Here is a 60,850-nt window from a genome sequence, read left to right as displayed (position 1 = left end):
GTTGCCAAAGTACCACAGAATGTACAGACTACATTTCCTTTAACAATATATTTCTTGGTAGGACTATAAAAAACAGCCCAGTAGATCACTGCACCCTCACCAGAGGACACTGCTCAGTCAACACACCAAGCAGAAGCATCATTATTCAAGCAGTGCGATGCTGGGGCCAGGGCCTGAATAGTGATGAGTTCTCCTCTCACAGACACACAGCACACCTAAGAAGAGCGGGTTTGATAGGATTGGATCACAGCCTAAACTAAGGTCTCTACAAGGTCACCTCCCATCTGAGTTGAACTGAAATGACTGCCAGTCACTTTAAATGTTACAATAGACAGGAGGTTGTGAACATTTGAGGACCCTTAATTCAATTAAAAAGTATGGCTGTAAGGATATGCTCTGGTGGCCCAGCCTTTAATTAAAACGTTTTCTAATTGTGTGTGTGTGTGTGTGTGTGTGTGTGTGTGTGTGTGTGTGTGTGTGTGTGTGTGTGTGTGTGTGTGTGTGTGTGTGTGTGTGTGCCTGTTTGTACTTGTTTTCCTACCTTATAAGGACACCAATGTCCTAACAATTCACCCAAATATTCTGACAAGGTAGGAAAATAATAACTTTTTAGAAATGTCAGGACTTCTTTCATGTCCTCAATTTTTTCAAATGTTATTTCAAGCTTAAAGGTTAGGTTTAACGTGTTGGGGTTAAGGTTAAGGTTAGGGTTAATGTTAAAGTTTACAGTTAGGTTTAGGATTTTGGGGGTTAAGGTTAGGGTTAGGGTTAAGGTTAGGTTAAGGGTTAGGTTTAGGGGTTAGAGAAAATAGGATTTTTAATGGTATTTTATTTTACTACCAACAAGTCAAGTACACGCCAATTCACACTTGCAATTTCAATCTGTTGTGACATTCTATGTACTGGTTTCCTAAAGCTTTTTCAAAGTAATAAATTAGGACAAAGAAACAGTGCACCAAATTCAGCAGAAAAGTTGCGCTTCTGTTCATTTTGTCTATTTGATCTCTTGTCAAGGATGGAGGAGGATGGGAAACTGACAATAAATAAATAAACAAAAAGCATGTGTTGTTCTCTTCCCTTTTATCCCACAGAGTCTTGGAGCAGGCAGGCAGATCGCTATAGACCTGCACTAGATAAAACGAGAGCGGAGCAGGATGCGAAAATGAAATAGCAAAAATCGTAACCTTTGATGGGGAACACTGTGCTTTTTAATCTTTCAACAATGTCGGGAGAAGGGGCAGGGCAATGAAGTGCAGGCTTCCTCTGAGAGGAGAGCAGAGATGCTAACACTAGATCAGTACTGAAAACAGCAGTCATTGTTGTTAATATTCTGCAGTATGTGCCTGACATAAGCCCATGGGGCAGGTGTCATCGTGATGATGGAAGGATATGATATTAATGATGCGTAGTGTAGATGTAGATACTCCGTTTTCTACTATGAGCACTAGCAGCACGTTGTCCTCAGAGAGGTAAAAACATAGTTCAGCTACGGGCAAAGATACTGAGTTATAATACATTCCTGTGAAATTAGATGATCTGCTGTCACAAGTGAACCAGCAGCTCTGTCTGTCTCCATCTCTCCTTGTGATCTGATACCATGTTTGATAAAGGAAGGCCCCATGAAAACCACTCAGACATTTTAAGAGTTGTTATGTGTCATGCCTTTCTCTTATCAAACATTTGTCCTGGAATGGTTTGTCGAGAAAACACAGTGTAAGCTTTTTTTTTATCTAGGCATGTCAGTTAAGAACAAATTCTTATTTACAATGACGGCCTACCCCGGCCAAACCCAGACAATGCTGAGACAATTGTGCACCGCCCCATGGAATTCCCAATCACGGCCGGATGTGATACAGCCTGGATTCAAACCAGGGACTGTAGTGACACGTCTTACACTGAGATGCAGTGCCTTAGACTGCTGTGCCACTCAGGAGCCCAGTGTTTGATTGCAGTTGAATAACAGAGCTTGCTCACCAGTACAAATTGATTTCACTTCCCTGCCTCACTAACAGTAATGCATCCAGTCAAACTTTGGATTTTTTTCTGCTTCCTCTGTGGAACCAAGAAGCTCAAACTGTGGTTCAATGTCATTGGCTAGACTTCATTGCCATGTGTCTTTACACAGAGAAACAGGAAAAGGAATTGTCCACTACGCTCATACATAATTTCTCTTGCACAACCTTGACTTATCCTGGCTGTTTCCCATAATTATGAGCACATGCACCAATTGAATCAACAAGTATAATGCCCCACTTTACAATGGCTATATTCTATGTTGGATATTAACTTGAGCTCTGCTAAATGCTAATGCAATTACTGGTGATTTTCTCTTGGTAGACGTCCAGAGCTGATAAAAGTGCTCTGCTTCTGACGTCTGCCCAGGCCGGATGGCCATGTCATTTCTCTGTGAGGGGCATTGTGATGGTAGCCATCATTCATGGTAACCGTGTGAGTGGAGTGTGCAGCAGGGGATGAGATTATGAAAGAGAGGACAGAGGGAAGAGAAGGAGGGCCAATTTAGAGGGAGACTTATTTTACAGTAACTCACCTTGCAACAGTCACACAGCATACTGCAACACACCCGTCCTTTGTTTGGGGACAACACAGTTGTAGGCCATCACTGTCAGGACAGATCAGCAGTCACATCCCAGCCAGACGATTAATATTTCAGGGCTAGCCGTCTCCCCCATGTTCCCAGTGCACCTCTACTGTTGCCACTGACCCGTTGGCAACCCCCTCTGGCCAAATAATCCCACTAGAATAAACAGTGGAAGGGACTACAGAGTCGCCTGTGTTTCAGATATGATGAAAAGTCGTAAATTAGGAGGATATGTTTTGCCATGGAGGGAACTGTGTCTTATTTGTTACTTTTCATTTCATATGACATTTTGGGGAGCTTGGAGGTTTTTCATGCAGCAAATATGATTGTCTACTTTGTTGTTTTAAAGAGCCAACAGAGATTCACTTGAATCATGTTGTCAATATTTTACAACCTGGAAATATGGAGCTTACTTAAAGTCTCAGGCTGTTCCAACTTCCTCAACAGAGGCCTTTGTGATTATAATGACCAAAAAGATTAAAGAAAACGACACTCAACAGAGCCAAATACTGTACATGCAGTTAACGACTATGATGACTATTCATTTTAAAAGAATAAGGATGAGTTCACGCTTCTTGAAAATGTTCAATTTGAATGCCCCCTGATGCACATAATTAGGACAGTTTTTTCCCTCCACTATTTCTAACACATGATGTTTAATGTGAACACATTGTACAAAAGTATAATAGGAAAGTAAGCCTTTAGAGAGCAAGAGAGTATTGGACACATTAACATCATAGCTGTTTAGGTTTTCACAAATGTGTCGATAAGCCTCATCATTCAACCAAACAACCTTTAAACATTGGTGAGAAGTAATCAATATGTTTATTTATTCATTGGAACAGTAGATATAAAAGGAACTACTGCTGAAAACAGATCTGGTACTCTCAGTAAAGGGGTAGATTGAGGCAGGCAGGTAGGTAGGGCTATAGTATAGTAACAGTATAGTATGAGTATGGTTGACTTGACAGCCTCTGGTGCATGGTCAACCTCTGCTCTCTATATCCCTTCCACGTGAGCTATGTTCCTGTTCATCTCTGAGACCTGCATCAGCTCAGCCAAGGTCACGCCTTATTATTAATATGTTTTTGCACCATATATTGCCAGGGCAAGAGTTCATATCAAGTTTCAACCTTGAGATCACATCTAATGGTGTCTTCCATGTTACTGATATCTGATGTTGCAGCCAGGACATTGAAAATACGATTTCTGCTGGTGAAAACAAACTGAAACAAACTTCAATTGAAATCGTCATAAAATGGCCAGATGGTAAATATTTCATACAAATTGAAGATTCAGCTCTCTTGACCTTAGAAACACCATTGAAGTGTTGCAGTCACATTAGGAAAAAACAAACACGATGCAAGTATGGGGGAAGAAGTTGAAAAGTGCTTTTTTTAATGTTCTCCATGTAATGCACCTGCATCTGTTTCTTGTGTAAACATGAAATCAGTGCAAATGTTTTTCATTATTTTATAATAGTTGTACATTTTTGCCTTGCAGAGATCACATTCATATGACCTCAGAAAGCCTTCCTTGGTGGATAGCCTACTATTGGACCAATTCATCTCCCAATGCAAAGGATACAGTTTATAAGTACTACCTGATGTTTGGGTCTCATTTGAGTCCTCTTTACTAGTTAGTTTACTGGGTTTGGGTAAAAAAAAATATCCAGATCAGATTTTTAAAACACTGGGTTTGGTTAAATTGACCCAGAACGTTTCACTAATGCAAAGAAGGTAATACACAATCTTGTTTAGAAAGCCAACAGCTGTCCTCAGGCACAGGGAAAGTTGTCATTCTCCTAAGGGTTCAGTGAACTTCTTGTTATCTCCTAATCTTCAATTACTCAATATCCAGAACAATTTGGGCCACAATCAATTGATCCAGTGGAGCAGAGTCAGAGTTAAGCAGAAACAGATGACACTATGGGCCTCCAGGGCACATGCTGGTAACCCCAGTCTGGGGAAATTGAAGGAGGAGGAAGTAGGGGGACACTGGGGAACATTAAATCCCCACGCTCTCCAAAAACACACAAACCAATAACTGAAATATATATGAGAGAGGAGAAACACAGACACCCCACTGTTCTCCAGCCACCAGACTCCTGTTCACTCTCTCATTCGTTAATATGTCTGCATGCTGTGTGAATACGTTTACTTTTAGAAGGGTTGGTGATTATAAATGTGACCATTTCACTTCAAACATGAACCAAAATATAACTGTGGAAGCCGTTCAGTCTCTGATAGCAATATTAAAGTAATCTCTCCCTGTGTTTTGTCCTAATATCTATGAAAATATGAAAGGGCAGATAATGAAAATTCTAATGGGTCATATTCTATTGTGATAAAAAGTCTCCTAATGAAATGTAGGAGTTTTGTGGAAATGGAATCCTGCATAACAAATAATGGTAATATGAATTATTGTGTCTGGCATGAGGGGATAATATTATCCCAGCCACACAGAGACACACGTTGTTCTAGCTCAGGGATGGGCAACTGGCGGCATGCCTTTTGTAGGCTTGCGGATCAATTCCCCCCCAAGTTGAGACCCCAAACTCAGTCGGGGTGTCAACATACTGAATCGTAGAATACGGCGCAATTTCGAAATTTGGTTTTGCATGAGCAGTTTTTTTCAGTTTTTTGACAGTCACTCAATGACCCATGTAAGCTAATATTTTTTAGATTGGGAAATGTATCTCACCAGCTATCCAAACTTGTAGTAAACATGGCCGAATACCGACCAGGTATGCAGGGCACATGCCCAGGGGCCCTGACCAACAGGGGGCCCACTTTGATTTTGTTAGTGACTCTCACTCAGATATCATATTAACATGGCGTAAGTCATGGCAAAATAGGTAGAATAGCAGGAAATGTGTTGTAAAACTGCAAAAATGTCTCTCTGCCCCATGAGAAAATGAGTAGAATTGCATTAAATGTGTTATAAAACTGCAACATTCTCTCTACACCCCATGGCAAAATGTGTAAAATTGCAGGAAACTCACTTTTTCACATTTTTCTCTACACCGTAAAGACAGAGGCCAATAAAATGTTTGCCCTCTATGTGGATGAGCCCCCAACCAAATCTCGATTAGGGCACCCAAAAGGCTAGGGCTGACCCTGGCTAATGGTATAATCTATTTAGTTAAAGAGATTCTCTGGTACTTTTATATACTTTTTAGCCAGGAGTGCGAAGTTGCGCTCAAGAGTGGTCCCTGACATTTCGTCAGATATGTGCACCACGTTTTTGCTTTCTGTCTCTCGCTTTGCTGTGTGTGCATCTTGCTAGCTGTACCTCAAATATTGAGGGGCTGAAGCTCATTGGCTTGGACTCAAATTGCTAGGGGGCTGGCCCACATGGGGGAAAATTTAGGGATAATGGAGCCGCACAACTTCGAGAAAACAGTCGCTTTCAAACTAGGGATTTTGTGGCTAATTGAGGTAAAACAGTAATTCTACTTATAGATTATGCATGTATGAACTACACATTGACACATCGAGCCAAAAGCGCGAGGTTTACTAGTCGTCAAAGTTCCGGAACATGTCTTTAAGAGAGTTAAGTAGTTTAACTGCACTAATGGATTAATTGCACAAATCAGTTGACTGCATGTGTGGGTATGGATGTGGGTAAGCAGGCCCCTCATGATGAGTTCAGATGTTTTGTGGACCCCACCCCCAACAAAGTTACCTATCCCTGTATTAGAACTCCACATGTCAGGAAATCATGAATAACCTTTTTATTTTCCTATGGACATTTCTCAAAATATTTATTTCACAGCAATAGCCTACATATGTATCCCATACATTTACTTTATAATAATATATTATTATTATTATTTACTTTAAACTCCACACTTGTATTTATAAATGTATCCACATTCACTTCTCTTTCATCGGCTTCATAGTTGATTTATTCTCTGTTCATTTTTAAAAAATGAACTTGTAGTTATAATTTGTGTAAAAGGATCATCTGAACAAGTCATATGGGTGCCAAGCAGATTTGAAAGACGTTGCAGAGGTTCAGCCACATACAGTGGGTGAGGCTCCAGCAAATTGGCCTCTCTTTGTGGGTAAAGATTGCCCCCTTGAGGTGTAGGTACCAGCTACCCACTACAGTTACAGTGCTTCCCTCAGAAATACAAAGCCACTCATGTAGCTGTAGTAATTACTTGAGTTTTAATCTCAGCAAAGTAGAATCCAAATTTAAAAAACTTGATTCGATTCTGGGGGAAAAGTTAAGAAATTTGAAACGTTAGGCTAAATTGATGTTATTGGGACTTACTTGGGATTTACAGATTACTTGAGTTGGTAATAGGCCTACCTGTAATGGCGATTCCCGCCGTTGGCGCAGGTTGAAAACAATTGGCTTAACATAACATAATACATAAATTGAGAGGTAAGAATTGCCTGCCCTCTCCTATCACCTGTGCTAACACTTACTGGTCCCCTGTGTAACATGTGGCCACTGACCAGTATAACCATAGAATTAGGAATTAGAATACTATAATGGACATTAACCTATAGAGAGGGGTGCTTGCAACACCACAGGTTGTGGTCAGCCAGTTTAGAGGAATGCGTTTTTTAAAATAACTACCAAATTATGCCAACATTCCATTCAAACAATGCAGTCAAACCACCACCATACACTGGCTGAAATCAATTGATGTTAGGACTTAGACAAGTTGTAAATGCATACTATTGTAGCATATTAACACTGACAGATTTCCAAGAAAACAAAAATGTAGACATTTATGTTCTGTTTACATTTAAATAATTGTGTAAAACTGTATTTATCATTATATATATTTTTTACCTTGTCACCTCAGGGATTCAATCTAGCAATCTTCCAGTTACTGGCCCAATGCTCTAACCACTAGGCTACCTGCTGGCTAGTGGTTTTTCCATGCATAAGTAAAATCACCTATGCCTCTACTGCCATTCATTGCAATTAGACTGGTTTGGATTTCTCCCTGACCACTTTGGCTTCCATCTTTGGACCATTCTGGAAGTTTTAGGTTTCATGACATAGCCCCTCTAGTAATTTAATAGGATCTCTACGCCTATAACCTCTTTGCTCGTACTGAACAAAACATCTATAGACAAATGCAACACAAATACAGCACATAAGCAGGCCTACAATCAAAATAGACTATTTGGATAAGTCACAGGTAATTATTTCAATATGAAATGTATCAGGCAGGGAAAAATCCTTGACAAAGTATTTTTGACATTTGTTGTTCACATTGTGCAGGTGTGGAACTCATCCAGTAGGCTACAGGTGTGATGTCACCTTCAGGAATGTTATTGCTCAACATCTTGAAAACATGTCTCTGGTTGACTTAACCGTGTATGGGCCTTCAAGGTTTCATTGATTAACTATTGCCAGGTCTGATGTATTTATTGACCCTTAGAAAATACTTAATTGGAGCTGCGAGGCACCTGTCTCCATCTGAAGGGTAATAATCACAACAGATGTTTCTGTGATTGTACCAGGCGTTGTGAAATCTGGCACATAGTGAAATTAGTTAAGTGTAGTTTATAACGCAATTTCCTGGAGGAGCGCTTAAGCTTCAGATGACATATCTAAAGGCGCCTATGCAAACCCGGCTAAGCAAACCGAGCGAGTGTGCTCGCATATTCCTTAAAAGACCTTTGCATGAAAAATGAGAAGAAAAAACCCCAGCCAAAAGTACTGTTTGTCCATTTTGAGATACTGTAGCCAGTAATAGTCTGAATTCATCTAAAATAACTCAGGAAATCTGCAATTGATTTTGATGTTTTTCTGAGGAGATCTTAGTTGCGCAATTTCACATCTAACTAAAATGTTTGGTGCAGTATTACTTGAGTGAAAACGTGTGCATGAAAACAAGTTGTCTCTCATTGAATGACAACAAACACTTTTTGAGTCCCTACTGTTGACCAATCACCTACGAAGGAGCATAGACTTCTGCTACAGACTTCAGCTTGCCTGAGAAAAAATGTTGTGTGCCCTAACAGCCGACATTTTTTTTTGCAAAAGACCAAAACCAACAAAAACGTCATAATATAGGCACAAACTGTTACGAACTGTTTCGGCTGGGAAGCATTGCGGACGCCTTAATCCACAGCAGGAACTCCCATATATTGGCTTGTCTTCAGTATTGGACCGTAATCAGAGCAGGGACTCCTTATATGGGCAAAGCCTTTTCATATTGTAATACAGCCTGGAGCTGGAACTCCATACATGGACACAGACATTCATATTGTGACACTGACATTCATATTGTAACCCAGCCCTGAACAGGACCTACATAAATGTTCCCAGACACCAATTTTGGACCGTAGCTTATTAGCAAGGAACTCCATATATGGACATAGAACTTACATCTGGTTGGTGAGCATATGTATGGTCCATGAAATGGTGGAGTGTGTTATATTGGAAGCATGTTGAAGAGTGAAAGATTGTGTTGGGTCATTGAGGTTTGGAAGGGATTTGGGGGAGGGTCTGTTAGAAGGGCTCTTTTTTTTCTTAGAAGTATTGAGTTAGGTAGAAGGATTTAGAAATGTGGAACTGATGTTGTAAAATGTGGTGGACCACATCCTAGCACAGTAGGTGGCGGCATGCACCTTTAACATTTGTTTGTGCAAACAGTCTACTGCCTTTTGCCATCCTGTGGCTGGCCGTGGGCCCACCATTTGTTGCAACTGGCCCACATGGCATTACCCACCCCAGGACGGAAATTTTCGGACCACCAAACAACTATTGATTTAGAACCAGAGTTACCGCAAGTCAAAGAGAACAGGAGCTGCCTTCACTATTCCAGCACCATTTCAACCTCACAAAATCAGCTATGCTTACTCTAATACAGTGACAACTAAAAGGCACCAAAAACTATTTAGTCCAATCAATGTAAGTTAAATATGTGGCTGTCCATGTTTCTGATGTGTGTGGGTGTTGACTCACCCTACTTGTAGAGAAATACCAATGCCATCTTACTCTCATGTTGAGGAAACAGTATCACTGTCATCCAATACACTTATTTGTTGGTGTCTTTGGCTACCTGGCTAACATGCTTGCTCACTAGCCTAACTTCCTTTCGTGGGTAACATTAGCTAGTTAACATTAGCCCTCTACATCTAGCTACATACTGACCTTCCATCCTCTCAGGCCAGGAACACAATGTAAGAATGAATGGTTTGATCAGAATTGCAGTTATAATAATTGGCCAGTATGGAGAATTAAGATATTTTTTTGATCAAGGTAGGCTAAATGCTCACTGGCTTCCCTTGAATTCAATGCTACAGGGGGCAACAATCTATGGCGCCAGATAGCTGCCAAAAGGTTGAATGTATGTATCATTAGGATCATAAGAAAATCCATGAGTGAAACATGAAATGTGAAATTTTATCTGTGAACATACAAACACCATGTTATGATTATGGAATTTTTGGGGGGCAATTCAGGCATACAATAATTAATTTCAGAGTTCTGGCAGCTTCATCTAACCAACATTTTTTTTTTTTTACACCAAACGGCCTGTGAGGAGTGCTACGCAAACAAGCATAACACAATATAGAAACGACTGAAGTCAGGTAAAACGTATCCTGCATGGTTTCAAGTCTCAAATACTCCTCACTTGAGTTCATTTCACCAAGATCAATTAAGGACTATACCAGCCAAATCTGGGCCAATTGTGATACAGCCTGGATTTGAACCAGGGTGTCTGTAGTGACGCCTCTAACACAGAGATGCAGTGCCTTAGACCTCTGCACCACTCAGGAGCTAATGTAATGCATCTCTACAGCATGGGCATACAGTGCATTCAGACCATTTCCCACATTTTGTTACGTTACAGCATGATAACAGGGTGGCAGGGTAGCCTAGTGGTTAGAGCGTTGGACTAGCAACCGGAAGGTTGCAAGTTCAAACCCCCAAGCTGACAAGTTAAAAATCTGTTGTTCAGCCCCTGAACAGGCCCACTGTTCCAAGACCATCTTAACTGACTTGCCTAGTTAAACAAAGGATAAAAAAAGAGCCTTATTCTAAAATGTATTAAATATTTTCACCCTCATCTATCTACACAAAATACCCCATAATGGCAAAGCGAAAACAGGTTTTTAGAAAGGTTTGCAAAAATAAAAAACAGAAATCCCTTTATTTACATACTAAGTATTCAGACCCTTTGCTATGAGACTCAAATTTGAGCTCAGGTGCATCCTGTTCCCATTGATCATTCTTGAGATGTTTCTATAACTTGATTGGAGTCCACCTGTGGTAAATTAAATTGATTGGACATGATTTGGAAAGGCACACACCTGTCAATACAAGTCCCACAATTGACAATGCATGTCAGAGCAAAAACAGTACTGGTGTGCCAAGTCTAGGTCCAAGAGGCTTCTAAAACAGCTTCTACCTCCAAGCCATGAGACTCCTGAACGTCTAATCAAATGGCTACCCAGTCTTCCAGAGGCATGCAGCCATAGAGTCATTATACCCTAATGTAGGCCTATTTGCCTACTAGCCAAATAAAGTGCAGAGCATGCATGATGTGTGCAACTCATCATTCCAACATATTTGAACATTTAATTCATCCTTCATTCAGTTCAGTCAGTCAGTATGTCATCCATTCTGTCATTTGTTGCAATAGGAACTAAATCAAAGAGAATAGAACAGTCTTATCCATTTGTTTACTGAAATCCATGTGTGTATCTAAAATGATCTAAATTCTCCAAAGTTCTTTAGCCTATCACTTTAATAATTCAATGTTTAATTTAGGCCTATCCAAATAAAATAATAGGCCTTCAACTTATAGGCATTGCAATTTAGTCTATCATTTTGGGTACTGGTGTCTTGCTGAATACTATTTGTGTTTTATAAGTGTTTTTATTATAGGCCTCCCCTTAAAAAGAGACTCTAGCTCATAGGCCTCTAAATATAGCTTCTAAATAAACGTTAAACAAAATAGTTGAAGAAGCACATGCAGTGACTGATAGGGAAAACAGTACTGGCAACAAGAATAGGTTATAGGTAGTCTTGACCATTTGGGACCACTTGGCTATTTTGCTCGGGACAGGTTATAGCCACGACCGGGAGACCCATGAGGTGGTGCAGAATTGGCCCAGCGTCGTCCGGGCTAGGGGCGGGTTAGGCCGGCTAGGATGTCCTTGTCCCATCGTGCTCGAGCGACTCCTTGTGGCAGCCAGGTGCATGCACACTGAATTCAGTCTCCAGCTGTACTGTGTTTCCTCCGACACATTGGTGGGTTAAGTGACAAGAAGCAGTGGGGTCATGTTTCGAAGGACGCATGGCTCTCGACCTTCGCCTCTCCAGAGTCTTTACGGGTGTTGCAGCGATGGGACAAGACTGTAACGACCAATTGGATATCATAAAAAAGGGATAAAAAGTACCCCCCAAAAATATAAAAAAATAATAATTTTGTTTTGTCTCATTATGGATATAGCCTCTGCGTGATGGGGTTGTGCAACGCAAATGGCTATAACAAGCCTACATACAGACTGGAATTCACAAATACAACAGTCAAAATGCCTAACATAAGGCCGTGCTCCACTGGAAAAGTGAGATTCGTTAGGTTACATGATCACCACAGTAGCCCCACGAGGCCATAAAAATGTATTATGTAATGATATGGCCATTAACATTTTACATTTACATTTAAGTCATTTGGCAGACGCTCTTATCCAGAGCGACTTACAAATTGGTGAATTCACCTTATGACATCCAGTGGAACAGCCACTTTACAATGGTGCATCTAAATCATTTAAGGGGGGGGGTGAGAAGGATTACTTTATCCTATCCTAGGTATTCCTTAAAGAGGTGGGGTTTCAGGTGTCTCCGGAAGGTGGTGATTGACTCCGCTGTCCTGGCGTCGTGAGGGAGTTTGTTCCACCATTGGGGGGCCAGAGCAGCGAACAGTTTTGACTGAGCTGAGCGGGAACTGTACTTCCTCAGTGGTAGGGAGGCGAGCAGGCCAGAGGTGGATGAACGCAGTGCCCTTGTTTGGGTGTAGGGCCTGATCAGAGCCTGGAGGTACTGCGGTGCCGTTCCCCTCACAGCTCCGTAGGCAAGCACCATGGTCTTGTAGCGGATGCGAGCTTCAACTGGAAGCCAGTGGAGAGAGCGGAGGAGCGGGGTGACGTGAGAGAACTTGGGAAGGTTGAACACCAGACGGGCTGAGGCGTTCTGGATGAGTTGTAGGGGTTTAATGGCACAGGCAGGGAGCCCAGCCAACAGCGAGTTGCAGTAATCCAGACGGGAGATGACAAGTGCCTGGATTAGGACCTGCGCCGCTTCCTGTGTGAGGCAGGGTCGTACTCTGCGGATGTTGTAGAGCATGAACCTACAGGAACGGGCCACCGCCTTGATGTTAGTTGAGAACGACAGGGTGTTGTCCAGGATCACGCCAAGGTTCTTAGCGCTCTGGGAGGAGGACACAATGGAGTTGTCAACCGTGATGGCGAGATCATGGAACGGGCAGTCCTTCCCCGGGAGGAAGAGCAGCTCCGTCTTGCCGAGGTTCAGCTTGAAGTGGTGATCCGTCATCCACACTGATATGTCTGCCAGACATGCAGAGATGCGATTCGCCACCTGGTCATCAGAAGGGGGAAAGGAGAAGATTAATTGTGTGTCGTCTGCATAGCAATGATAGGAGAGACCATGTGAGGTTATGACAGAGCCAAGTGACTTGGTGTATAGCGAGAATGGGAGAGGGCCTAGAACAGAGCCCTGGGGGACACCAGTGGTGAGAGCGCGTGGTGAGGAGACAGATTCTCGCCACGCCACCTGGTAGGAGCGACCTGTCAGGTAGGACGCAATCCAAGCGTGGGCCGCGCCGGAGATGCCCAACTCGGAGAGGGTGGAGAGGAGGATCTGATGGTTCACAGTATCGAAGGCAGCCGATAGGTCTAGAAGGATGAGAGCAGAGGAGAGAGAGTTAGCTTTTAAATAACACACAAGTGCGTGGAATATTTAGAAAGTAGAATAGGCCTAGCATAAATCATATTTACTTTCTGTATTGCAGTTCAGGCGGTTATTCTGGACGAGGCTCTTCTGTGTCTTTATAGTATCATTCTCACAAAAGTAATTTGCTGAAGGCCCATGCCTATACTACGCCATCAACTGGTATAATGTCGTTATTGAATTTCCGTTCTGAAACAAGCTCTAGACCTTTATTTTGGAAATGAAACTGGAATCTGCAAAACAACTCCAATGTCTGGGCTAGAGTTGCTTGATTGACTAGTTAAGTTCGACTAGCTACTTTCGGGTTCATGTCCTTTGCATATTCCACATTCCTGGCAAAAGTTTGTATGTATAAAAAACAACTGTCACAGAGTAAAGGGAGAGGTAAAGTAAGAATTGAACGTTTCAATGTTCATTCATAGATGTGACGTAGGGTTTGTACATTTACATACCTAATTTAACGGTTACGTTTCATGTTTCACGCATGGCTTTTCTTACAACCCTAACAATTTATGTATGGCTTTTTTAAAGATGCTAACGATACGTACATTCAAACGTTTGGCAACTATTTGGCTCCATAACAATGTCACTCTTTTGGACCAGACAGACGCTGTTTCACTCACTCAGTTGCTTTCTCCGGTGAGATGTGTATTTATTATGGATCCCCATTAGTTGCTGCCAAGGCATCAGCTACTCTTCCAGGGGACCGGAAAAATTAAGGCAATTAATACATTGTCTCTTGCGTATTGAAGGAACATTATGAAACACAGAGAGACGAAAGATACATTATTTAATGTTTTTATCTTGGTACATTTTTGGGGTAGCCTGGCTTCCCTTGGCATCCATGAATACACGCCACTGACTACTACCCTTTCAGACATGTTCCTCAGATGGTGAGAAGCTGAACTCGTAAAACTCCCATTTGTGAGCCAGTTTTCTTCATCTGATAATGCAATGTCAGGTTGTGTATGTACTTGGAGATGGAGAGACTTTATCAGTTAGCTAAAACTGTTTCCCCTCTATAATCAAAATTATTATTGGAATAGGCTAAAACAGTCTCATCAATTATGACATGAACACAACTTACATAAATATACATTCACAGACATTATAGACAAATGGCTGTGGATATCCAAAAATATATTACCATCATCATACAGGCACAACTATTGATATAATTGTTAGCCTACATTGATTCATTCATATAAGCAAACAACATTCATTGGCTACTGTAGCTAGTTTGGTTTCAGTTTACTGTGATTGGTTAACTTTCGTGAACAATTGGACAACCCTGCCTTTGCTAAACCATCATGTGGTGCAATTGTGCTGTCAAGAGGGCTTGGTCGGAACACAGCTAGTTCGGCTTAATTTCGCAGCCAGATAAAAGGAGGACAGGAGCATACGATCAGTGAGGTCAGTAAATACAAGTACAACCTATAGCGACAAACGTATTTTAAAAAGCATGACAATTGTAGTAATTTGAAGACATCGCCACGTTTCGTGACTACTAGCTTGCTTACTACAAACTCTACTGTAATATTAGATGTCTGCCTAAGTGTCTGTTTAGATGCCTATTTCAATAGAAGTTTATCAAGTTACATGACTCAATAATTATCTCCCAAAGACGCTGTTACTATTATTACAGTACGAGGAAAATTCCTCTTGTGGGGGAAAGTTCAGCTGAACCGTCTTTCAAAACAACAGCAAATGTTCAAATGGCCACTCAATGCAGACCTCTTATTATTTTCCTCTTGGTAAAATAGTATTTTTCATACTTTCACTTGGCATAACTGTATATGGTGTGTCTAGATCTGGAATCGTAATGTTGTAGGCTGCTAGGACCATTCACTTCTATGCCTGGGACCTTTTATATATTTATATATGTATGTGTATGTGCAATGGCTGGGGCCCAAGTCTATCTTCATACAATCAGTCAGTCTTCCACTGCTTGCATACTAACGTGCTTGCCATTTAGGCCTGCTCTACTAGCTGCAGGGGTCACAGGGAGTGCTTTTTGATAGTAGATTGAACACTCACCAGGATGTGGTTGTGCGAAGGTGTAGACCTTCAATGCAAAATAATGTCAATTCCCCCCCTCCAACTGTTTGGTATTGTTAGATGCAAAGCAGTTATTAAAATATATTGCTCTAGTATTATATTTCTCTTTATCTGTTTCTTGTTATCTGATATGAGAGACAGACTTTGCTCCAGTGGTGTCCCAGTGTAAGTGAATATCTCACTGTGGATCATTTCAGTTCTAAATAACTATTCCTACATTTTTTTTAGTCTGTATTTCCACCTATGTTTGTCCTGTAGTTTATAGCTTCAGTTGTGACCTTGACCCAGGAGCACTGAGCTGTATAATCATACCAAGCTAGTCTCCTCTCTCCATTCATGTTACCTTCACTAAGAATGAGAGAAGAGTATGCTTATACACACAGTGACACAAAAATACTCATTGCGGTTTAGATGCTTAATATAGGTATTAATACTGACCAAGTATTATGAATATAAGAAACACAGTTAAATGTGAAATCAGTTCAATGGGAGTCTAGTCAGTTCAATCAGAGCATGTTTTGGATGCCTCGGAGTCTGAGGCAGGCAGGAGGCCCATGTTTTTGGCCAGCTCCACCATTCATAAAATGGCAGTAAGCCTCTCCAGTGGTTTTTATAAGCTGCCTGTTGGTAGGAGACTCAGCTGCCCTGTCCACACCCTCAGCATGGTCTGGTCCAGACTGGGCCTTCCTCTTCCTCAGCTGCATCAGTATGCGTATGTAGAACTCTCTCATATGGGCAAACTCTGCTCTGCGCATCAGGTCCATGTAGTAGCAGACCTGGTTCCACCTCTCCTGATCAGACAGCTGCTGGTAGTACTGCATGCACCTTTCCCAGTACTCCTTCTAGTTGTAGCGCTCGGCTGGGTGACTGAAGACAGGTGCCTGCCATGGACCATAAGGGAAGGGGAGAACAGCAGGAGAGGGGCCTGCTAAGGGGATGAGCCCAGGGGGTGCCCAACTTCCTCCTTCAGCTGTGGCAGAAATGGCCTGGAGTGGGCACAGTACAGGGCTGTTCTTGGACTGCTGTGGTGGTGAGGCCTGGTCAGGAGCAACAATGCTTTTTTCGCGAATATGCTTGTTAAATCACCCGTTTTTTGAAGCAGGCTGTGATTCAATGATAAATTAACAGGCACTGCATTGATTATATGCAATGCAGGACAAGCTAGTTACACTAGTAATATCATCAACCATGTGTAGTTAATTAGTGATTATGTTAAGATTGATGTTTTTTTTATAAGATACGTTTAATTCTAGCTAGCACCTTACCTTGGCTCCTTGCTGCGCTCGCATAACAGGTAGTCAGCCTGCCATGCAGTCTCCTTGTGGAGTGCAATGTAATCGGCCATAATCGGTGCTCAAAAATGCAGATTACCGATTTGTTATGAGAACTTGAAATCGCCCCCCTTTAATCGGCCATTCTGATTAATCGGTCGACCTCTACTCTGTATATAAGTTCCATCTCAATCACATATCAATGACTTCTGACATTCCATAACCCAAAGTAAAGACAAGGCAAAACAACAGCAGATCACCATACAGATGTAGGATCTTAATTTGAGCAAGTTTGCTACAGCAGAAAAATAATGCTGCCGCAACAGGAAGTTTAAATTATGTGGATTATAATTAATGGCCATTTTTTTTGTAGGTGTTGATACATCTTTCATTAGGGAAAATCAGTGTTGTGTTTGAGACCACCTAAAGTGAGACCGAGTCAAGACCAGAGGGGGTCCGAGACCAAGTCAAGACCGAGGCCAGAAAAATGCCAATTCAAGACTATGAATGTAATTTGGTCAAATCGCCACTATAATAAGAGTTCAAAATGTCCAGTATTTCTGTGTTCATAATTCAAAAGAACATATGGATTCTTTAGACATTCAGAATGATGAAAAAAATGCATGCTGAAGAGCCACTCTACAAATGATTACTAACCCAAACACAGTGGGGAACAATGAGGGACTTCTACACTTTCAGAGAAAGGTTAAGGAGCTATAAAATGTTTTTTTTCCCAAAGATATTTTGATTTTAATCTCTTCAATTTTTGTTAGAAAGGAAAGGGTTAACACTGAAGAGAGAAATATTAAATCAGGAATTTTCTTTGACGTCTCCAGGCAGATAAATCTAGCTAGCTAGCTAAGTCAGCCATTGGCTCGGCCATCAGATGCTTGATTGAGGGCATCTGCCATTCAACTATATTAGGGGTGTCAACCAATCACATTGACTTCGTTTAACTGGGACCACTTTTACAAAAACCCATGGGAACTTCTGCATTCTCCGAGGGCAAACAGGCCACTGTGCAATAGCAAGCAGTAGTTTTCCCACGGTCCAGCTAGCTAGCGTTTGTTGTAGGCTAGTTTGCAGAGGCTGCAGCAGGTATTATCGAAGTAAATGTTGTTGCTAATTTGTTAGCTTGTCCTTTTTCAAGAATAACTTTCAACTAGAAGTTAAGTTTCAAATTATCATCATCTGGTTAGTGGAACTGTTTTTTTTTTATTGCAGCAGGCTTCCTGTTAGCCATCTCGTTTGAAAATAACTTATGTCAAATCAATCAAATCAAATGTTATTTGTCACGTCTGCTGAATACAACAGGTGTAGTGTAGACCTTACGTTAAATGTTTACTTACAAGCCCTTAACCAACAATGCAGTTCAAGAAATAGAGTTAAGAAAATATTTACTAAATAAACTAAAGTAACACTAAAATAAAAATAGAGGCTATATACAGGGGGTATCTGTACCGAGTCAATGTGTGGAGGTACAGGTAAGTTGAGGTAATTTTACATGTAGGTAGGGGTAATGCTTAGATAATAAACAGCGAGTTGCAGCAGTGTAGTATGGGGGGGTCAATGTAAATAGTCAAGGTGGACATTTGATTGTTCAGCAGTCTTATGGCTTGGAGGTAGAAGCTGTTAAGGAGTCTTTTGGACCTAGACTTGGTGCTCCGATATCGCTTGCCGTGTGGTAGCAGAGAGAGTCTTTGACAGTTTTCGGTGAAAGCTATGAAAGCATAGACCAAGTTTATTCTTCCCAAAGGATCGAACCGCTGAATCGACAAAAAACGTGTTTACTATAGTGGTGGTATATGTACCCCACTTTGGGTGGCGTCTCCTCCTTCTCGCTAAACGTAGTTTCCTGCCTAGCAATAAAGATACAAAGTGATCCGGGCAATAACCCTTTCCTTCTCTCTTAACGTGACCTTCACCCCATCACTAATCCATGACTCTCTCCCCTTATCAATGCCTGCCACGTATGATCGTTTTCCCAACACTCAGTACATTCCAAGCTTAATTGCACTCACCATATACCTTCCTCCTACAGATAACCATTCACTTCTGGTGTAGACCCTCTAAACCACAGTACTCAATATTTCAATAGAATACCTGATAATTAACCCCATTTCAAGTTTAGGAGTTAGAACCCAGAATCCATCACTACACACACGTGGATGTTGTATTGTAAATATGTGATAGTGGAGTAGTGGCCTGATGGTGTTATGAAATGTAACATCATATTTAAATTGTGTATATAACTGCCTTGGTGTTGCTGGAAACCAGGAAGGGGATCCTTAATAAATAATAAGTTGTATACCTCCACTACACTAATTTGATACGCAAACAGTAGGGATTGAGAAGTGAGTATAGGCAATGCCCACTGAAAAACAAAATGTGTATACCTGTGTATAGCCTCTACTCCACCACTGGCCCTTTGTGCTTTACAAAAAGTGCACTCCTACATGAGTGCGCTGGTATTATGCATGCTGTCCTTTCAGCATCACAAGCCTGTCACACACTGATGGCCCAATAGGCTCGACACTGCATGAACATGTCTATAGCAGATATAAATACTGCTACAATTTCCCCGTGTCTCCCCTTACTAATAGTGAGCGTGCAAATTTCCAACAATTTCCCCCACTCTTCCCTACCAACAAGTCAATTAAATTCAAAGTTTGAGGATATTTTTCAACAAAAGTTAAGGACAGTAATGTTACGAGTGAAGTAGGAATCCCAGGTTTCAATAGGCGATACAATATTGTTTCAAGAAAGGAGTGTATATATTTGGCCTGGAGAATTGGTTTTATCCGCTGACTGAATGGAAGCTGATAATTGTTTTTTTTTACTCTGTAAGATATTACAGACCGATATGCTCAATATGTGGTCTTGAGACCGGACTCATATTACAACCCTGGGGCAAATTAAGTCTGACATTTTTAAAGTGGAAATTACAAATTTTAGAAGCCTTTTTAAACCTTGAATAGACTACAAGTTTGCATTTGCCGTGCAGAAGAATTCTCAGCAACAAAGTGACCAAATTGAGATCCTACATCTATGCCTTTTTGGACATGGAATATTGAGCAGTACACAAAAATAAGCTGTAGCCCTGTCCTCTGCAGAGGAATAAAATGTTCTTACCACTATAGATGAAAATAGTTGGTCTTGCAGAAAGATTTACCTGTTCCATCAATGGTACAGACTGATCAACTTCCTGAATTTTAAATAAATAATGTAAAAAGCAAATTTTTGTATAGAGAGCTTGGTCTCAAATGGCCTTAAATTTGATGCCACCAAAACTGAATTCAGGATCAACTTTGGCACATTCTTGGCCCAAACATTCTACCAAAGTTGCTATGTTCAAAAGTTGTCATCCAATTGAATAACAATCACATTCAGAATCACCATGACATGAACAAAGTTCTGCAGGATTTTCATGTTCAATTGTGAGGTCATCAAATAAAAATGTTTGCCAAAATTGTTCAGGTAAAATATAAAAAGCACATGATCAAACTGCCACATCTTTATTATAACAGCAAACATCCCAATGAAGGCCTACATTACTTTGGTCTGCAGTGAGATGGCCCAGTTAGACCTGTAGCAGAGGAGCTATACTGTTTGTTTGTAATATAAGCAATTACTGTATCTACCTCCATCAGAATGATTTTAATATTTTGGCTGTGGGAGACAAAATTGAAAACCACATGACTTCAGTCATCCTTGCTCAGTTCAACTTCTATCCAGTGATGTGAATAATTCTTCAATTCTGCCCTATCCATTTCAATCTTGACTGTATCCTGTTGTTTGACAAATGAAGCAAACATGCCTGGGTTGTCCTCTAACAGATGGATGGGGGGGACAGCAAAATAAATCCCATCGCTGCCGTTTAGCTGGATAATACATTTCTGTCTTCTGAAGCAAGTAAATGTTCTCTCATAAACTGTCATTTCATGTCAGAAATTAAAGAAACATCCTGCACAATGGCAGACAGCGAGAAGTCTGATGAGCCCAGTGCAGCAGCCATAGCCCAGCCAGCTGATGGAGACCAGCAGGTGAGGAGCACCATCACTGGGACAGTAGTTTACTCTATAACACACAGCTCTCATGAAGGGTCTGGTACACGGATAACTTTGAAACCAGCACTCAATATTTCACAGAGAATAGGCACTGATTAATTGGAAATATGCACTCCTCAATTGTAATATGCACACACAAAAACTCAGTGTGCAGAGTTATCAGTACAAAGCAAACAAAATATGAAATTGGCAACACAATGGCTGTTTCTTCTCTCTTAAACCTTGCTAAATTATAAGCATTGTGTGTTTTGTTCCCAGAGTGTTGTGTCCCGTGTAGGTAGCATCCCCCTGGTGAGCTCTGCTTGTGGTGTAGTGTCCAACGCCTACAGCAGCACTAAGGACAGCGTTCCCCTTCTGAAGGGGGTCATGGATGCTGCCGAGAGCGGGGTGCGCACCCTGGGGGCAGCCGCCACCACCGGCTCCAAGCCACTCCTGGACAGACTGGAGCCACAGAGTGAGTTCTGATGCATAGTGACCACAGACAGACATCATTTTTTTAAAGTATTTTATTTTAGTGGATCACTTTTTGTTAGGAATTGATTCATAATTTGTTACAGTTTCTGTGGTGAATCAATATGCCATGATGGGACTAGACAAGGTGGAAAAACTACAAATCCTCCAGCAGCCAGCTGACAAGGTCAGACTTTCCAAATCTAATATTGACTAGTCAACAACGCTTCCTCATGCATCCAATTTGACTAAAGTCCCCAAGAAAAGACAGGTAAACTCCTTTATCTCATCCCTCACTCACTAATCTTTGCTTGGAGCATAGCGCCTCAACATATGGATCCCCACGCTGTCCTATTCTGGGTCAGGTCCCAGGTTGATGTATTTTTTTTGTCTCAGGTTGAGTAGGTCATCCTCTTGGGCGTGTCCAGTTGGGGATGGCTCCTTGAGGATGAGGGTGGGCTCTAGAGGTGGGTTTGATCAGGCCAAGTCATCAAACAGTCCGAGTCAGGAGGCACTGATTAGGGAGGAAACAGGGTTGGTCCGTCTTTCGCCGTATTGTAGTTCGGGATGTGGTCTCATCATGTGATGCCCAGCATGCGGCGGAGGCATTTGCAGTAAAAGGCGTTCAGACGACATGTGAGGTCCAGGTTGTTTTTTTTCAGAGTGTGCTCGCGTTGTTTCCAGATGTTGTCTAGGCTGGCCATGTTTGAGGCTTCCCATGGTTGTCACCGTTGCTCCTGCAGATGTATAATACCTCATATATTTATAACAGCTTTTTAATGAGCTGTATATTTTCTTTCCCACAGCTGGTTTCAGACACAGTGGGCATGATGTACCAGTCTGTTAGCGGGGCAAAAGAGGCCATGGCTGGAGCCAAGGACACCATGACTGGGGCTGTATTGGGGGCAAAGGAGTCAATAACTGGGGCTGTGACTGGGGCCAAGGAAACCATGGCTGGGGCCAAGGAGACCATGACTGGGGCTATGATGGCTGCAGTGTTTGGGGGTGTGGAGATGACCCAAGCAGCAGCCAGTGGATGGTTCAGCTCATTCATGGGGACCGGTGTGGGCCATATGGTCAGCAATGGGGTGGGCCTGGCCCTCAGCCACTCTGAGAACTTGGTGGACCAGATCTTGCCTCTCAGCGACAGAGAGCTGGGTCAGTATGAATGAGAATTAACTAGTAACCACTGAATGGACTGTACTGAAATGGATTTCAACCAATCCCTGGTGTGGGTGCTGCTGAGTCAGGTCTAGAGCTGCAAGATTGTGTGATCATTTAATTTATGTGTAGATATGTGTATGTAGACAGGGTGGCATTAAAATCAATAGCTTTGATCTCAAACTGAATTATCCATTCTAGATCATCTTCATTTTTTTTCCTGTTCAGCTGCTTTGGCCGAGCCTGCAACAGGTGAGGTGGCTACTGCACCAGTGGTGGGCTCTAGCCCCAGCTACTTTATCCGTCTGGGCAAGCTATCCTCCAAGGTGCAGGAGCGGGCCCTGGAGCAGTCCCTGGTGAGAGCCCGGTACGCCAGAGACACCACATATGCCACCATAACCCAGATCACCAGCACCTTGGACCTGCTGGAGAATGCCCGCTCCACCCTGGCTGCTGCGAACCACCAGCTGGGAGGGGCACCAGAGCAGCTGCTGCAGCGCTGGAAGGAGTGGCAGGAGAAACAGCCTAAAGATGGACAAGTAGATGGTGGGAAGGTGGATGGTCCCAAAGACCAGACTGCGGTAGGGAGTCTCAAATTAGTTTTGTTTTGACAAAGTAGTCATGGGAATGAATGTACTTGGGGAACTTTATAAACACTGTCTCGGTAACCACATCTAACTGTAAATGCCATTGTTTGTGTTGCAGTTGGAGTGGCGAACCCTCTCGATGGTGCGTGGTCTCAGTGGTCAGTTGCGGTCTGCCTGCTCTGGTGTGGTGTCCAGCGCCCAGGGCCTGCCCAGTGCGGTCCAGAACCAGCTGGCAAATGCACAGAAAGCAGCTGAAGAACTGCACTCCTCCCTGGGCAATGCTAGCACCCTCACACCCCACCTCCTGGAGCAGACCCGTTATCATCTAACACAGGTATACCAAACTCTGTTGCTCTGTTTTTCCTGTATGTATTCATTATGAATACACCAGCTGCTGGTTTCTCATTTATTTATTCATAGTTTTAATATTTCAACCAACACATTGCATGTACATCATCATAACAGATAATTATGATTCACTCTGAGATTATTTATGTTGATTGACACATTTTTGCAGGTGCGACATTCTCTAGATGGCGTAATGGAGTATCTGCTCAATAACACTCCTCTCAACTGGCTGGTGGGACCCTTTGCACCCCAGCTCACTGAGGAGGACAGGCAGGCTGTGGATAAAGGCCCTCAGACCTAGGCTTGGTTTGAGGACCGACAGGTTGGAGTAGATTACTTCAAAAAGGCTTGCACTTCATCTGCTTTCAGTGACCGAGGCCTTAGATTAACATGTCGCTGGCATGGTGTGTTCATTCTTTTGTACAGTGCAGTAAATGATGCACTTACTGCACACACTTGTGAGTATAAACTATGCTGATAATAACATGGTACATACATATGGAAATCACAATACTGTTTTGTATATTCTCCAGAAGGGGATGACCACTAAAATGGCCATATTTGTGCTGTAAATCACACTCCAATCTGTGAATGTTAAGGAACCATTTAAAACCAACTAATTTTGTTTTTCTGTAACAACTCTACGAAATGCTGTATAAACCCCACGTGTGACTGATCTTTAATCCTTAAAAATGTACAAAAAGGGGTCATGACAAATTGTGTGATATTTCTGTGCTCTCCTCTGTATGTGTATGCACCTGAAGGGTCTCTTGCTGTTGTTCTTGATTGCTAATATGGTCAATAAAGTATTGTTGACTCTCCTCCTGGGCTTGTAGTCCATTATATTTGCTATTTCATGTTTTTATATAATACAGGATTTCATTCACCTGCATCTTTCGCTCATTGCTAGTTTATACTGCCTAGTGAATATTTAGACTGGATACAACATAACCAATTCTAAGTACTTTGCTGTTCTTTTATTTTTCCAATTAACACACAAACATGTTTTCCAATAACCTGTATGTACAATGTCACAGTACTCATAAGAATCATTTTTTAAATATAATTATATCACCACGTTTCTACAATGGTATTGTATTTGGCAAATTAAATGGGGATATTATGCATGTGAGAAAATAATGAATTGTTGCTTAGAATTACGTCACGGTGGTTTCGAATGTCGGGAGCTAGCGCTGGTTAGGAGGCCGCGCGCACAGAAGGGACCGATTACTTGTACATTTCTGGAGACTAAGGTCGTCAACACCGCTCATCACTTCGTATTTCAGGTACTGGGTTGCTTTAATAATAACATAAGAAACGATTTTGCTAATGTAAACCGATTAAATATGTTCCCGCTGACGACAAGCTACTGTACCGTTAGCGCTTCATGCTAGCTAGTTATAGTAGCCAGATAACATGTACTGCCAGCTACAACTGCTAACGTTCGTTTAAACACTTGTGTGAGAACTAAGTCGTGTTACATATTCAGTGTAATTCGTCTGACTAATAAATATAATTACCCAGATAAGAGAGTGCATTTTTACGTTCAGGACATGAAAAATATGACGTCGCCGCTGGTCCTTGTTTTCAATGAATTAGCTAGCTAAATGTTACTGTAGCTAACTAAATAACCAGTCTCTTGCTAGCCTAACGCTATTTGCTTTTGAGCGAGGACGCAATTGTTTTCGACTGCGGACAAACAAGACCTGGGTTGATGATCAGCAGTAACGTTAGTTACTAATTGGTCTAGTTAACCAGACAGCTAGTTTGCCAATTATTGTCAGTCTATGACAAGGGAATGCCATAATTGTATTGTTCTTTCAAGTTTGCTTGAACCGACCAAAACATGTAGCTATGATGCTGGCGCTGTAATTGAATGTAGGCTATCCTGGCAGCCTTGGCAGAGTTAGTATTTCTTGGTTTATCGAGGCACAAACTATTTTGTTTTCAGTGCACACACCACAGCTAGCTAGGTAGTAAGCTTTTGTTTGTGACACAGGCACTGTCTGACAGTTTGCGATGTGTATTTGTTGTTGGTCTGTTTTCCATGTTGTAAAACAAGGAGTACCAGCGCGTTCATGGAAAACGAGCCCATATGTATTGTCATGGTGACTTATATTTAAAAAAAAAAAATGGAATTTAGCAGGCGCTCTTAACCAGATTAGTGAGTGCATACATGTTCATATTTTTTCGTACTTGTCCCCGGTGGGAATCGAGCCCACAACATTGACGTTGCAAGCGCCATGCTCTACCACACGGAATATCTCAGTTTTACTTCCAGCCAGGTGCATGTGTAATAGAGTATTGTGGTTTGTAACTGCTTCTGTTTCTACTGTCAGTGTTATCTGACCATTCAAATGAAGTAAACAAGTTGTTTTTGTGGTTTGAAAGCTACGGGCGTAAAATTCTAAGCCCAATTTAACAGAATTAAGCATAGCTCCTGGATTGGGTAGCCTCCATGCTAGTAACAATAAACAGTATTTGTATTGTATCTAACAAAATAGATCACTAATCACCAGTACTATACAGATTAGATCTGTCAGGATCATTTCTAATACACTAAACCAATAATCAATCATTCACACTTACTCCTAGCAAAACCACTAACACTTTCAGAACTGCTCTCCTGCTCCAATGCCGGTCTCCAAGCTCTTTTAGCCTTTTTATAGACATGTTCATGTAAACAATGGCCATGAGTTTGACTAACTCTTCAACCCCATTTTCAGGAATATCCTCTCCCATTCCCCTTACCCCCCTCCCCCTCCCCCTTTATCAGAGAGCATGGCTCAGGAGACCAATCAGACGCAGGTGCCAATGCTTTGCACTATGGGCTGTGGTTTCTATGGTAATCCCCGCACCAATGGTATGTGCTCGGTCTGCTACAAGGAACACCTACAGAGACAACAGGGAGGGGGCCGTTCCAGCCCCCCAGGTGACAAAGGTAGGAAGATGGGAGAGGGACCCAAAAGGAGGGTGGTGGGTTGCTAAAAGGGGCTGGAGAATGAGGTAGCAATCGCTGCTAAAACCTTGGCATTATAAAGCAAGAGAGTGATTTATCAGTTCGTGAAACACAACCCTTTTGTTTGTTTTTGTTAATTGGACCGTGTAGGTAATCAATAGCATGCGGCATATGATTCAATATAGGTACAATTCATTCATGGTCAACAACTGGGGGGTAGGTGGTTCAGTTGTGTCCTATATAAACGTGTGGTTTATCTACAGGCTCGGCAGCTTCATCGCCAGTGGGGTCCCCGGGAGCAGCTGGTGTGTCAGTGGAGAGCACAACATCGGAACCCAGTACGGAAGGGGTCACTACGCCCGAGGAAAGGACATCCAGGTATGCTGACATAAAATCAGCTTGTCTCTGCAAACAAACACACAGACTGCTAAATGGAATCCTTTACATTGACAGTAAGCTGTTGCTCAAGAGGCTTTTGTTCATTGTTTTTTGGAGTTCCATAGTATATTGGATTATGGTTTGTTGTTCACCTCATTATTGTTCTGTGTGAATGTGTGTCTCCAGTCCCAACTCCCCCAGCCCAGTAACCCAGCAGATGACAGCCATGAGTATCTCCCAGGATACTGGAGCCACTGACTCAGACCGGGCTGATGGGGACGAGGAAGAGGATGAGGGGACATCCAAAAACACTGGTTAGAACAACAGAAAAAAAAAACTTGAGACTTTCTTGGTTTCCAAACTGTTTTCCAGTAGCAGTCATCAGCAGTATATGGCATGGCTCCTGTCTTGTAATACATAACTACGCTGCAGCTACCCGAGGGTACACTTCAAAAGTAATATATGGGTAGCTCTGTTTGTGAGGTTCAGTTAGATGTTGTATTTTAACAGGGCCAGTGGGGGAGGCAGCCCAGGCCTCGTCTGATGGTGATCAGACCCCTGACAAAAATAAGAAGAAGAACCGATGCTTCACCTGTCGGAAGAAAGTGGGCCTGACTGGTAAGACGGAAGATAGGGTTTCCAATCAGAAACGCATCTTTTGACCAATGGGTAAAATAATATGGTAATTGTGTAGATACTCCTCTAAGAAAACCAATGGTCCAAACCTTGTCTCTCATAATACCCTTGTAGGATAGCTGAAATTAGAGACTCTAAATCAGAGAAAGTGGTAAAATAACAGGAAAATAGTTTTGCATCAGCTAGGCTAGATGCTGTGTGAGAATTAAGTCTAACTGAATGGCTCACTGTTGAACTCATCTTTCTTCTCGAATCTGGAGGGCATAAAACAATATAGAGGTAAAATAGATATTGATTTTGCGACATGACATGGAGTATTTTCATATTATACACTTTTCATATTAATGCGAAATTCTCGTTTTTTAAAGATTTTTCACAAAAACAAGTATCTTTGAAATGTCAACGGTACACTGAGCCGTACTGCAAGCTTTGTATTTTTTAAGCATTTTACATTTAATTTAGATTTTTGCAACCTGCGGAAACCACTTTGCAGATGACTACCAGAACATGTAAAATCCTCAAGTTGCTGTGAGAAAGTGTCACTGCTTTGTCAACAGAACTGGGTGCTTATTACTGAATATATTAGGTTACGAAAGCTGACTTTTAGGATATAATGTTAATACCATGTTAGAGAAAGACCCCAGTGAATGATTCAGGACATGAAGAATCATATTTGTTCTGGTAAAATGTATTTTATAACATAAGGAAGTGCGTTTTGGGTAGTGGGTGGACACCTAACAGAAGGTTTCAGGGCGCACAGCACACACATGGCAGGTGGCTGTTGAGTTCAAAGGGTTTATGGGGCATTGAGCTCAAGTGCAAAGGAGTTATTTTCTGAGTTAGCTTTTAGGTGTTTGAGATCATCTCGATCTTTACCTCTGGGGAAATGGAAGCATGCAGGGCTAATTAGTTAGTTCAGATACATTTTATTTTTTTATCTGACTGATGTTACTGCTCTCATACAGTGCTGATTTGATGCTTTTTCAATGGTACGTTTGTTTTATTTTTTTCAAAGAAATTCTATAATCTGCTACACAAACTAAATTATATCTAATTTTCAATAGACATGATTGATCCGCCAATTTGAACGTCAGAACATCATATTTATCACACACAGTGCAAAAATAGCACAGAGACCTCAAGACTGAATGTTAATACGATGCCATTGTCCTTACTGGCTGTTTTTTAACTAAATCTTTGGTTAAAAAACAAAACAATATTTGCACATTTATTTAATAGTTCCTATTCCAAACGTAGACTACAAGTTGTATGAAAGTAGTCCACCTATCACACTGCTGTTTGTGTAGAGAGCAACATACTGCAGGTTAGTGGTGCATTTCACGGTCCACTGCATTTCACAGTGTACTGTTGGCTTGCACTCTACCGTGGTGTTGGCCTGCTATACAACAATCTCTTGGAAGAGCCTTGTGCTCACCACCCTCTAAGAAAGCACACTGTTACTACACATCTCAGGTTTTCATCTTGGTCCAGTTGGTTGGAACTGACCGTGGAGACTGAGACGTAGATAGGGTTGGATGTTAACTTTGTCCATCTCTTCACTCTCTAGGCTTCGACTGTCGCTGTGGTAACCTGTTCTGCGCCATTCATCGCTACTCTGACAAACATAACTGTCCTTACGACTACCGAGGCGCTGCCGCAGCCCGCATACGCAAGGAGAACCCCATCGTGGTGGCTGAGAAGATCCAGAAGTTATGAGGACTAAGTAGAAAAGTCTCTGACGTGAAAATTTGGAACAATGGCGGCATGGAATAATACCAGATAAAATGGCTTCATTTGTTCATGGTAGGATAAGGCGGGTGGGGTGGCAGCGTCATAGCCCCTGTCCAGCCACTCCCTTTATTGGCATCTCCCTCTCTCTCCTAGAGTGACTGCTGGAGTGTGAATGCGTGTGTGAATTCCCATGTGGGGAGATGGTGTGTGTGTGTAGCTTGAGAGTCAGGGAGAGTGCAGTAGGGTTAGGTGGGCATTTGTCTGCTGTGGGGAGGGAAGGCATTACATTTTTACCCTTTTTATTGTTAACTTGGTGGGACTTATTTTTATATTATCCCTGCGAGGTAGTTAAAATGAGACAGAAGTAACCTGTTTAAGAGCATGCCACAGCTCGGATAAGGACATTGGGAGGTCAAGTTAAGATCCATACTGGGAGTTTCTGTGTGTATCATCAAGATCTTTTGAAGACTTCACATTAATTTACTCCCAAAGAAAAACCATTGTCTAGTTTCTGTCAAATGGGCCTTTTTGTCTTATTTTAATGTTTCCCTCACAACATTTCAAACTCCCAAGTCTCTGCATTGAAGAATGTTTTCTCTTGGATATATTGACTTCTCATTCTGATGTTGGGTGCATGAACAGTTAGTTATTGGAGGGGGTGGGACAGGGCTGGGGTTATCAAGATAGCCTTGACATAACTGAGTGATTGAGTTCTGTTATTTTTCCCTTCCTTTTTGTTTTAATGAGTGAATGACATCAGAAGATCTATATTAATATATTGTAGTTAGCTTGAATTGTGTGATTGCATTCTATTTATTTTTTAAATCATTTGGTTGGTTTGTACTGGAGGATTGGCAGCATGTGTCCGCAAATCATTTGATTTGTACGTAACCTTTCAATTCTATTTAAGCATTTCCATCTGATTATGTAACCATTTTAAAAATACACGTTCTGATATGTGATGGAGTAGAGTGGACATAAAAGGTCCATTATTTTGGAATCAAAACGCAACAAATAGTGTCAACTGCAGAGCACAAAAAATTGAATGTGCAAATTAACCTACTCTGTTTTTTTCAGCCTCTGGGTCTTTATAGTTTAGTTGGATCTCTAGGCAGGTTTGCTACAGAGAATAAAGCATATTCTTCCCATGCTGGCAGGACATAATGTAGTGTTCTCCATGAACACCTGCTTCTGTTCCATATAGCTTACACTTTAAGCCTCCTTGTCCTTAACCACCATCATACCACTGACATATGCTGAATGATAACTGAACTGGTTGGCAATTAATCTCCATAGTGACACACCTCTATTCTCAGCTGAAGTGAATTACTTCAGAATGTCCTCCCAAATGAGTCCTTTTTCGAAGATGCTTCTAGCTAGCTACTTCCGGAAGATCAAAATGTGCATGCATGTACAGTCAGATGAATAACTGTTTATTATAAACAGAAAAACAAACAAGAATGTTAAGATACACAGCATTAGCACAATGCAACGCGTTACTGGAACCTTGACTGGCTGAGGTTCAAGTTAATGGGACTCTACTATGTTTTCAATTGTAAATACCATGTGGCTACTATTCATGTAGTATAATCTTATGTAGAATGTCGCCAGATAATAGGCGGGGAGAAAAATATCAAAATATTAGTATGTGTATAACAGTGCTTTTCATAACTACCCTAAAGGAAGTGCAATGGCACTGCTTGGTTTTCCTTTTATTTTGTTTCACTCACAGGTAATTCCTGTGTCTTCAAACGGTGTAGAATTTAGTCAAAGGGCTCAAATCACCCTGGATGACATATTTACCTTTGACAGTGTCATGCTAGGTTGCTTTCCAGTTCCTCCTGACTGCCCTGAAATTCAGTGACTCAACTCTAGACAGTCAAACACGTCCCTTCTATGTCCAAAGTACTGCTACTAACTGGCTCACTCCTCAGCAAGGGCCTTGGTGTCCCTGTGGTTGTTTTCAGGATTGGTCACACTAGTTAATTTCAAAACAATTTGTGGCAGTTTTGCATTGTTGAATCAAAGGTGTATCAAACATTGATTTACAATTCATGCTTTTTCATAACATAGCAAAAGTAATTGAAAATGATTGTGTGGAAAAAGCAGATACTGAAAAACAGCAAGTGTAACACCTAGCAAAACAACAAGGAGAAAGTCTGAACTAAAGGAGATCTCTTTATATAAACTGAATAACCTAGACTTAATTTAGTCAGACCTGTGATTGGCACGTTAGCCTGGGTAGTATTACCAGTTAAAGAATGTCTTAGTGAAGGGCGGGCAGCAGTGGCTTAGGGCCTTGGCATGCAAACACCAAGACAGCCTGTCCCTGAGCCTAGCCCGGAGCTCAAAGCCCCTGTTACGAGATGAGTCCTCTGGTTTATCATTTGGAATCAGACACTTGGATCTTAGGGTTCACACTGTTTAAAGTATCTGAGTGGAGATGGTGCGGTGCCTTTGATACCATGTAAGAAGAGGGCCTGAGAAGAAGTGTGTATGATGAGCTAGGGCTAGGCTGTCTGAGTTGAAAAACCTTCCTTGCTGTTGGTTTATTCCCCATGGTGATGTTTCGGTTTTAAGGGTATGCACTAAACAGACTTTTTTTAAATGGGGCAGAGATGCGTGGCCTCGTGTACCTGATGAGTGCACTCTGTTCTAGGGCAAGGGAACAGCGTTGGCTTGTACTTCAGTTTGGCTGACTGTCGTCTTTGCAGTTGTGGTGTGTTGCAGGTTGATAGTTCCCTTGACTGCTCAGACTATCCCAGCATTTAAAAAGGTGAGCAGTTTGAATGTTACCAATGGGTTGATGGGGTCATGCTTATCAAGCTAATTTTGTCTCTGGAATTGACCACACTGAGCCGCCCTTGTGGGGCCAACTGAGCTTATGTTTTAGGCTTAATAAGATCTGTTGAATCACTGCAATTGTATGTAAATGGATCAACTAACCCGGATCAGAATCAGTGATTTGATGTTAGGAAAACATCCACTGCAATTTCAATCTGTTGCACTTTTACAATGTTGATGTCAAGTTTGTCTTTAGCATACTTTAACATAATCATTGTCCTCATCTTGCAGGCCATTACTACAAAAGCTTTTGATCTGTGATGGGTAACCAGCTAATGGGTGACCAAATCTGGCAATATTCTCTCAATGTGTTGCAGCAGAACTGAGTTCCCATAAAATACAGTGAAGTGCTTGACTCATTCCACTGATGTATGAGAAATGATGTAGGAAATTGCAAAAGTGCAGTCAAGTCCTTTGGACTGGTGCACACCAGTCCCCCAGAAACAACACCAGATATCTTTTTCTTTTTTTTTTCTTTAAAAATGTAGGATTGTATGATGTGTAAGTATAAAACAATAAAATTACAAAGTTTATTTTAAATTTACACTGTCTTTTGTATTGTACTTGTACAGCTGAGGGTAAGCAGGACAGATATAGTAAATCAGGGTTCAGACTTTCCTCTTGAGATCGGTTTATCCTATAAAAAGCCTAACATTCCATCATAGCCTCCCAACACCTGGAGTACATTCAATGGACAACACTTAATATTGCAGTAGCCCATTGTTGCAGTAGCCTATTGTTGTACATTTGCACAATGCGTTGTACTGATGTGTTTCTCTGACTCGGCAAAATGCTTAAGAGACAAATGGGTGTCCACAATGTCACCAAATGTTCAACTGGAATGGATGCTGGCTCTAACTAGAATTTACCATGAGGGCAAACCTATCCTGCTGTGTGTAACACACCTAGACTGAGGCAGCCATGTCCATGTGTGCAGTAGCTGTGTATACCCGTGCCACAGAGCCCTGCCCACTTCCACATCAGCAGCCATTCACTACTCTTGGTTGGATTTGAGCAACAAAGTAGGTGTCAATCTACCTCAGATGTGACTTCTGTTTTGGAAATGAAACACACCACACTTAATAATGATGGTATACCTCACCTTTCAACTATTTTAAATGTGTTGAGTAAGTTGTTTACTACACACACTCTCTGGTCAGTTTATTTGGTACATCACCCCGTTCACAAAAATGGATCACTCCTACAGACAGTGAGTCACGTATCTTGTTATATAAAGCAGACGGGCATTGAGGAATTCAGTTACTGTTTGTTGAATGTTAGAATGGGTGAATTGAGTAACCTAAGCAACTTTGAGTGTGGTATGATCGTTGGAGCAAGGCGCGCCGGATACAGTATCTCAGAAACGGCTGCCCTCCAGAGTTTTTCACACAGGACAGTGTCTAGGGTTTACGAGGATGGTGCGACAAACTAAAAACATCCAGTCAGTGGCAGTCCTGTGTGGGACAGATGAGGTCAAAGGCGAATAGCAAGAATCGTGCAAGCTAACAGGCAGGCCACAACAGACAAATAACGGCGCAGTGGTATGCAGAACGACATCTCGGAATGCACAACTCATTGATCCATGTCGCAGATGGGCTACTGCAGCAGATGACCACGCTGGGTTCTACTCCTATCAGCTAAAAACAAGAAGCAACTTCAGTGGGCACGTGATCAACTGCACTGGACAATTGAAGAGTGGAATAACATGACAGCGAATTCAGTTAATTTGAGTGGCCTGCGCAGTCCCCAGACCTCAACCTAATACAGCATCTTTGCGATGAGATGGAACGGGCTGTTTGCAGCATGAATGTACTGCCGTCCAATCTGCAGCAACTGTGTGATGCCATTGCGTCAGCATGGACCAACATCACTGTGGAACATTTCCGACACTTTATACAATGCCCCTAAGAATTCAGGAGGCAAAGGGGGGTCCAACCCAGTACTAGATGGGTGTACCTTATAAACTGTCCAGTCAGTGACAAAGCTACTAACTACTATATCCTGGAAGAGGTCCATGCAACAAACTAAAATTTTGAAAATATGCTGACACCTATTTTCCAGAGGTGGGACCAAATCACTATTATTAGAGTCACAAGCAAGTCACAAGGTCTGAGTCTCAAGTTGTGTCCCAAGTAGAACGGGTCATATCTCCAGTCAAGTCCAAGTTGTGTTCCAAGTAGTACGGGTCATGTCTCCAGTCAAGTCCAAGTCGTGTCCCAAGTAGAACGGGTCATGTCTCCAGTCAAGTCCAAGTCGTGTCCCAAGTAGAACGGGTCATGTCTCCAGTCAAGTCCAAGTTGTGTCCCAAGTAGTACGGGTCATGTCTCCAGTCAAGTCCAAGTCGTGTCCCAAGTAGTATGGGTCATGTCTCCAGTCAAGTCCAAGTTGTGCATTCTAAGAGCAAGTCGAGTCAAGACAAGTTTTGTTTTACATCTCAAGTAAAGTAAAAAAATAAATAAATGCTATACATGCAAATCTTTGTCTATTTATTGAAGCTACCAGACAACCCTTTTCATTATTTTGATATGTAAGAATTAAGTTTAATAACAAATTCCAAATGCAAGCTTCATAAGTAATTGATAAATTTACCACAAGACCTACCATAAGACTAGTAGCTAGGTCTATGCTAGTCATTGTTGATTGACGCTCCATTGCTGGTGAGCTTGCAAAGTAACCAGTTAATATTGTCACCAAACAATATTTGGAGCTGGATATTTATTTATGGAAATCTTCTCTCCCTACACTACCGGTCAAAGGTGTTCTAAACCTACTCATTCATGGGTTTTTCTTTATTTTTAAAATGTTCTACATTGTAGAATAATAGTGAAGACATACAAAACTATGAAATAACACAAATGGAATCATGTAGTAACCCAAAAAGTGTTAAACAAATCAAAACATATTTTATATTTGACATTCTTCAAATAGCCACACCTTTCCTTGATGCCAGCTTTGCACACTTGTCATTCTCTAAACCAGCTTCATGAGGTAGTCACCTGGAATGCATTTCAATTAACAGGTGTGCCTTCTTCAAAGTTAATTTGTGGAATTTCTTTCCTTCTCAATGCGTTTGAGCCAATCGGTTGTGTTGTGACATGGTAGGGGGTTATACAGAAGATAGTCCTATTTTGGTAAAAGACCAAGTCCATATTAAGGCAAGAACAGCTCAAATAAGCAAAGAGAAACGATAGCACATTTCTTTAAGACATGAAGGTCAGTCAATACGGAAGATTTCAAGAACTTTCAAAGTTTCTTCAAGTGCAGTTGCAAAAACCATCAAGCGCTATGATGAAACTGGCTCTCATGAGGACCGCCACAAGAATAGAAGACAGAAGCAGAGTTACCTCTGCTGCAGAGGATAAGTTCATTAGAGTTACCAGCCTCAGAAATTGCAGCCCAAATAAATGCTTCACAGATTTCAAGTAACAGACACATTTCAACATCAACTGTTCAGTGGAGACTGTGTGAATCAGGCCTTCAGGGTCGAATTGCTGCAAAGAAACCATTACTAAAGGACACCAATAAGAAGAAGAGACTTTCTTGGGCCAAGAAACATGAGCAATGGACATTAGACCGGTGGAAATTTGTCCTTTGGTCTTGAGTCCAAATGGGAGATATTTGGATCCAACCTCCATTTCTTTGTGAGATGTGATGTGGGTGAACGGATGATCTCCACATGTGTATTTCCCACTGTAAAGCATGGAGGAGGAGGTGTGATGGTGTGGGGGTGCACTGCTGGTAACACTGTGATTTATTTAGAATTCAAGGCACACTTAACCAGCATGGCTACCACAGCATTCTGCAGCAATATGCCATCCCATCTGGTTTGGGCTTAGTGTGACTATCATTTGTTTTTCAACAGGACAATGACCCAACACACCTCCAGGATGTGTAAGGGCTATTTTACCAAGAAGGAGAGTGATGGAGTGCTGCATCAGATGACCTGGCCTCCACAATCCCCCGATCTCAACTAAATTGAGATGGCTTGGGATGAGTCAGACCACAGAGTGAAGGAAAAGCAGCCAACACGTGCTCAGCATATGTGGGAACTCCTTCAAGATGGTTGGAAAAGCATTCCAGGTGAAGCTGGTTGAGAGAATGCCAAGAGTGTGCAAATCTGTCATCAAGGCAAATGGTGGCTATTTGAAGAATCTGAAATATAAAATATTTTTTTATTTGTTTAACACAGTTGGGGTTACTACATGATTCCAAGTGTTATTTCATAGTTTTGGTGTCTTCACTATTATTCTACAATGTAGAAAATAGTAAAAATAAAGAAAAACCCTTGAATGGGTAGGTGTTTTTAAACTTTTGACCGATAGTGTACAATTTGACGATAGCGCTGCACCCGATCCTATAGCTGTTCACAAATCAGCAATCTGTTCGCTTGCTCAGTGGTTCAAAGCACACCATCGCTTTGAACGTGTACAATTTGACGATAGCGCTGCACCCGATCCTATAGCTGTTCACAAATCAGCAATCTGTTCGCTTGCTCAGTGGTTCAAAGCACACCATCGCTTTGAACGACCGCCTACCCGCAGAATGCAAGTTGCCAACTGGGTAGCCCATTTCTTCCTCACAAATACCATAATTAATTCGCCAGAATATTTTACATCTTCATACCATAATATTGAAGGCAGTGCGATGTTACAGCCATCTTTAGACATATAACCAGTAGCCACCCAAACTAGGCCTATCTGAAATATGAAAATGATCAATGAAATCGCCAGGTGGTAGCCTGTTATTGTTCTGACGAAGATGCCTCTAAAATAGCTTTCTAAACTGTACTCTGTTTTTGCCAGGCAAAACCTGAGAAAATGAAGCAAGTGCTTTCTGGTCACTTATCTCTGGATATGCGCTCTGGCCTTTGCGTGCCAATGCTGATGACTGGTCATTGGTCAAACACAGACGAGATGTTTTTGAGACAACAATCTAGTGCAAATACCATAGCCCTATATTGGAAATCAGATCAAATTGACAAAGGTATATATAGAAAATATATATGAAACATATGTATTTTTCTCATTCTTCTCTAACTCGCATAACCTGTTTGCTGATCCAATCAGAGGGCAGAGTGTGCGTTTCACTAGCTATTCTGTTGCACGTTTTTATTGTCAATGCTGCAGCTACTGTCTGGCTACGCGGAGGGTCGTCAACGGATATTCTGTGCCACAAAATTAGTGATAAAACGTTACAAAACCTGCCCAGACAATTTCAAATTATCAGACTCAAGTCAAAGTCTCGAGGCTCCAAGTCAAGGCTCAAGTTATTTGATTTTCTATCAAGTCAAGTCTAAAGTTATCAAATGTGACCGCTGTCAGAATACATGCGACTCGAGTCCACACCTATGCTATTTTCCAGAGAAGTAGTAAAATTCCAGAAACCACCTTCTCTTAGTGCCTCACTACAGGAAATATTTTCTCACCAGAAGATTGTCTCCTCCTGCAACACTTCCCAAACCCTATTGCTTCCTTCACGTGTGTGTAGGGCTACTGTTTTCAAGAGTAGGCCACTTTTCATGGTAGTTCCCAATGAAGTTCTAAGGATTATTCAATTGATCTTTACAAGCACCCAATAGCCTTATCTTGCGAAGATAACATTCTCACTACACCGTAATACTTTTAACATTTAAATCAACAAAATTATATTCATTTGAGATAAACAACAATTGACAAACTGAACAATAAGTGATTCACACATCATTATTGTATTTGTATTATGGTATGTATTTAGAGTGATTCACATTCCATCTGATCTGGTAGTTAGAGAAACAATAGGGATACATTCCCCATGAAATGTAGGCCCAAATGAGGTCCAAAAAAAGATAACTAGATAACTAGGTATGTGTTCGATATTGCAGTGGACTTTAAAGGCGAGACTGATCTATAAATTACATTGCATCCTAAATAGAGCTTGCCAGCGAGTAGTTGTAAAACCCGACGAAAAAAAGTTACCTCTGGTTCGATATTGCAGCGGAATTTAAAGGCGAGACTGATCTATAAATTACATTGCATCCTAATTAGAGCTTGCCAGCTAGTAGTTGTAAAACACGGAAAAAGGTTACCTCTGGTTCGTTGTGTGATCCCTGTGGGAAAAATTAATGGAGAAAAAGTAGGGTTTTGGAATAAACTACGAAAATAAAGTCTGAGGTTAACACAGATTTAGGATATCTTATATAATTTGTTCTATCAGATAATAGCAGTTAGTTAACATGACATTACGAATTATGAAGCCTTTATTATTACATACGTTGTTTATTATTACATACATTCTTAAAAATTCACAAAAAAATACGTTAGCTGATGAAGATGATCTCATAGAGCAAAACGTATAAAAACTAAGCCTGTTTTTACCACAGACCTTATTTTCTGCGTTTATCCAAAAACCCAACAAAAACGCCATTAATTTTCCTCATATGCTCTGTCCAACGAACCATGGTGGAGTAAGTGCCTACACAAATATTCCATTACTATTTCCGTCATTGTTCTATCTTGCTTTAATTAATCAATGCTATTTCTTGATCTGTTGGTAAATCACAATTTACCCATGATACATCACGGGTGTTGATGCTCCCGAACGCTGCCTGTAACATAGATCTGTTTGATAATAAAGTTCTCGGTTTCCACTAGTTACCACAGCCACAAAGTCAAAATGGTCTATATCGTAAGAAATACATGAAAACTACCATTTGCTTTTTATTCTTAATTCAAGGCTATGGTTATGCATAAGGTTAGAAGTGTGGTTATAAATTAACGTTTTAAATCCTATTTTAAGAAGATAAATTGTAGAAATAGGCTGTTTTTTTAATTTTGTGTTTGTAGTAACTAGTGACGATCAAAGTTCCCCCGCTTTTCCATTGGAAGCTTTCCCCCTTCACTGTCATTTCCGGACGCGGCGAAACAGAAGGAAAAAAATATTGCACAGCCAATGGAATGGATTAATAAATGACAGTAGCTAGCTAGCAACTCGAAAGTAATAATTTCAACCACAAAACATATGTGATTATCAAAACGGGTATCCTGGACGCTTGGTTTTTTAAGTCTCGCTATATATTTGCATCAGTCCATAAATGACGGTCCTATCTGAGGAGACGGTGTTTCCAGGTCTGAATAGCTAAACTAGTTAGCTGGCTACCCAATGCTAGCTAGTTAGCGGATACATTTCTGCTAACTAACATTAGATTACCAGCCTTGATTTGGTATCTGTGGTTAATCCGAAAATTGTATTTGTGGCTCATAATTTTTAGCAGTGCCGCTGTGTTTACTTATTTCGTTGCAGTTTGAACGTGTTTTAAAGGCACGACTTAACGTTAACGCTTTGACTCCTTCGCTTGTAGGCTAGCTAGGTAGCTAGTAGAAGGTCAACATTGTTGAACCCTGCTAGCTACAGCTGACTACAGTGGGTGGGATAGACACTTATCAGCAAACCGTCAGCTGCAGTTATGTGTAATGAGATATAAACAGAGTGGGTGTTTTCTGCTATTCAGATCCAGACAGTTGTTCATTAGTTAGTCATTAGCTAGCTAACTGGGAAAGTAGCTATAACATTACCTACTGGCTAAAGTTACTCAATTCTCTCCAACCATGATCAAGTTGATGCGCACGAAAATACCTCAATAACAACAGCCAATACTTGGAAATATGGATTTCACGTGGACTTCAGCCATCCTTCAAAATCCTCCGATTCTACTTTCAAAATTACATTTTCAAACTACTGTCTTAGCTACATTTTGATTTTTGCTGACAGGACAACTTTCCCTGTTTCGTTTTGGAGAGTATTGTTTTGACTTGGGATCTCTGGTAGATTTTTGCATGGTAGTTAGTTTCTTTCTCAATAACAGGTAGGCCTGAATTCTAACATAAGATGTTCTGTTATTGTTATTAACCATTGATGACAGATACATTTGTCAAGTCTTGTTCAGAACATTTTTAACTACAGTGGAATTTGTGAATCAAATTCCGTTGTAGTACAGAATGACATACAATCACAGTGCTCATCTGTCTTTGCCCCCACAGAGTGGACAATGAATGGCCTATCTGTCAGTGAGCTATGCTGCTTGTTCTGCTGCCCCCCCTTTCCGAGCCGTATTGCTGCCAAGCTTGCCTTCCTGCCTCCTGAGCCTACATATTCCCTCCTCCCAGACCTAGAGGGGTCTGTAGCCCCGGGGACAGCAGGGACCGCAGGGCTGAGATCCAGAGCTAGTGGGGTACCTGGAGCTGCTGTAGGGGGTTCAGTCAGCACTGGTCCTGCAGAAGGAAAATGGAAGCTCCACCTGACAGAGCGAGCCGAGTTCCAGTATTCCCAGAGAGAACTGGATGCTACAGATGTGTTCCTTACCCGCTCCAGTCGTGGAAACAGAGTGGGATGCATGTACATCCGCTGTGCCCCCACTGCCAGGTTAGTCACACGTGTATGTGTGTGTGTACACACCTTGGCTCATTGAGGCTCTATTGTTTCACCATGTGTCACACATCCTCTGATAAACTCACCCCCTGTTCCTCTTGTGTTGTTTTTGTTATGCCATTATTTTGCTTGTGTGCTATTTCTTTACTTCCTGTACTTGCTTCCTCATTGTGTCAGGCTATCTCAAACCTGTTCTCTTCCTGCTTTCCTCATTCATTGTTCATGCCATCTTCTTTGACCTACCAATCCCATTCTCCTTGTTTTTACCCCAATTCATGCTCTCATTTTTTGCCTGTGGTTTTGTAAGATGATATTGGTGAGTTGTGATAATCTAATTTGTCTATTGGTGATCGATAGTCTGGTTTTCAGAGTTTATACATCATTATGTTTTCACATGGTATGGCTTCAGGTAGCCTACTTGTTGCAGCTGTTGATTTATTTCAGTAATCAGCTCAATTGATTGGCGAAGGCATGGACTGGGTCCTGTTACACTTGATGTAGTGCCAGTGTCACACGTGAATGTAATATGGCACTCCTTGTTCAGGGTATTTTGAGTAAAAAGCCCAAGAGCAAAGCAATTACTTACTGTATGGGAAGGGCCAAGTCTCTTTAGGGAATAGAGAGTATCCAGTGGCTTTAGGGAGCACAGCTTGCATTCCTGAATAGAAAGCACATGGCTGATGCTTGGGGAATAGCAATCCTATTATTCATGTTATACAGAACAAGTAAAAAGACAGGAGTTAAACTTAGTGAACTAGTCCTCTCTTCAGTCTGTGGCCGTAACCGGTTTACCTTAATTAGCACATTCAAGTCCCATTCAAATCGGTAATTCCTGAGGTTTTAATGGGAATCTGCTGTTCACACAGTACAGGTCAGGATAGGTAAAAAGACCAGGTACGGTCTATCTTGGTAACCTAATTGTCTCTCTGTGGCCTCTCTCACCAGGTTCACAGTGCTGTTCTCTCACGGCAATGCGGTGGACCTTGGCCAGATGAGCAGCTTCTATATCGGCCTGGGAACGCGTATCAACTGCAATATCTTCTCCTACGACTACTCCGGCTACGGTGTCAGCACGGGCAAGCCTTCAGAGAAGAACCTCTACGCTGACATTGACGCTGCCTGGCAGGCCCTGCGCACACGGTACTTACCCAACTCACAGGGCTGGGCAGGCTGGAGCTCTATACATCATCATGTCATGGAGGGACGGCTGTGTCGTCAGTGGGACATGTCACCTTACAGAGAGGGGGGGGGTGTAATGTCACACAATGACAGGCTCATGCAGCTAATGGACTGTCTCATTAGTTTGATGGGATGCTGTGTTATCAATGGCTGTCCTTTTTATGTTAGGCGTGCCATGTTCGCAGACATTTGTTACCCGTTTACTCCTATATCTATATGACAAAAGTATGTTGTCATTATATATTATCATAGTTTAGGCTTCATAGGAGTGATTTATGTTCAAATTGTTTTAGTGTTTACTACTCCTAGCTTTTCCCTGACATGATTGTGTTTAATTCCTATTTTTTTCCTGGTTGTGATCAGATATGGCATCAGCCCAGAGAACATAATCCTGTACGGGCAGAGCATTGGCACCGTGCCCACGGTCGACTTGGCATCTCGGTATGAGTGTGCTGCCGTGGTGCTCCACTCCCCCCTCACCTCTGGCATGCGGGTGGCCTTCCCAGACACCAAGAAGACCTACTGCTTTGATGCTTTCCCCAAGTGAGTAACCTACAACACCATCCTCCTTATCTCTTTATCTTCAACTCTGACTGCTTGTCTGTCTGCCTTTTGGCATTTTCACATAATAGCACACGATGAGATTAGAATATATAAGTGTAGAAATGGAAATGTAAGTGGCAAAAGATTTGTCCAACTAAAAGAAGAACTGCAATCTCTTTCATGTATTACATTATTCAGTCTCTCTCTCTCTATGGGGAAACAGCCTCATCACATCTGAGTCACAACTGAGTCATCTCTCACTCTGCATCAGATCATAAGCAGGTGTCGTAAACACTGACTCCTCCAGTCATTTTATCATATCATATATATTATGTAAAGTGTGATGGTGTGGTATTTGAGCCATTAGAATCACATGTTTGTTCACTGAATAGAATTCCGGTACAGTACCAGGCAGTGCCAGTGTAGGAGTAGAGTAGGTGACGAGGATGCCTCTGCTCTGTGGTGAAAGCCCCCAGTGTTCTCCTCCACCCCCCTGAGTTCTCCCACCACTAAGTGCCTGTTGCCTAGCTGGCTCTCCCCACTCTTCAGCCCACACTGACTCCCATACTCCAGGAGTAGGTAACTAGATTCAGCCGAGGACCGATGTCCAAGCGGATGGTCGGGGGCCAGAAAATTCTGATCATTTGTACACTTGAACAAATATTTGTAGGAATACAAAGGTTTTGATGAGTGCCTTGTGATTTGAGTCTTTTTTGATAAACTAAAATGACTCGCAGGCTGGTTTTGGCCCGCAGGCCGCCTGTTTCCGACCCCTGCCATATGCCAACCCTGTCAGTGGACTCACAGTAATGTAACACTAGCTTGGTTCAGATCTGTATGTGCTTATAGCCAACCCACAGTTATGTGTGGGACAGAGGGAGGACTATGAGTACTCTCTTTCCTCTGAACTAGTTGATTGAGCTGAGCTGGGAGATGCATTTACATGCAGCAATATTGTGCTCTCATTTATCTACTGTCTGTCCTGTTTGTTCCTCGACCTGTTTGGCAACAGTTGCTGGTCAGTGCTCACAGTTGCAGAGGGCAGGTTGCACTAACCGGCCATGCTAGAACAGACAGAAGTCTGTACAACGCTTTCTGTCCACGGTTATCCTTTAAGAACATACTTAGTTATAACAGTGTTGTTACACACATGGTAATCTCGTGACTACCTTTGCTTCCCTTATCCCCAGACTCTAACTCCATTTCCTCTCTCTCTATCAGCATTGAGAAGGTGTCTAAGATCACGTCGCCGGTGCTGATCATCCACGGGACGGAGGACGAGGTGATCGACTTCTCCCACGGCCTGGCTCTGTTCGAGCGCTGTCCCAAGGCCGTGGAACCACTCTGGGTGGAGGGGGCGGGACACAATGACATCGAACTGTACAGCCAGTACCTGGAGCGCCTGCGCCGCTTCATTGGCCAGGAGCTGGCCGCACAGCATGCCTGATACCACCTGAGTCAGTGAAAATGGGTGGCTCTGTCTGGGAAGAGGGGTGAAGCCTGGCCTCTCAGAATGAATAATCCTTCACCTTTTGGTCAACTTTGTCTGGATGCTCGCAGCCCTGTCTTTTTGTTGTTTTCCATCTTTTCTGTCTCTGTCATTAATATGGGTCAGGGATTCTCTAGTCCACCACCCACCCCGGGGACAGTGCAAGAATGCAACCCAGACATGGAGGGCTCTCTACTGGTCTGTCTAAAGCACCTCTCTCCTACCCCAGCCTAACACAACCTCAGATAGGTCAGGTGTTCCAAACATGCACTGTTTAACCTCTTCTGAGACATTTACACATGATTCAACTTTAACTAACAACCCTAACATGGACAAATACTTGTGTGATGAATATCTGTCATTTTATCTTTTATAACACATGACACTGAGCCACTACTTTACAAATCATGTGGTATTGACAGATTAGTGTAACTGTCCTGTTTGAAAGCAGGTTTGTTGCTCATGTTTTGTGTGGAATCTTCTTAGCTATCTCTCTCGTTTACAATTAAGATGTCAGATTAATAGTCTATGAATCATTTGTTTCATAGACATATAAATCAGACATTTTTATCATTATTAAGCATGGATTCATTTGAATCCATAAAGTGATTAGAGCAAAAAGTTGCAGAATTTTTGCTTTGGCTGAAGTTCAAAATTTCAGCCAAATTAATTGTTTCAAAAGCATTCTTAAGTCTCTTGCATATCTCTAAGGCACTCTTTATTTCTAGCTCGGCAACCACTCTTATGTTTGTAGCTCAGCAACCACTCTTATGTTTCTAGCACGGCAACCACTCTTATGTTTCACGCACTGAACTTAATTCACCTCTTACTGGGTTTCTGTCTGAAATGGTGGTTCCACATCCAGCTTCATATGTTTTCAAAGGCTTTTTTGTAAGTGATTTACAGAGTTGTACAAACAATTTCACTTTAGGTATTTCTAAATCAGTGAGTTTATTTCATACCTCCAATAACACTAAATCATTGTGAATCACTAAGCTTTTGCCAGTAATGGCCATTCACATAGTAAATTGGGTCGGGTCAGTTGAGACTAAGCTGGGTGGAGTATTAACTGAACTTGCTGCTAAAGATTAGGATAAAATGGATTGAAAAGGGTCACACTCTCCACATCCATTAATGCAGCTTAGTTTGATGGGAAATTGAACAGACATGTTTCAATAATGTTTTTTACGCCGTACAGTAGAGTGGAACCAATACATGCTGCTGGTCCCATATGACATTTGAAAACACTTATTCAGTCATGTTACATGTGTGATTAGTTTCTTGTTTACTTCATTTTAGGGTAAATAACACTTCATTATAACATTAGTAGAGCTATGGAATAGGATGTGCTCTTTTGTTATTGACAACGTTTATTTTGAGCAGGCTCCCTTTTCAGCTCCAACTAGCCCTTTTCACTCACTTCATCCTGTTGCCACACTATTTCAGACAGACTTGGGATTCCACCATTTCTGTCCGTCTGTGTGTGAAAGTTGACTTGGACGAATGCCCAACGTCTCTGGCATATAGGGTCCACCACCACAAGATAGTGGAGATCCTTGGGTTGGGTTTTGGGGGAGTCAGGATAACATGTTCATAGGAACCAAAGTTTAACAGGAAATGTTCTGTCTTGAACAAAGCGGGCCTGCTTTTCTAATGGAATGTTCATCAGAACCAAAGAGAAAGTCCATCACATCACCCATAGTACATGGGTTTCTTATCAGCCACTGCATACAGTTAGGGAATAAAAGTGAGTGTTTACTCCCTATGATGGACTATTGTATCGAGAATACAAGCAATACAACTGATTTCTGTGTTTGGGTGGTCTGAGAGTGGAGCATGTGTCTGTGGGAGGTAGGGTTGCAAAATTCTGTGAACATAGAAGAAATTCACTTGTTTTCCCGAAATCCCAGTTGGAGGGTTCCCCGGACGCAGGAGGGAGTAAGCAGGACTCAAGTCATCCAACCAGGACTCATAGAAAACAAGGGAATTTATTGAAAGTTCACAGAATTTTGCAACCCTAGTGGGAGGTGACGGACTGACTGTACTTCGAATGTGTGAGACGAGTTCCAGACCCACATTCAGAGCTTTTGTTTGAAGAAACTAAGTTATGGACATACATTTTTGTAATCAAACGTAATGTGGCTTCGAAAAGTATTCAGATCCCTTGACTTTTTCTACATTTTGTTAGGTTACAGCCTTATTCTAAAGTTGATTAAATTGTATTTTTTTCCTCATCAAGTTAAACATAATACCCCATAATGACAAAGCAAAAACGGGTTTAGACATTTTTGCTAATTTATAAAAAAAAAAATGTAAATATAACATTTACAAAAGTATTCAGACCATTTACTCAGTACTTTGTTGAAGCACCTTTGGCAGCGATTACAACCTCGAGTCGTCTTGGGTATGACGCTACCAGCTCGGCACACCTATATTTGGGGAGTTTCTACCATTCTTCTCTGCAGGTTCTCTCAAGCTCTGTCAGGTTGGATGTGGTGCGTTGCTGCACAGCTATTTTCAGGTCTCTCCAGAGACGTTTGATCGGGTTCAAGTCCGAGCTCTGGCTGGTCCACTCAAGGACATTCAGAGACTTGTCCCGAAGCCACTCCTGCATTGTCTTGGCTGTGTGCTTAGAGTTGTGGTCCTGTTGGAAGGTGAACCTTCACCCCAGTCAGAGGTCCTGAGTGCTCTGGAGCAGGTTTTCATCAAGGATCTCTGTACTTTGCTCTGTTCATCTTTGCCTCGATCTTGACTAGTCTCCCAGTCCCTGCCTCTGAAAAACATCCACATAGCAAGATGCTGCCACCACCATGCTTCCCTGCAGGGATGGTGACTGGTTTCTTCCAGATGTGACACTTGGCATTCAGGCCAAAATGTTCAATCTTGGTTTCATCAGACCAGAGAATCTTGTTTCTCATGGTCTGAGTCTTTAGGTGGCTCATGGCAAACTCCTATCTGCCATGTGCCTTTTACTGAGGAGTGGCTTCCGTCTTGCCACTCAACCATAAAGGCCTGATTTGGTAGAGTGCTGCAGAGATGGTTGTCCTTCTGGAAGGTTCTCATCTCCACAGAGGAACTTTACAGCTCTGTTAGTGGGACCATCGGGTTCTTGGTCACCTCCCTGACCAAGGCCCTTCTCCCCTGATTGCTTAGTTTGGCCGGGCGGCCAGCTCTAGGAAGAGTCTTGGTGGTTCCAAACTTCTTCCATGTAAGAATGATGGAGGCCACTATGTTCTTGGGGATCTTCAATGCTGCATTAATGTTTTGGTACCCTTCTCCAGATCTGTGCTTCGACACAATCCTGTCTCAGAGCTCTACGGACAATTCCTTCGACCTCATGGCTTTGTTTATGCGCTGACATGCACTGTCAACTGTCGGACCTTTATATAGAAAGGTGTGTGCCTTTCCAAATCATGTCCAATCAATTGAATTTACCACAGGTGGACTCCAATCAAGTTGTAGAAACATCTGAAGGATGATCAATAGAAACAGGATACACCGGAGCTCAATTTTGAGTCTCATAGCAAAGGGTCTGAATACTTATTTACATAAGGTATCTGGTTTTTATTTGTAATACATTTACACACATTTAGAAAAACCTGTTTTCGCTTTCTCATTATGGTGTATTGTGTTTAGATTGCTGAGGATTTATATCTATTTAATCAATTTTAGAATAAGGCTGTAACGTAACAAAATGTGGAAAAAGTCAATGGGTCTGAATATTTTCCGAAGGCACTGTATGTGCTATCTCTATGGATAATTTTTTGGGGTGAGTATTTGGATCCAAGGTGATGATGGGTTGGTGTGTTATTCTATCCAGTTATGCATTGTTTATTATTTACAACTTTGTTATGTTACGTTATAGAAATGTTTTATCTTTACTCCAAAAATAAAAACAAACATCATGAATTGATAAAATATACCTTCTGTGTCTGTTGTGATTCCTATTATGTTTCTCACATTGATATAGAACTGCTCTCTGTAAATTATGTTTAAGTCAACTCTATTCACCATTTTCCCATTAATCTTTGTGATTCACCTTTGGAATGCTATAAAGAGCGAGCAGCATGAGTGTTGGAAAAGGCCTCTGCGGGCTCATCTACCAGCTGCTATACGGCTGGTGGGTTTTACGGGCTCCTAACCAACTGTGCTATTCTGTACTTGATGTTGCTGCTACCGTCTCTTATGATCGAAAAGAACTTCTGGATATCAACAGCGATTACTCACCTTGAACTGGACGAAGATTTCTTTAATGATTCCGACGCAAAGGATATACTGCTTTGTCAAGAAGAGGCCCAAATCCCCGTCATCAGCATGAAGAAAAGACTGAGGAAAGGGGAGGAGGAGGGCGGGGTGCCTTGTAGGAATTTTCCAACCACCACTTCCCTCTGTATTATTGACTAACGTAAAATCATTGGAAAACAAACTGGACAATCAACGATTAAGACTATCCGACCAACGGAACATTAAACTGTAATATCTAATGTTTCACTGAGACGTGGTTGAAAGACACAGGTAATATAGAGCTGGCTGGCTTCTCGATGTATTAGCAGGACAGAGCAGCTATGTCTGGTAAGATGAGGGGCGGGGGTGTGTTGTCTATCTGTCAATATCTGCTGGTGCGCGATGTCTAATATTAAAGAAGTCTCGAGTTATTGCTTCGCTTGAGGTAGAATACCTCACGATAAGCTGTAGACCACACTATCTACCAATAGAGTTCTCATCTATATTATTCATAGTCGTCTATTTACCACCACAAACCGATGCTTGCACTCAAGACCGCACTCAACAAGCTGTATAAGGCCATTAGCAAACAAGAAAATGCTGATCCAGAAGTGGCGCTCCTAGTGGCCGGGGACTTTAATGCAAGCAAACTTAAATCAGTTTTAACCTAATTTCTACCAGCATGTCACATGTGCAACCAGAGAAAGAAAAAAATCTAGACCACCTTTATGTCACCTCAGTCATGGGCTTCATCAACAAGTGCATCGACGATGTCGTCCCCACAGTGACCATATGTATTTCCCAAACAGAAGCCATGGATTACAAGCAACATCTGCAAAGAGTGGGACACTAATCCGGACACTTATATGAAATCCCGCTATGCCATCAGACGAACCATCAAACACGCAAAGCTTCAATAGAGGACTAAGATTAAATCCTACTACACCGGCTCTGACGCTCGTCGGTTGTGGCAGGGTATGAAAAATATTACGGACTACAAAGTAAAACCCTGCTGCCGTGTCGCGAAATACCTGTTATGCTCGCTTCGAGGCAAGCAACACTGAAGCATGCATGAGAGCACCGGCTGTTCCAGACGAATGCGATCACGCTCTCCGTAGCCTTTAAACAGGTCAACATTCACAAAGCCGCTGGGCCAGACGGATTACCAGGACAAAGCATGTGCGGACAAATTGGAAAGTGTCTTCCCTGACATTTTTAACCTCTCCCTGAGTCTGTAATACCTACATGTTTCAAACAGATGACTATAGTCCCTGTGCCCAAGAAAGTGAAGGTAACCTGCCTAAATGATTACTGCCCCGTAGCACTCACGTCGGTACCCATGAAGTGCTTTGATAGGCTGGTCATGGCTCACATCAACACCATCATGCCGTAAACCACAGATGACGCAATCTCAATCGCACTCCACACTGCACTTTCCCACCTGGACAAAAGGAACACCTATGTGAGAATGCTGATCATTGACTACAGATCCACATTCAACACCATAGCTCAATACAAAGCTTATCACTAAGCTAAGTATCCTGGGACTAAACACCTCCCTCTGCAATTGGATCCTGGACTTCCTGACGGGCCACCCCCAGGTAGTAAGAGTAGGCAACAACACATCTGCCATGCTGATCCTCAACACTGGGGCCCCTCAGGGATGCGTGCTTTGTCCCCTCCTGTACTCCCTGTTCAACTACGACTGCGTGGCCAAGCACAACTCCAACACCATCATTAAGTTTGCTGACAACATAACAGTGGTAGGCTTGATCACAGACAACGATGAGACAGCCTATAGAGAGAAGGTAAGAGACCTGGCAGTGTGGTGCCAGGACAACAACCTCTCTCTCAATGTGAGCAAGACAAAGGAGCGGATCGTGGACTATAGGAAAAGGAGGGCCGAACAGGCCCCCATTAATATCGACGGGGCTGAAGTGGAGCGGGTTGAGAGTGTCAATTTCCTTGGTGACCACATCACCAACAAACTATTATGGTCCAAACACACCAAGACAGTCGTGAAGAGGGCACGACAACACCTTTCCCCCTCAGGAGGCTGAAAAGATTTGACAGGGGTCCCCAGATCCTCAAAAAGTTATACAACTGCTCCATTGAGAGCATCTTGACCGGTTGCATCACTAGGCGGTGTCAGAGGAAGGCCCAAAAAATGGTCAAAGACTCAAGTCACCCAAGTCATAGACTGTTCTCTTTGCTACCCCAGGGTAAGCGGCACCGGAGCCCCGAGGACCAAAAGGCTCTTTAAAAGCCCTCTAGCCTAAGCCATAAGACTGCCAAACAATTAATCAAATGGTCACCCGGACTATATACATTGACTGACCCCCCCCCACCGCCGCTGCAACTCACAGTTTATTATCTATGCATGGTCACTTTACAAATTACTTTGACGAACCTGTACCCCCGCACATTGGCTCACATTACCACCTCTATATAGCCTTGTTATTGTTATGTAATTTTCTTGTAACTTTTTTTTCCACTTTAGTTTATTTAGTAAATATGTTATTAACTCTTTCTTGAATATCAACATTCTTATTGGCAGACTTGACAGCCTTGTTTTCTCAAATGATTGCCTCGCCTGGTTTACCAACTACTTCTCTGATAGAGTTCAGTGTGTCAAATCGGAGGGCCTGTTGTCCGGACCTCTGACAGTCTCTATGGGGGTGCCACAGGGTTCAATTCTCGGGCCGACTCTCTTTTCTGTATACATCAATGATGTTGCTCTTGCTGCTGGTGATTCTCTGATCCACCTCTACGCAGACGACACCATTCTGTATACTTCTGGCCCATCCTTGGAGACTGTGTTAACAAACCTCCAGACGAGCTTCAATGCCATACAACTCTCCTTCCATGGCCTCCAACTGCTCTTAAACCTAAGTAAAACTAAATGTATGCTATTCAACCGATCACTGCCCGCACCTGCTCACCCGTCCAGCATCACTACTCTGGACGGCTCTGACTTAGAATACGTGGACAACTACAAATACCTGGGTGTCTGGTTAGACTATAAACTCTCCTTCCAGACTCACATTAAGCATCTCCAATCCAAAATTAAATCTAGAATTGGCTTCCTATATCGCAACAAAGCATCCTTCACTCATGCTGCCAAACATACCCTCGTAAAACTGACCATCATACCAATCCTCGAGTTAGGTGATGTCATCTATAAAATAGCCTCCAACACTCTACTCAACAAACTAGAGGCAGTCTATCACAGTGCCATCCGTTTTGTCACCAAAGCCCCATACACTACCCACCATTGCGACCTGTACGCTCTCGTTGGTTGGCCCTTGCTTCATACTCGTCGCCAAACCCACTGGCTACAGGTTATCTACAAGTCTCTGCTAGGTAAAGCCTCGCCTTATCTCAGCTCATTGGTCACCATAGCAGCACCCACTCGCAGCACACGCTCCAGTAGGTATATTTCACTGGTCACCCCCAAAGCCAATTCCTCCTTTGGCCGTCTTTCCTTCCAGTTCTCTGCTGCCCATGACTGGAACAAATTGCAAAAATCTCTGAAGCTGGAGAGAGCAGCTTACAGATCACTGCACCTGTACATAGATGGGCTGTTTACCTACCTCATCCCCATTTATTTATATATTTTGCTTCTTTACACCCCAGTGTCTCTACCTGCACATTCATCCTCTGCCGATCTACCATTCCAGTGTTTAATTGCTATATTGTCATTTACTTCGCCACCATGGCCCATTTATTTCCTTAACTTACCTCATTTGCACTCACTGTATATATACTTTTTGTTTTCTTTTGTTCTACTGTATTATTGACTGTATGTTTTGTTTATTCCACGTGTAACTCTGTGTTGTTGTGTGTGTCAAATTGCTACGCTTTATCTTGGCCAGGTCGCAGTTGCAAATGAGAACTTGTTCTCAACTAGCCTACCTGGTTAAATAAAGGTGAAAAAAACTGCATCGTTGGTTAAGGGCCTGTAAGTAAATATTTCACAGTAATGTCTACACTTGTTGTATTCCACGCATGTGACAAATAAAATTGTATTTTATTTGACCAGAGAAGAGGGAATGGTAATTGGGGAGCCCAACAGATGTGCTATGACAAAAATATTCAAATGACTGGTCTGTTTTCTATATACAAATGTTAGTCTCACCAACCTCTCTTCATAGAACAGGAAGATGAGTAGGGGGATGTAGCACTGCCAGATGGATCGTAAGCCCTGCTCCACCTCCACCCCAAACACACAAGTGTCTCCCAAATCTTCCTCAATGGGCTGCATAAATGAGCACAGTCTCTCTCACACAAATGCTCTTATGGATTGGCACTGGGATTAAGGCAGATGCAACAACACTCCCCTTCTGTCAGGCTGCAGTGTACAGCACAATAGGAAATTGGAGCAGAGTGACTTACTGTAGCAGCACGATCACATCCACTGTCACTCATGCATCCATGTTAATTTAAACACGCAGCTAGTAGGTTTCAAATTGAAATTGAGAAACATCCCACTGTTCTTGCAACCCATGTCAGATGCGTAATTATGTTAGTGGGCGTGCATTTTATCGTCTCCCAATACACCACAATGACCCGACCAGAGTCACACTGTACGTTGGTGGACCTGAGAATTTGCCAGCTGGTAAGTGACACTGACTATCGCACTCTCCAGTTGTTAAAAATAACCAACATTTTTGATAGCTGTGTCAAGGTCTTAGGTAAATTCTCTCACCTGAAGTCGCATATAAGGACACGCACAGGTATGTGCGTAGTTTAGCAGTTAGTTTACCATCCTCCAAATAAAGTACAGTATATTATATTGACAAGATATTCCAGTGACCGTGCTCATAATGGAAATACACGTCCTCGAAGATGGGAGGAGAGATCAGGTATGACAATTCTTGCCAAGGACTAATCTTTGGATCTATGCAATTATAGCATCTGTGACCTCATTGGCAGTGCCATCAAAGCTATCTCCATTTTAAAGTAGCACATTTTCTTCTTCATTTGCTGATTGCTCCCAACCAATAGGAATCCCCAACCAGTTGACTACTTTGAAATGGTGGAAGCCCTCAATAGAGTGGTGAGGGGGAGCTCCTCACACCCTTTGTGTCCAGAAGTAATTTAGCCATTAATTGTACTCATTGTGCTCTGTAGAATTGCTATTTTCTCCAGTTGTCAATTAACTTGTGCTTACTAATTATATTAATAAAGTCTGATTTAAAATCAACAAATACAATAGTCAGTTTAAAAAAAGTTTGTTACAACACTGTGTACATACAGTTGACGTCGGAAGTTTACATACACTTAGGTTGGAGTCATTAAAACTTGTTTTTCAACCACCACAAATTTCTTGTTAACAAACTATAGTTTTGGCAAGTCGGTTAGGACATATACTTTGTGCATGACACAAGTCATTTTTCCAACAATTGTTTACAGACAGATTATTTAACTTATAATTCACTGTATCACAATTCCAGTGGGTCAGAAGATTACATACACTATGTTGACTGTGCCTTTAAACAGCTTGGAAAATTATGTCATGGCTTTAGAAGCTTCTGATAGGCTAATTGATATCATTTGAGTCAATTGGAGGTGTACCTGTGGATGTATTTCAGGCCCACCTTCAAACTCAGTGTCTCTTTGCTTGACATCATGGGAAAATCAAAAGAAATCCGCCAAGACCTCAGAAAAAAAAGTAGACCTCCACAAATCTGGTTCATCCTTGGCAGAAATGTCCAAATGCCTGAAGGTACCACATTCATCTGTACAAACAATAGTACGCAAGTATAAACAACTTGGGACCACGCAGACGTCATACCGCTCAGGAAGGAGACGTGTTCTGTCTCCTAGAGATGAACGTACTTTGGTGCGAAAAGTGCAAATCAATCCCAGAACAACAGCAAAGGACCTTGTGAAGATGCTGGAGGAAATAGGCACAAAAGTATCTATATCCACAGTAAAACGAGTCCTATATTGACATAACCTGAAAGGCTGCTCAGCAAGGAAGAAGCCGCTGCTCCAAAACCGCCATTAAAAAAGCCAGAATACGGTTTGCAACTGCACATGGGGACAAAGATCGTACTTTTTGGAGAAATCTCTGCTCTGATGAAACAAAAATAGAACTGTTTGGCCATAATAACCATCGTTATGTTTGGGGGAAAAAGGGGAGGCTTGCAAATCGAAGAACACCACCTCAACCGTGAAGCACGGGGGTGGCAGCGTCATGTTGTGTGGGTGCTGTGCTGCAGGAGGGACTGGAGCACTTCACAAAATAGATGGCATCATTTTTGGAAAATTACGTGGATATATTGAAGCAACATCTCAAGACATCAATTAGGAAGTTAAAGCTTGGTCGCAAATGGGTCTTCCAAATGGACAATGACCCCAAGCATACTTCCAAAGTTGTGGCAAAATGGCTTAAGGACAACAAAGTCAAGCTATTGAAGTGGCCATCACAAAGCCCTGGCCTCAATCCTATAGAAAATTTGTGGGCAGAACTGAAAAAGCGTGTGAGAGCAAGGAGCCTAACTGACCTACAACAGGGAATCTTTTACTTGGATTACATGTCAGGAATTATGAAAAGATTAGTTTAAATGTATTTGGCTAAAGTGTATGTAAACCTCAGGCTTCATTTGTATCTGGCTGTGTCAGTACATATCCCATCGAGCCAAGCAGGGAGAGGCTGCTCATTGTCACAAAACCAATCAGAAACGTCCAGTTTACCTTACACCAATGACGCCGGTGGATTTAAAATTTTTACTTGGGTCCGCGGTAAGTAGCAATATCTGTTGACTCATCAGTAGGAAAGATTTGTTTCTCTTTTGGTCCATTCAACAACAGAGTGATACGATCCTTGTTTCAGCAGGATGTTGTATCTATACCTTATGTCATGCCTTATTAGAATGGATTTATTGATAATATCTGTTGGAAAAAAGTTTGGATGTTGCCACACACATACCTACTTGTTAACAAAATTAAGGAAGTTTCCTTTAAAATTATTCATAAATATTATCCTGCCAACCACTATATGAAGAAGTTTAAGGAAAACATCAACTCAAATTGCTCCTTTTGTAATGACCACCCAGAAACAGTGTTGCATCTTTTTTGGCATTGTATTCATGTAAGGAAACTGTGGCAAGACATCAGTAGGTTTATATTGAACACATTTATGAAGATTTTACACTATTGTGGAGAGATGTACTGTTTGGATTCTTTACATACAATAGAAATAAGCTGAAACATTATGTAATTAATTTCATTATTCTTTTGGCCAAATTTCATATACACAAATGTAAATTTACAAACCGAAAACTACATTTTCGTACCCTACAAAAATAAATTGAACTGTATTTTAAGACGGTTAAATGCTCTACTAACAAAAAAGCTGTTAGAATTGTAAGTATATGCATGTCCCTTAAGGTCCTTGTGTAATTGTAATGTGATCTTGTACCCCCTAGCTCGATTGTCTATTGTTTGTAATCTATGTATGCTTGTGTTCCCTCATGTGCTTTATGTATTGATTTGTTATTAAAAAAATATATAAAAAATACAAAAAAAGTAGCAATATCATCCTTCGCCACCGTCGTTTTACGACAGATATCTTGAACCAGTCATTCTTTCCAGCAAATGTCTTAGTTTCATGATTGTATAACTAGCAAAATAGTTTTAATTTTGAAGGTGCAGTAATTATGAAGTTTGGCAATGAGGACGAAAACTAGCATAGTTCAGCTAGTTTAGCCAGGGATTAGAAGCTTGGAGACAGATTGTAGTTTTTATGTCCCGATATCAGGAGTTGGCAGCTTAAAAGTTTGATTAAACAATTCAGACAAACAAATAAATCAGATGACTTATATTTAAGGAGAGTGAATACAATATACAATTCCGAAATCAGCTATAAAATTGTCAATAGTAAAACAAAGCTTAAAACAATGTTTGAGTGAACCCTGAATATAGAAAATTAATAGTGAAATCACTTCCAATGTCCATGCTAAAATTGGTTATATCCATGATGACCAACTCAGACAGTCGTTTTTTGGTAAAATGCCACTTGCGTCAATTTATATCAGTGCAGTCACATCAACCTAACCGTTACAAAACTTCTATTCGATCAAACAAGCCTCACATGGCAAATTAGCAAGCACATTTTTTGTTGACCAAATTCAACAGGTATTGACCACCATACACAAATACCTCACTTTGTGAGTTTATTTTAGTGGACAGATTTTTGGGCAGAGTAAAACCTCTTGCTTTGCCTCTTCCTCTATGCTCAGTCATCTGTTATTTGGGTCCTTGCTATATGGGTATCCCTGCGACATCCCTACCCCCATTGAAGATGAATTTAAACTGGTTACGGTAAGGTTTATGGTTAGGGTAGGGGTTAAGGTCATAGGGTAGGGATGGTCAAGGATCCAGGATAGCACTGACTATTATTAGCCTAACGTTACAGTCCAATGTGATGGACAACCAAACAATAGAGGCTATGTGAAGCGACACGTTTTTAGGCTACGTTCGATCGCAGGAAAGTGTTGTACCAGAAGTGGTATATAAGGACAGACAGGTAGGCCTATGTGCATAGCTTAGCAGTTAGCCTCCATGCTTCGTCAACTATTGGCTACAGTCCAATGTAATAGACATCTGAGCGCTAAAATGATGCATTGGTGGAAAAAGTATCCAATTGTCATACTTCAGTAAAAGTATTGATAACTTAATGGGAAGTTACTCAAATAGGCTACCCATTTACAAAATAATCCCTAGTGATTAGAGCGTTGGACTAGTAACCGAAAGGTTGCAAGATCAAATCCCGAGCCGACAAGGTACAAATCTGTCGTTCTGCCCCTGAACAAGGCCGATAACCCACCGTTTCTAGGCCGTCATTGAAAATAAGAATTTGTTCTTAACAGACTTGCCTAGTTAAATAAAGGTAAAAGTCAGCCAGTAAAATACTTAAGAATCAATAGTAAAAGTATAAATCATTTAAAATTCCTATTATTTAGCAAAGCTGTTTATTAAAAAAATTCAGATAGCCAGGGTCCCACTCCAACACTCAGACATTATTTACAAAAGATGCATGTGTGTTTAGTGAGTCCACCAGACCAGAGGCAGTATGGATGACCACGTGTTTAGTGAGTCCACCAGACCAGAGGCAGTATGGATGACCACGTGTTTAGTGAGTCCACCAGACCAGAGGCAGTATGGATGACCACGTGTTCTCTTGATAAGTGTGTGAATGACTATTGTCCTGTGCTGCTAAGCATTTAAAATGTAATGAGTACTTTTGGTAGTCAGGGAAAATGGTGTAAAAAGTACAATATTTTCTTTAGGAATTTACACCACTGCTTAAAGCGGCAATCTGCAGTTGCTACATCATTTTTTTGGACAAATTAATGCTATGTACCCATTGATTCTTCAATAATATTATTAATGCCTCATGAGCTTAGTTAAACTGTTGTACATCAGAACCTAAAATGTATGATTGTTTACAAACATTGGAGTAAAAACAAAGTGAATGTAAACAAACACTACATAGCCAAAACTATAATTATAATGGATGGTCAGTACTTGCATCCATAGCTTGGTCTATGAGTGGTTACATTTCTCCGGTTACATTTCTCCAGCTCCATCCCTCAGTTTTTTACCCAAAACAGGGGCGGGAAATGTCTTACTGTTTCAACTGCAGATTGCATGTAAATTATTCAAGTAAAAGTGAAAGTCACCCAGTAAAATAGTACTTGAGTAAAATTCTAAAAGTATATATATTTTTAAATATACTTAAGTATCAGAAGTAAAAGGAAATGCTAAACTATACTTAAATGCTATAAATCATTTCACATTCCTTATAAGCCAACCAGACTGCACCATTTTTTTATTTGACAGACTCCAGCACTCAGACATCATTTACAAACAAAGCATTTGTGTTTAGTGAGTCTGCCAGATCAGAGGCAGTAGGGATGACCACATGTTCTCAATAAGTGAATGAATTAGACCATTTTCTTCCTTCTAAACATTTTAAATGTAATGAGTACTTTTGGGTGGCAGGAAACATGTAAAAAATTACATGATTACATTAGGAATTTAATGGAGTTAAAGTTATCAAAAATATAAATAGTAAAGTACAGATACCCCCCAAAAAACAGAAGAATTTCTTCAATACATGTTTACTTAATTACTTTACACCACTGAGGGTATGCATGTTGCATACAGAGTAGCAAGTATGTTGGTTGTGAATAATAACAGTTTCTTCATCCCATCCCAGGTGAGAAGCCCGACAACTGCTCCTGGCCCGACTGTGACAAGAAGTTCTCCCGTTCTGATGAACAATTCCGCCACCTGCGGACTCACACGGGCGAGGAACGGTTCCAGTGCCCACTGTGTGCCATGCGCTTCATGCGAAACGACCACCTGCTCAAACATGCCCGTCTCCACCCTGGCTTCAAACTGTCCATGATCAGTCGTTAGGGGGAGAAAGGCCTGGGGTTTATTCATTAGTCAGATTCCGTTCAAAAACATTTCTCCAAACAGAAAACATTTAGCAAAGAAAACAAGAGTTTCTATTGGACAAATTCAGGTAGGTTCCGTTTGGTTTCTAGAGTAAACGGTAACGGTTTCTGTAGCAAAATGTTTTGCGAAAGACCAAACGTTTTGCAATGGAATCCTACTAATGAATACACCCCTGGTCAGACCAATGGATAACTGGATCTCCACTGTGGGGAAGCAGAAGTACAGGATAGGAGAGGAAGAGTTTCTGTAGCCGTGCCCTGGTCCCAGATATGTCTTAAGAAAACTCCTGTGATTATTGTCATGATACCATACATTCATGTTTGGCTTGACAAGGACCACACATGGCACAGCAGAGTTGGCTAAAACACACATACAGATGGGATCAGGTAGCCTACTTCACTCAGCCAACTCTTGGATTTGGTATGGTATTTGACTGGTAATCTGAGCTCTGAAAGCCAGGCCGAAGACATACCATTTTCCAACGATTGAGAAAGCCCTTTCAGATTACAGTTTATTTTTCTCGCTTTGGTGCATTTCTCAAGTATATGGTACATTTTTACCACGCTTTGTACAGAACATCAAAAATGCATTTGTTTTGAAACTCTATGCAGGTTTTTCTATTGACTAGGTTCAACACCCAATCAGTTATTCACCAAACTTAAACAGTGTTTCATCTAGAAATACATGTTCATATTAAGTAGTAGCTTTTAACAATGCAATACTCATTACTTTTAGTATGATTGTCTTCTCCTTTGTTAAAATACATATAATTAACTTAATCCAACTGCTCTTAATTGATAATCATTTAACTATTTGGTAAACCTATTTAGATTTCACAGATTAAGAACACAATGAAAATGTTTGATAATGTCACGGTCGTCCTCCTCTTCATCTGAAGAGGAGAGGCGAGAAGGATCGGAGTACCAAAATGCGGTGTGATATGTGTTCATGTTGAATGTTTTAATTAAAGAAAGAACTGAACACCGAAACACTATACAAAAAAAACACTATACAGTAAACAAAATAACAACCGTGAAGCTAAATGCGAGCTGCGCTGAAACGAGCCATCAACATAGACAATCACCCACAAACAAACAGTGCAACCCAGGCTACCTAAGTATGATTCTCAATCAGAGACAACTAATGACACCTGCCTCTGATTGAGAACCATACAAGGCCGAAACATAGAAATCCCAAATCATAGAAAATCAAACATAGACTGCCCACCCAACTCACGCCCTGACCATACTAAATAAATACAAAACAAAGGAAATAAAGGTCAGAACGTGACAGTACCCCCCCCCCCCAAAAGGTGCAGACTCCGGCCGCAAAACCTTAACCTATAGGCGAGGGTCTGGGTGGGCGTCTGTCCGCGGTGGCGGCTCTGGCGCGGGACGCGGACCCCACTTCACCATTGTCTTAGTCCGCCTCCGTGGCTTCCTAACCATGGCAACTCTTCTCAATGGACAGAGCGGGAGCTCGGGACAGAGGGGCAGGGGCTCTGGCGCCTCTGGGCTGAGGGGCTCTGGCGCCTCTGGGCTGAGGGGCTCTGGCGTCTCTGGGCTGAGGGGCTCTGGCACCCCCTTGGCATTTTTCCTATTTTGTTGCCTTACAACCTGGAATGAAACATGTATTTTTGGGGAGGTTTGTATAATTTGATTTACACAACATGCCTACCACTTTGAAGATGCAAAATTTGAAACAAGAAATACAAAAAAATACAAAAAACTAGCATGCATAACTATTCATCCCCCCCAAGTCAATATTTTGTAGAGCCACCTTTCTCAGCTGCAAGTCTATTGGGGTGTCTAAGCTTGGCACATCTAGCCACTGGGACTTTTGCCCATTCTTCAAGGCAAAACTGCTCCAGCTCCTTCAAGTTGGATGGGTTCCGCTGTTGAACATCAATCTTTAAGTCATACCACAGATTCTCAATTGGATTGAGATCTGGGCGTTGAGGAGGCCATTCCAATACATTTACATGTTTCCCCTTAAACCACTAGTGTGTTGCTTTAGCAGTATTCTTAGGGTCATTGTCCTGCTGGAAGGTGAACCTCTGTCCCAGTCCTAAATCTCTGGAAGACTGAAACAGGTTTCCCTGTATTTAGCGCCATCCATCATTCCTTCAATTCTGACCAGTTTCCCTGTCCCTGCCAATCAAAAACATCCTCACAGCATGATGTCACCACCATGCTTCACTGTGGGGTTGGTGTTCTCAGGGTGATGGGAGGTGTTGGGTTTGCGCCAGACATAGTATTTTCCTTGATGGCAAAAAAGCTACATTTTAGTCTCATCTGGCCAGAGTACCTTCTTCCATATGTTTGGGGAGTCTCCCACATGCCTTTTGGCAAACACCAAACATGTTTGCTTATTTTTTTCTTTAAGCAATAGCTGTTTTCTAGCCACTCTTCCATAAAGCCCAGCTCTGTGGAGTGTACAGCTTAAAGTGGTCCTATGGACAGGTATTCCAATCACCGCTGTGGAGCTTTGT

At 41.8% G+C, this 60,850-nt stretch overlaps 3 protein-coding genes across 3 annotated transcripts; all 3 read left to right on the top strand.

Annotated features, from left to right (window-relative positions):
* Positions 1-14,853: 14,853 nt before the first annotated feature.
* On the top strand, positions 14,854-24,318 carry LOC135556479 (perilipin-3-like). The gene is made up of 8 exons (XM_064989715.1): positions 14,854-14,968; positions 20,833-20,927; positions 21,210-21,405; positions 21,509-21,588; positions 22,208-22,559; positions 22,791-23,143; positions 23,268-23,483; positions 23,667-24,318. Exons 2-8 carry the CDS (start codon positions 20,856-20,858, stop codon positions 23,796-23,798), a joined length of 1,401 nt encoding a protein of 466 aa, XP_064845787.1. The 5' UTR covers positions 14,854-14,968; positions 20,833-20,855; the 3' UTR covers positions 23,799-24,318.
* A 345-nt stretch (positions 24,319-24,663) lies between these two features.
* On the top strand, positions 24,664-32,589 carry LOC135556478 (AN1-type zinc finger protein 5-like). The gene is made up of 6 exons (XM_064989714.1): positions 24,664-24,783; positions 26,224-26,438; positions 26,720-26,834; positions 27,021-27,148; positions 27,345-27,452; positions 29,038-32,589. The coding sequence occupies exons 2-6, from the start codon at positions 26,279-26,281 to the stop codon at positions 29,184-29,186; spliced, it is 660 nt and encodes a 219-aa protein (XP_064845786.1). The 5' UTR covers positions 24,664-24,783; positions 26,224-26,278; the 3' UTR covers positions 29,187-32,589.
* Positions 32,590-38,922: 6,333 nt separating this feature from the next.
* LOC135556477 (alpha/beta hydrolase domain-containing protein 17A-like) lies at positions 38,923-47,581 on the top strand. The gene is made up of 5 exons (XM_064989713.1): positions 38,923-39,885; positions 40,061-40,442; positions 41,394-41,588; positions 41,991-42,170; positions 43,392-47,581. Exons 2-5 carry the CDS (start codon positions 40,069-40,071, stop codon positions 43,615-43,617), a joined length of 975 nt encoding a protein of 324 aa, XP_064845785.1. The 5' UTR covers positions 38,923-39,885; positions 40,061-40,068; the 3' UTR covers positions 43,618-47,581.
* The last annotated feature ends 13,269 nt before the right edge of the window (positions 47,582-60,850 follow it).

The sequence above is a fragment of the Oncorhynchus masou genome, chromosome 15 (assembly GCF_036934945.1).
Source record: "Oncorhynchus masou masou isolate Uvic2021 chromosome 15, UVic_Omas_1.1, whole genome shotgun sequence".
Taxonomy (NCBI): Eukaryota; Metazoa; Chordata; class Actinopteri; order Salmoniformes; family Salmonidae; genus Oncorhynchus; species Oncorhynchus masou.
The sequence above is the reverse complement of the archived record's forward strand: the minus strand, read 5'-3'. Positions and strand labels throughout refer to the sequence as shown.

Coding starts and splice junctions, on each gene's coding strand:
- LOC135556479 (XM_064989715.1), top strand. CDS start 20,856: ATGGCAGACAGCGAGAAGTCTGATGAGCCCAGTGCAGCAGCCATAGCC. Junction 21,589..22,207: donor TCCAGCAGCCAGCTGACAAG/GTCAGACTTTCC, acceptor TCTTTCCCACAG/CTGGTTTCAGACACAGTGGG. Junction 22,560..22,790: donor TCTCAGCGACAGAGAGCTGG/GTCAGTATGAAT, acceptor TTTCCTGTTCAG/CTGCTTTGGCCGAGCCTGCA.
- LOC135556478 (XM_064989714.1), top strand. CDS start 26,279: ATGGCTCAGGAGACCAATCAGACGCAGGTGCCAATGCTTTGCACTATG. Junction 26,439..26,719: donor CAGCCCCCCAGGTGACAAAG/GTAGGAAGATGG, acceptor GTTTATCTACAG/GCTCGGCAGCTTCATCGCCA. Junction 27,149..27,344: donor GGGGACATCCAAAAACACTG/GTTAGAACAACA, acceptor GTATTTTAACAG/GGCCAGTGGGGGAGGCAGCC.
- LOC135556477 (XM_064989713.1), top strand. CDS start 40,069: ATGAATGGCCTATCTGTCAGTGAGCTATGCTGCTTGTTCTGCTGCCCC. Junction 40,443..41,393: donor CGCTGTGCCCCCACTGCCAG/GTTAGTCACACG, acceptor CTCTCTCACCAG/GTTCACAGTGCTGTTCTCTC. Junction 42,171..43,391: donor TGCTTTGATGCTTTCCCCAA/GTGAGTAACCTA, acceptor TCTCTCTATCAG/CATTGAGAAGGTGTCTAAGA.